This window comes from Triturus cristatus, chromosome 5_1, assembly GCF_964204655.1.
Source record: "Triturus cristatus chromosome 5_1, aTriCri1.1, whole genome shotgun sequence".
Lineage (NCBI taxonomy): Eukaryota > Metazoa > Chordata > Amphibia > Caudata > Salamandridae > Triturus > Triturus cristatus.
The window spans coordinates 975,192,822-975,264,910 of record NC_140587.1 but is presented as its reverse complement, the minus strand read 5'-3'; positions in this window follow the sequence as shown (position 1 = coordinate 975,264,910).

The window sequence follows — 72,089 nt, the reverse complement described above, 5'->3', positions numbered from 1 at the left end:
TTTGCCAGCAGTTGCGAGCGGCGCCCGTGGAGCGGGGACCGCAAGGTTTTTATGGCTGGTAAGGCTGGTAAGGCGGGAAAATACAGTTTGCAGGAGGAGCTGGCGGGAAGAGGCCCCAGGTGCAGCGGTGATCACCGCGCTCAGCACTCTGGTCCTCGCAGTCCCGCCAGCAAGGAAAACGCCCAGAGCAAAGTCCCTTGAAGGAGCAGGGTCCCAGTGTCCACAGGCAGGAGAATTAGGTGTGAACCAGAAAGGGGAAAGCTTTTAAGACTTCTAATATGAAAAACCTTCAAGTTCAGGAAATGAGAAGGAACATTCTGACCCCAGGCAGACGATGCGCCCCCCTCCATAATTTGTTCTAGTTGCACTAAACAGCTGGATAATGTCCAAGCATCTCTTGGCAGGCTCACCTCCTCGAAACAGCGCCTTTCCCAGCACGCCGCCGGCTCCTGCTCCACCAAGCCCAGCTCCGTTCAGGCGCTCTGCCCCATCCAGCTGTCCAAGTGTTTGAATGCCTACGAGGCCATGCAAGCCTCAGTCCGACTTCTGCCAGGCAGCCTCAGTCGCACGAGCCCCAGACACTGAACACGCCAAACATGCCGAAACCCGCCAGCCGACGAGACCTCCGTTTCGCGCTGCTGCTCAGGTATGCCGATCCGCAAACTCCCAAAATGCCTTTTATTTATCCGTTTTAAAAACAAGACATAAATAAAAGGCATTGTCATTTACAATGCCAATAGCTCAAACGCTAATTAATGCAAGACCTATTACATTGTTTACTTATGTGTTTTGGAGTGGATGTATGTGGTTTGTAGTGGAATTATGTGGTATGTTGTGCAGTGGCATTAGTGGATCGAAATTATGTGGTATTAAGTGTATAGCAAATATGTGGAGTGGGATTAAGTGTTATGGAGAGTAAATATGTGGTATGGTATTGTGGTGGAGTGTTAAGTAGTGGAGTTTAAATATGTGGTGCGATGCAGAATTGCTGGTGTGGATTGTATGTATGTGGTGTGTTATGTAATTGTGTTGTTGATTTGTATTATGTGGTTTCAAGTTGAATTACATGGTGTGTAATGGAAAAGTGTTGTGGTGATTGGTGTGGCATGGAACTGTGTGGCGCAGAGTGAATGATGATGATTGTAATTGTGTAGCATGCTGTGGAGGGTATTTACATGGGTTGTTGCTATGTGATATAGTTTGGTTTTATGTGGCATTGTGGTTGCTTAAGAGCACTGAAGGAAGGCAAAATGCACATCGTAGCATAAAAGCAGTATGCGACTCAATGTGAGCTTAAGCACCCCAATTTTGTTTTAGTTGAACACTTCTATTGTTGATGTAAGAAAAAAATAAACGAGAGACTGAAAAAGCAGAAGATAAGGCAGCGTAACAAAGAAATGTACATACTTACTGTATCTTTACAGTTTACCATTTTGAAATATTCACAAAGGTAATGGTATCACTTTTTAATGAATAAGTGCAATCAATCCTAAAGGTACAACAATATTTATAGATTATGCCCTAAAGATGTTTCTGTTATTACATCTGCTGCAATGGGCTGTACATCTGTATCAATGATGCAAGATATCGCTGCAACATACTCCCTAAAACATCAGACGCTCCCACAAACGCAATTTGAAACCAGGACATTCATCCCGAACCCAGCAATAGGTTTGTATTCATACATAGTCCTATTTAATTGGGTTGGGGAATACTGGCAGTGTGCTTGGATTCCATGTGCATTGGCCACAAGGTAAACATGTGTCTGTGTGTGCATTCGGGCCCCATGCATGCAAAGGAAGCTGTCTGGGCTGCTGTGGGAGTGCAGCTCTGACAGTGGCACACATGCGCATATGTACAGACAGGACCTGTGGCCTGTGCTATGTGCTCATGGTGCAAAGCCATAAACAAGCAGAAATGCGAGCCAAATCTACAACAACGCGCTAAATCAGATAAAAAAAACCCAGAAGTAAACTACCTTGCTGGGATAGCCCTGGAGCAGCGGAAAGTTCCCGGACCTGATGCGTCGGCGAGAAGAGGCAAGCGACCTGGCATTTTGGTCACTGACATGCACAGCAGCTGCGCACAAAATGCAAGTAAATAAACAGATAAAAAAACTACATAAAGTGACTAAAGAAAAAACTGTATCTGTGAGCTTAATGTGTGTGTGACAAACTCGCACATATATATAGCCGGCATCTTGAACAGGGTAGACAATGTTTAGCGCTAACACGCAACACTAGCAGGAATATTGTTTGGGTATTAATTTCATGGCAGTGAATTGCATCGCCTTAAGCCCCCCTTGATGACCTTTCCCTAAGCCCCCTCAACTGCCTGGTGTCTGGAAACAGGCCTGTCTTTGGAACAGGAGCTTGGGGGAGAGCAGAGCCCACACAGACGCTGGAATATCTGCCATGTTTACATCCACGGAAAGCTGCAGTGGCCATTTTCAAACCAGGTAAGAGAAATAGAAAGTTCTGTACAATATAATGCCTGTTTTATGACAAGATAATTCAATGGTATATTGGAACTTCAAGAATGAATGATTATGCAATAATATTTGTTAAAACAAACCATATTATTGTTGTGCCCGAAGACAGTCTGAGGGTTCTCTAAAGCGTCACAGGAATCGACGTGTAAATAATGCCAGCAGGGCAGCTCTGGCAAGGGGGCGGGTAAATGAACACAGGAAAAAGCCTCGGGTGGAAAGTAACAATTACATTTTTTTAAAACAACGGCCAGAAAGTAACATTAAAAAAGCAGACAGGGTGGCAGTGCCGATAGAAGTTGGCGACCGGCGGAAAGCAATAATAAAAAAACATCTAGGGGCGGAAAGTAACAATTAAAGTGCAGACAGGGTGGCTGTGCCTATAGAAGTCGGCAATGGGCAAAAAGTTATAATTAAAAAAAAAAAGAGTTCTTCCAAACGATAGACAAGGGATGTAAGTGTTAGGGACCTGTACTTGGCCGGTGCTCCTCAGCCTTAAACGGAAGTGAGGTATTTGCCAAGCAAACAAGTTAGGAAGCACCAAGAAAGCGACCCTAGAGCGAACCTATGGCAAACAGGAAGCATGAAAAAAGTTGCTTTTATCAAACACAGCAGGTCTTGTAGACAGTGCATGCGTGCTGCCGAAGCTCAGAAAAAAAAGACAGACACTATACCTTGCCACACAGAGTTATTTGTCCATCCACATGCAGCTGCAAAGAAGTGTTTGAGGCAATCCACAAGCCTAGATGTTTGTTTAAAATATTTAAGTCTGATGTTCTATGTATGAGTGCATTTATGCAAAGTCAGATTTACAGTTGTTAGGCAAACATAATGCAAATATATGTAAAGTTAGCTGGACAAATACATGTGAGTGGAAAGATATATACAAACACTTTACAATTGCCCTTTGCAATCAGGGCCACTAATTTTATATATGGCCCAGTGGGTGCCTCCCAAAAATCACGAGCGACTGCAAATAGGAAGAGATAAGGGCAGGGAGAGAAAAAGAAAGGAGATATAGGACAGAGGAAAGGGAGAGAGCGCAAGACCAATGAGAAAAAAAGAAGACAATGGCAGAGAGTGATGTAGAAAGAACAGAGATAGGCATGCAGTGATGCAAAGTCAGGGAGAGCAAAAGAGAGATAAAGAAAGTGAGAGACAGAAAAGAGGGAAAGTGACAATGAGAGAGATCAGTAGAGAAAGACCATGATAGACAAAGGAAGACAGGGGGGTTGGGGAGAGAGCCACATGTAAAGAGAAAGGCAGGGAGAGAAAACAAGGCAAGGATAGACAGAAAGAGACAGATATACACTCAGAAAATAAAAAGAAACAAAGAAAAAAAGGGAGAGGTAGGGACATGTTAAAATCTATCTATCTATCTATCTATCTATCTATCTATCTATCTATCTATCTATCTATCTATCTATCTATCTATCTATCTATCTATCTATCTATCTATCTATCTATCTATCTATCTATCTATCTATCTATCTATCTATCTATCTATCTATCTATCTAATCTCCCCATAGACATTGGACAAACACAAAACCTGCTTCCTTTTTAGAAAGAGGTTGAAGACCTGGCTCTTCCCGAGGGAGGAGTAACTTCGAGCCCTTCTGTATCTCCTGGACAGGTCATCTATATGCACACTGACAACAGGTTAACTCTGCGCCAGGCTACCCGTGGGGTGACAGCTGCGCTATAGAAGTTTACTTTACATTACATTACATGTTATTTGATGTTAATAAGAATTAACAAAGCACACGATCACCATTTAGCTATCTTGGTGTTAAGACAAGAATGGTAGAGAGAAAGAACTGGTAAGACGATGTCGGTGTATGAGAAGTGATGAGTGAGCAGGAAGGTTGTCAATTTTTTTCTAAAATGCAGGTGGGATGGGTAGACCTGAAATTAAACTTGAGGAATTCCAGATTGGGTGGCCATTACAGAAAAGGAAAGGCTTACTGGCTTTCCTTTATTATGGAAAGTATAAAGGTAATGTATTAAATGTATGACAAGCTCTTGCGGGGAACTACTGAGTCAAATGGCATAACGTGAATTTTGGTAGTGTCTCATATATAGAGCAAGAAATAATGCAAACCACTTTGATTACGTGTTTGGCTTTTATAGGTAGCTAATGCAAGTATTTCAGAATTTGAATGGTTCTCTTAAACTAAGGAGTGAAAGTAAAAAGGTAGCTTTCATTTAAATGGACTGAATGCATTGAATGAGTGAGGACGTATTGCCCAAATAAGGCTATTGCAGGAATCAATTCTGGAACTACTCAGTGCCATAATGATGGTCTGCTGGTCATCCTCTGAAAAGTATGAAAGAATTGGCTGAATGTTCCTCATATAACATGTACTTGAAAAACTGACAGCTTTAACTTGAGTTTCCATTTGGAGATAGGTATCACGTTTCACCCTTAGTTTTTCCATCAATTGAGAAGGTTTAGGGCAAAAGCCAAAATCACTGGGCTAAAGAGAGAAGTAGCACGGATAAGAGCTTCTTCCCGTTAACGGAAATTGCGTTTTCAAAGTGTTAATTTTTAATCAGTGTTGCTCCATCAATTCCTAGTCTTCTGAAGACAGGAATTTTGTTTTGATGCCAACATTCAAACTAAAGAACATTTATGTTTTGAGAAATAAAAAAGTTAACTAGCTCTTTGCAAAATGGCATGGAGAATTTGTTATTGAATACCTGTCCACAGAGGATATTTTGTTAATTATTTGAAAATCTCTTTCTGCTCATTAGTAGCCATTGAAATTCTGGAAGATTAACTTTGATTTAAGCATATCTAATAGATAATCTATTTTGAAAGAGCTTATTTATGTGCATGTTATTTTTTCTAGGAAGGTAATTGCATCTCTGGTGCATTCATCTCTTTTGGTAATAAGTTTAAGATTCTGTAAGAGGTGTTAAACCATGTTAATGGGTTAGACCTTATTCTAGGCAGCGTGTTTGAAACTGGCAATGTAAAATCTAATGCTGAACTTATAAATAAGCAGTAGTCTTTATATTTAGCTGAGACGTCAACATTATAGCAACCAATATTATGACTGCACTGTGGAGCAAATAGCATCTTATGATATTTTCCTCCGATCTCTGAAATAGTTGGAGGCAAGCTAAGACGAAGGTGATGAACAAGCAGTTGATATGGCAAGCTCAATTAAATAGTGATCAGACCAACCAATCGTTGAGCAGAAAATTGATGACAAAGTGCCCTTAAGGATATGACTAGCTTCAAGATTCTCTGAGTAAGATAGTTGAAATAATGAATGCAAATGTAGGAGACTGATAAGTTTCTGGGCACACAGAGAGAGTGCAAGTGCAGGTAAAGTTATTGGATTTAATTGCCTCAGCATCTAGAACATTATGGCACAATACAGAAATGATACAGTACTGCGTAGTACACACAGAGAGATTGTGTGTGCTGAATATATGTGTGCCTGGAGTGGCACAATACATGGAGGTAACAGTACTGGACAGTGTGTGTGCTGTATACACTGAGTGTGAGTGTGCCTGTAATGGTACATAACATGGTGGACACAGGGTTCCATTTTGGGAAGCCCATCACAGCCTGGTGAACGCATAGGGACTGAGGAGGTGGGGAATCCCCCCCAGTCAGGTTTGTGCATTTCTGCATTCCTGTGAGCTGGGTGGGACACACTGGAGAAGGGTGAGGGAGACTCCACCTTTGCACTTCAAATGGTGCTCTTTGATTTAATGAGAGATCACAAGGAAGGGGCCAAGACACTTTGCAGGAATGAGAGGGGGCTGACAAGGGAATCATAAAGAGTGGAGCTGGAATCCCGAGATTAACCTTTTGATACACATTTCACTGTGGATATCATCCAGGCTTGAACTCTAGTCACTCCCATGGCCTGCGTTGTTGGACTATCAGCTTTGAGTCTCTCCTCCTGTGACAGACAGGCTTTCAAGCGGAAGAAGAGAGAAGAAAAGTATGCACTTCAAAAGAAGCAGAACCCCAATTTAAAACTTCAAATGTCCAGACCCTAAATCACATTTGGTGTCTGGAAATGGGCTATAAGAAGGGGAGGTTGATACCCCAACAATTAATCATCGGCCAAGCAGCCAGACAGGCTTGGTGAGGAGGAGAAGTTCTGCAAGACATCTAATTGGGACCAGGATTAGGGTCAAGGCCTGGTAGTCTCCCTGATGGGTGAGGGGCATCACCCAGTGAAACCAAGACCACCTGCTCTAGAGCCTGGAGCACCAGTGCCTGTCTCATTTCCAAGATCAGTGTGCTGAGTGAGGAAGAAGAGAGCATTGGAGGGAGCCAGTTCCACTGGGGAGTTCTTTCTAGAGGACTCCCAGTGAGAGGTGTGAGGAGACGGCTGCTGAACCGAATCGGTCACTGCCCATTTACACAATCAGGTTGGTGACATCCATATGTCAGGAGAGAGCCACCGGGAAGATAGCAGTGAGTGAAGTGCTGTACGGGGAGAGTGAAGTACAAACAACCCGTTGTGGTGACCCCATATGCCAGGAGTAGCCACTACGGAAGTGAACACTGCCAAAAAGTGGTTGGAGAGGCCATCGTGGTTTGGACTGCCATGCAGGAAAGGACTGACATCCTGTGTACAAATACCACATCAACCCTGTATGCCAGGAGGGGTTTCAGGTATAAATTACATTTTGGAGTTCAGGCTGCCGCCGGTGAACTGAAGTTAAACCTTTGGGTCAGAATCAAACATTAAGGAATTGCCCATCAACCTGACCTTTGGATGGAGGCGGATACCATGAGTGTACTGACCTCCCTGGGATCAGGTCAGGAGAGCCAGCATCAACCCTCCCTCCCCGGTGGGGATCGCTGAAGTCACCTAGAAGGAGGAAGCACTGACCGTCTCCGATCACTGCTGGAGCAAGCTGCTCAAGCTCACAGAGAACCTGTGCCCGCCCAGTGCAGCTGCACCTCTCCGTGCAGCCTGACTTGTGAGCAGGACTGGAGTCTTGCAAGGGCCTTCGTTTGGGGCACCTGCTGAGACGCTGAACACTTCCTCACTGCTGGAATGGGTAAGACTTGAAACAGGCCTATAGGGCCCTCGAGGATTCGCTCCTATAGGTTCTGCGGCACTAAATACACTTTTGACCACTTTCTAAGAGTCGGCTTGGACTCTTGAGTAAGGTCCACTGGTAAGCATTCCTTTCATACTTCCAACAATGATTGGGGAATAACCGTGACTACAGTACAAGAAGCAGGTGGGACAGTGTTTTTACATTGAAACTCTTGATTCCTGACCTCAAAAGGAATTGTGTTATTGCCTATGAGCATTATATTACTTATTTGAATACATAGAGCTAGAAATAAAATACTTCTTTTTAATATGACAATAGGTAATAGACTACAAATTGATTTATTGACTTTGAGGTGGGCTCTTTGAGTTATGAATCATGTTCACCAAACTGTTTCTACCCCTCCCACCAAAGGAGCCTTGGGCTGGTCGGCCATTGCTACCACTGAGAGCCAAGGACAAAAGGGGTACTTGGCCCAGCTGCTCAGAATCCATAGTAAGTCGGGCCCCAGGACATGAGGAGTAAAAGGCCTCAACCACCACGGTTGGGTCTAGTAACCCCTGTGTGTCCAAGTTCCAAATTTTATGGATAGTTTGAAATATTATGTCATCAACAACAATCTAAAAACAATAACATTAAAAATAATTTGACACAGTGGTACTCAAGTGCACCTAGTTTTCATGTACATATTTAAAAACATCAATAAAAAAAATTCAAATGCTTTAAAAAAAAGTGCAAGTGAGACCCCATAAAATCTCATCTCGTTGTGCAGCTTAGTAGCTTTTGCCTCATTGTCCAAGCTGCATTTAGAAACTTTGATATGGATAGTAAGTCTATTGTTGAATTGTCACTTTTTCAGATTCAATATGCTACTCTTCATTTCACCAGACTCAAAGTGCGACCAATGGGCACTATGCACTTGCTTCTGGCTTTAGTGTATAAAGGGCAGAAAAATAGAAAATGTTCATCAGTTTCTATCACAGGTTTACAAAAAAAACAATACTGTGTCACCGGCTTCACAGTCACCCAAGAGGCAGTAAAAGAGGAGCATGGGAGGGTTCCATTTCTAAACTGTAAAAACACTGAACATGCACGTGCCAGGCATATGAGATCTCCACGAATTCCTTAGGTTTTTGGGTGGATTTGTGTAATAGAAAGGATCTAGTTAAAGGACCCATATGGTTTTGGTCTCCATGCAGATAGCAATTTTATCAAAAAACAGTTTTTTCTCCATTTGTGCATCCTCTGAATGAATAGATCAGGGGTCATCCCAACATTTTATCAGGGCCAAATCACTCCAAGCCTTTTTCACAAAGCCCAAACATTTTATTTTTGCACCCGGTTTTGTTCTCCAAATATGTATCCTGTAAAGCAGTAGTCTTCATGAAGCCAACTCAGCAATGTCATGGATACCTAGGTCCAAACGTAGTGGCACTAATGGCGTGCCCTTCCCAAGATCAGTAAGAGCTCCTACAAAAATATTTTCAGCCACACTCAGGACATCCATGTTTCAGTGACCCCAGAAATCAGCTCTATATAGTGCTGCCCGCCTTGCTTGAGCCTTATCGATTTCCACAGCTGGGAGGATTAGTGACACACGTTAGCTTCTTTTGCAAACTTGCACATGACTCAGACTCTATGTGTTACCACAATTGAGCTTTTTAAAATCTGCGCTTCCCACGACCCAGTTTCTGCCAACCAGGGGCCATATTACAGTAAATGCGCATTTTCATTGTTGGCGCCAAGCGCACCTTTAAAAAGGCACGTAGGGCACAAAAAATTTAAATGCACCCTATTACCATGAATACACTGACCCCAGGGCAGCCGTGAACTCGCGCTGCCCTGGGGGCAGTGCATTCCTGTGAAAAATGGAGCAGCTGCTTTACAGCTGCTCTGTGTTTTCACAGTGTAGGTAACAACCTGCCTAAACTTTGTAGGGGTGACTGCACTCACCTGCAAGGGGATGTCTGGGGGAGTCCATAGAAACCCCTCTTCCCCTACAGAGGGCTGCTCTCAAGGGGCACGCTGACAGTTCACCACCTTTTTAGGTGGCACACTGTCAGTGCGCCTCCTGAGAGCGTCTTTGTCTCTGCGCCCGTGTCTGTAATAAGGCGTGGGTGCAGAGGCAAAGGGATTCCATCATTTTCATGGGGCACACCCCCATGCAAATGAGGGAATGCCCCTGTAGATAGTGCTGGTGCTTTATGTGCGCCGGCGCAAGCAGTATTAAAGAATGGGCCAAAGAAGAGTCTGTGGCCCCTTCTGTAATAACATAGTGTCCCAGGAGCGGGCAAAGCAGGCGCAAACACACATTGCAGCCCGGGTCACCTTATGTAATACGGCCCCAGATAACTAAATATTCAAACTCCTGCACCCTTTCTTATGGGCCATTTCCCACACTGATGACCCCCCTTGCCTTACCTCCCCTTGAGTAGATCATAAATTTAGTTTTGGTGGTGTAAATTTCAAGACCATACAGTATACAGAACTGGTTGAAGCTGTTAATCAAGTTCTGTATGCCCCATAGGGCTTTAGACAGCAAGTGCATGTCATTGGCAAAGAGAAGCATTGGGAATTTGTGGACTGCCAGGGAGGGAGAAGGGGAATCGTTGACACAACTGAACAAATAGCTGACACAGTTGTTGATATATAAAAGAAAAAGTGTAGGTGATAAGATGCAACCTTGGTGCCCACCTTGATCAACTGGATAAGCCTCAGTCAGTTTCCTACTCATGCTGCATCAGACCTTTTGTGAAATTTCTCTCATGGAAGAAGCACAACTGTGCGCATTAACCCCTATTCTCCGAAGAACCTCCCACAATTTCAACATGGGCACCAAATCAAATGCTGCACAAGAGCAATGAATGCTACAAAGAGGTCAACCCCTCCCAGGTCCACCATTTCCATTTGGTCAGAAGAAAATGGAAGGCCTGATCAACCACACTGGTTCTGTGTCTGTAACCTTCCTGCAGATTCAAGGAGATATCACTTCCATCACAGCAATCTAGGCGTCGTTTCAGCACCTTTAGTACATTGTTTATACGACTGATTGGATGATAATTTGAAGGGGTGTTGGGATTCCCTTTCTTAAAGATTGGCACAATCTCAGCACCTTTCCATGATGTAGGAATATTCTCCCCACCACAATTGCACTGGAGTTGGCATTGATGTAAGGAATCTTAACAGAATTATCAGATTTAAAAAGGTCTGTAGGAATCTTATCAAACCCTAAAGCTTTCCCTTGTCTAAAAGATGCTACAGCACAAGCAGTGTCCTCTAGGGAGAAGACTACTGGAGGCAAGAGGGAACTGGACACTGAAATAGCATTCCCAGGGGAGACAACCCTCAGTGGTTTACAGGTGGTTGAGTAGAAATTTCTAAATTTTTTAACCCACTTAAAGGGTAGAATTGAAGACTTGGCTGGTTTCCCCAGTTTCTCCCTACCTATAGTAACTAAATGCCAGAATTCCTTCTGGTTGTTGGTAATTGAGTTGTTCAAAAGCACCAGCCAAATTTCGCTTTCCCACTTTGCTTTGGCTTGCTTTAGTGTAGGCTGATATAGAGCCCTTTTTTCCCTAATATTCAAGGTGACACCCTTTTTTATTGCTTCCAGCAACTTAGTCTTTTCAGTTCTACTTCACGTATTATACCACCCCTTTGGAGAAATCAATGTGAGTCGCCCCAAGACTCCCTTAGTAAAGAAGTCCCTCAGCTTTAGGAACAATGAGTTGTGCTCAATCAAGATTGTTGCGTTGTTCCTCCAATTAGCAAGTCCATGTGGGGGGACAAGGGTAGAATATAAGTCCAAAACTGTATTGGGTATATAGCACTCAATAGCTTTCACTTGGCCTTTCTCTTATTGTTTGTGACTTCTTGCTGGTTCTTGTATCTGTCTGCTTCAGGAGCAAATGACCCCTGTATGTCCCATGGCGCTCTCAAAGGGGCTCTGACAATTGGCAGCAAGCGATGGGATGTCTAATGTGTAAGAGTCTGGGACCAGTGGTGTCATTGGGCAGTTCCAATTTGTACCAGTAATGCAATAAGTCCAGGTTTTTTTCTACACACACAGGTGACATGCATAGACAATGGAGAACACAGGGTTGGAACTTAATCTCAGCAACATGTTCATAGATCAGATGAAGGATTTATGTTAGGACAGAGGGTGGGGAATTCCCAGGATTAGGGGCAGAGAGGTTCTTGCTAATTTTATTAGGGACCCGTTTGAGACACTGGGTGAAAAGGATGAGGCTGTAGTTGACTCTGCAGAGTGAATCATGGTATGAACCCAAGAAGAGAGTTCTGTGGATTCAGCCTCTAGCTTAGATGTATCCCAGATACATGCTAAGTGTGTCTTCCCTAATGCATTTTCTAAAGTTTAACCATGAAACTCACCAACTTTAGTTTCTAGAATATCTCAGGTATGTACACCACCTTGGAGTTCTAGTGTACCACTGTCCCCAATTCAAGAGTAAATCCCATGGGTGGGTTGAGTCTAGTAGATAACCTGATTTTCCAGTTGGTGTATCAGAAAGCTAAGGCTGAGGAAGATGAGAAATCCAGTGCATTTTTAGAGGGAAAAGCTAAGACAAACTCACTGGAAACAAGGGGGGAAGAGGGGGAGAGACAGGAGGAATGGGTATGGAAGGGTACATTGTGATAGAGGGAAAGAGAGTGATGAGAAACAAAGGGAAATTGAGGGAAAACAGAGAGAGTGGGAGGAGAAACAGAAGGAAAAGAAAAAAAGAGCTGGAATGGGAAAAGAAAGCCCTTGTGAGAGAGAAACTTAGGATGACTGCAAAGACAATTTCATCAAGGATATGTGACTACTTCCAGTTTTGGCCAGGTAGTTTTGGCCAGGTTGTGGTCAAGGTTCCAAAAGATCTTGTGCATATATATGTGGATGGTCAGGATAATTTGGAACGGTATGTGAGCTTTGAAGTAGCTTGTAAAGCACAGGCCTTAAATGAGGTGTCTAAGGCAGCTGCCTTATGGGGTGCATATCATTGGAAGGGACAGCCGTCACTGGGAGGATGCCTGTGGCAGACCAGATGTTCTATGATCGAATGTAGTAAGGTCTCATTAGGCGTTTTTTTGTGAAGCCAGGTCACTACCTGCAGTGATTGCAAGAGAGCAGATGGTGTACCGTTTGAGATTTGGATCCATGCTGTATCGCATGATTGGAATGAGTGAGTAAGAGGGAGAGAACCCAAGAATGTTTAGTTCCTTAACCAGTCGATGGTGACAGAGTGACTCAAAGAGGAGTGCTCTAACCCACTATGGCAATACCTGTCTAATTTGGCAGAGAGAGATCCAACAAATCTTGCAGAGTTAGCTGATAAGCAGTTAGCTAATAGGGTTCACAAAAGGCTAGAACGGCACAGTTCTAAGTCAAAAGCTGGGACATTTTAAAAGAGATTGTCAAAAGAAAGTACTTGACCCAGTGACATCTGTGATAGCAAGCATGCTACATGTGGGTAAAGGCACTCAAAAGAAATCGGCTGCACTTACCCTAGTAGCTGTGGACATTTGGGAGAGGTAACCAGATGCTCTGAAGAACATTCTAGGACGTACTTTAATCCTGAGTAGATACTCCCGGGAACTAAGGAAACAGGATTGTTAGCCAGCAGAGAGGGTATCGAGTATCTCCCTGCCAGTGTTGAGATTGAGCTCAATAGCAAGGCTGCTCTGATTAATGATGGAGTTAAGGAAAAGCAAGGAGCTGGATGTATCTTGGGCAATGGTTTGATTGCCCCATGCTTAGTACCAGGACCAAAAGTATTTATAACTTTGATAATGCCAGCTGTATTAACTAGAACACAGGCTGTACACCTGTCTCCAAATGGGAGTGGGATAATCTCTGATTAGCAGGGAGTTGGACAACGTAGTTGCAGGAAAAGGCAGACTCTGGGAAGACAATAGCCGTGGAGGTCATTGCTTCTGCTCCAGACGTAGGGGAGAGTGAGATTCATGAAGCAGCCCTGTTGCTGGAGTCTGGGTCACTTCCAGAGCTGCAAGGTTTGTTAGCTGCTGGGTGTCCTACCCAAGAAGATTTCTACAAGGCACAGGAGCAATGCCCTTTACTTGTCCGAGTTTGAAAGGAAGCACAGGAACAGGTCAGCAAAGGAGTGTTTGGGAAACACTATGTTGACTGGGAGGATGGTCTACTTTATAGTGAACTGGCAAGTCCTGAGCCAGGAGCAAGCAAGATGCTAGTGGTTCCATTAATGCACAGGAACATCATTTTGTCACAGGCCCATGAAGTGCACTTTTTGAATAAAAAAAAAAACAGGTTAGGTTGGACCCTCTGTTCTCTAGCAAGGGATGCACAGAGACACAGAGAGATTCTGTAGAACCTGTCCAGCTTGCTAGATGAGTGGTAAAGACAGGAGGGAAGACAAAGGCACTGTTAGTGCCTCTACCAGTTGTAGGTGTTCCTTTTGAGTAGGAGTGAATCAAAGTAGTTAGTCAATTTGACCCCCCCTTAACAGTCAAGCAACAAGAATATCTTGGTTGTGGTGGATCATGCTGGAAGCTGTACCTCTGAGGAGAATGACCGCAAAGCTGGTAGAGAGAGGTTTCCCATGGATCTGTTTTAGGTTTGGATATCTAAAGACAGTAATTTCTGACACGGGAACCAACTTCATCCGTTCATACATTATAGGAATGTGGGAGAAGCTGGTGTGACATACCACTTCTCCAATGGTTTGGTGGAATGGTTTAACAAAACACTAAAGAGCATGATGGGCACTCTGTCACAGAACCTCAGGAGGAAGTGAGATCTTCTCCTGCCATGTCTCTTATTTGCCGATCGAGCGATCAAACAGAAAAGAGTAGCGGTTCAGTCCCTTTGAACTTCTGTGTGGACAGCCAGTGTGAGGTCCACTCGCCATAGGGAAGGGTAGGAAAGAACCTCAGAGTCTCTACAGAATGATGTGATGGACTATGTGATTGGTCTCAGGAATTTGATGGCAAAATACATAAGTTGGGCAAGAGAAAACCTTTAGATTAGCCAGGCGCTAATGAAGGAATGGTACGACCGAAAAGCTAAGCTGACTGGGCATTACGAAGATCAGGATGTGTTAATGCTAAAGCCTATTTGTCCAAGGTCCTTGGAGGACAATTGGTGTGGGTCATACATAGTAGTTCAGAAGGTGTCTGTGGTAAACTACTTGGTAGACACATGTGCCGCGAGGGAACCCAAGAGGGTATTCCTTGTAAACAGACTGAAGCCTTTCCTCTGGAGAAATTACTCAGTGAATGTCATGGCTATGGCATAGGAAGTTTACAAAGAGAGTAAGCCTCTTCCTGAATTGCTGTCTAGTTATGTGACGGATGGCATTATGAAATGGGCTCACTTAGCCCATGAGTTAATGCCTGAGCAGTGGAGAGAGTGTAGAGAGGTATTGAAATGGTTTGACAGCCTATTTTTGCTGACTCCAGGGTTGATAACTGTTTGTGTGCATAACATAGACTCAGGTGACAATCTGCCCATGAAGGGCAGAATGTATAGATTGTCTGATCAGGTTCAGGGATGCATTAAGCTGGAAGTTGCCAATAAGTGGAAATGAGGGTAATTGAGACAGTCTAGTCCTGTGTTTTAAATACCAACGCAAGGGTCTACTGACTTACGCTTCTGTCGACCACCGAGCCCTCAATGACATAACCAAAACCAATGCCCATCCAAGCCCAAGAGCAGATGAGATTGTGAATCAGTTAGGTGCTGCAAAGTATCTTGTATCTGACAAGTGGATATTGGCAGATTACTTTGACACTAAACGTCAAGAAGAAAGCATCATTTTCTAAGCCAGAGTGGTATCAGTTTAATGTGATGCTCTTTGGGTTAAAGAGTCCTCCTGCCACTTTTGAACATTTGGGCATCTATTTTCTTGCAGGGCTGGAAGAGTTCTGTGTGACCTCCCTGGATAATATTGTGGTGTGCAGCATCTGATGTAAGACCCACCTGAGGCATCTCTGGAAGGTGATGGCTAGGAAACAAGTAGCAAAACTCACCATAAAGGCAACTAGGTGTCCGTTGGGGCACTCCTCTGTAGTCTACCTATGGCAAGAGGCGGGGAACAGGAAGATTCACCTATTGGATGCCAAGATTCAGTCTGTGATGGAGTGGGAAGTGCTAATTACCCCGATTTAAGTGGAGGCATTTTTAGGACTCACCAGGTACTACACAACTTCTGTGGCAAACTATGGAAGCATAGTGCCCCTATGTACTGCTGTGACCTCTAAGTAGCAGCCCAGGATAGTAATATTGACTCCAAAGTGTCAAAAAGCATTTTAGGAAATGAAGAATGCAGTATTCAGTACACCAGTACTGAGAACACCTGACTATAGTCAGCCTTTCATTGTACAGACAGATGCCTCTGACAAGGGAATTGGTTTGGCATTAGCTAATCTGGGGCCATATTACGGATGTGCCCCAGGGACGCAACAGGCATTTGCCTCCCCTTTGCGCACCCAGGGGCACTTTGGTATTACAGAAGGGGCTGCAGGTGTTTATGTAATGCCGAAAGTGCTAGTGCACATAAAGCGCCAAGCGCTACCATCAGAAGGTGCTCCCTCATTTGCATGGGGGCATGACCCTATGCAAATGAAGGAATCCCTTTGCATCTGTGCCCGTGCCATATTATAGATGCAATGCAGGCACAAAGGCAAAGAAGCTGTTAGGAGGCTCACTGACGTCAGATATTACATCACTGTATTTAGACACTTATTTGCCCATTTATTCTTCCATTAACCTTTAGATATACATATATAAAAAATACTTATTTTACAGAAAGACACATATTCACTAGATGATGTAATCAGTGATGTAATATCTGACGTCATCAGCAGTGGATTGCGGTCGTGTGAGTTATAGTTACCTGAACTAACTATAACGGGGGAATTTCATTGTTTTTTTACGAGTGAAATGTCCAGCTAACTATAACATGTGGGAAACCTATGGTTTTTTATGGGAATTTGCAAGGTTTTTTAAATGCTAATTCCTAACTATAACGTGTGTGAAACCTATGGATTTTTTAGTGAATTTGTACGGTTTTTTAAATGCTAATTTATATATGTATTATCTTTTTTATTCATATATTTATTTTATAATAAACTACCTATGTATATAGTTATAGATTGACTGTATCCTGTAATTTGGAATGGCTCAGCTTTTTTTTTTTGAATTTGGATAAAGTTGAGCAGCATAGTTAATATCTTCTATAAAATTATAAACAGTTTCCAAATGTTTTTTTTTTTAAGGGTTTTTCACCGTGCGCGCACCCCGCGATTTTTGCAAAAAAAACGTTTTTTTCCACCCTTCGGGGTCCTTCAGGGACCCCCTGACAAAGACCAGGGGGTCAGAAACTCTCTACCCTGCCCCCTTTTCACGTTCGTATATGTTTTTTTTTATTTTTAAGGGTTTTTCACTGTGCGCGCACCGTGCGCGCACCCCGCGATTTAAAAAAAAATAATAATTTTTTTTTTACTCTTCGGGGTCCTTCTGTGACCCCCTGACAAAGGCTAGGGGGTCAGGAACTCTCTACCCTGCCCCCTTTTCACGTTATCCACCTTTCCTTTTCAGTGGCGTCCGACATTTCCTGATTTTGACCGATTCGAATGTTGACAGACATCTAACAACCAATCAAAATTACGCTCGCGCACGTTAGGGTGCGCGCACGGTGCGCGCATATAGATATATATGTACTTTTAAATGCAATTTTCTCAGGAAATACTGAACAGATTGACTCCATATATGCAAAAGGCACTTCCCTGACCTGAGGACTACCTCTTTGCCAAATTTCAAGTAATTCTGTTCAGCCGTTCGGGCTGTACCTTCGAATAAAGGTCCTATGGGAAAACGCGTTTTGGGGCCCCCTTTTTTCTCGGCCCCCGCTTGACGAATCACCCCGAGACTTTCAGGGTAGGAGCTGAGCGGAGCGCCCCATTAGTTTTGAAAATATTGCGAGGATTTGTCAACCGGCGCCAAAGTTATTCAAAATAGAATTTTCAGATTTCCTATGGAAACACGGTCCTAACTATAACTATCTACGGGCGACCGCTCCTATGCTACCGCGAAACACATGCTAGCATGCCAGGAAGGAAATTGGATGAATATGTCATTCTTTGCAATTGATTCTATTGAAATCAATGAAAGGTTGGGTGACCGGCAGAAAAAATTGAGACAACTTGAATCGAAATACATAATACGACTACGAACTAAGTACCCGAGAGGGATGAACTTGGATGAGGAACTTTATGTACACCTCTAGCAGAACTGAGCAATATAAGGACTCTTGGCATACGTACCCATCTTTGCAATTTTCTCTCCCCACCTTTTCTAAGCAGCTACTAATAGCTTCTGCAGATTTTCTGATCATTCATCAACCTTGGAATACTCTCTTAAACACTGAGACTGGTCACTAATGCCAGTTTACCAATTTGAATTGTTATACATTACCATTCAAATGTTTTGTAATCAGGCTACTTATAGAATTGGTACATATATATTTTGAAAAAACTTTTTTGATAAATATTGTTTGTTATCAATCAGTATTGCGAAATAATTCTCCCCATCATTGAAACTGGTCACTAATACCAGCTTACTGATTCATACTGTTATTGACAACCGTCCAAATGCTTGTTTAGTTAGAAACCCATCTAATACGTTTCTTACTGTTACTAGGTGATTACCTAAAAATTAATTTTATTTTTTGACATATTTTGGAAAAAAAACTTCAGTTCCCAGAATTCTATGGGGCTTACAACTTTGTACAGGAAATGCTTTAAAATGTAACAGGAAATACAATCACCTACCGTGAACAAGGCCGACAGGGCTGAAACACGTCGGTGTAACAGAAGGGAACTCTGTTAACAATAAATATTTTCAAGGTTAAACAAAAAAAAAAAAAAAAAAAAAAAGGGTGTAACAGAAGGGAACTCTGTTAACAATAAATATTTTCAAGGTTCATGAGTGCGAGTGTCATTTGCTTAAAAAAAAAAAAAAAAAAATATATATATATATATATATATATATATATATATATATATATACACACAAATATTACCTACTGGCGGTCGCCAGTAGGTAGTTATAGTTAGGACCACGTTTCCATAGGAAATCCGCAACATTCTATTTGGAATAACTTTGGCGCCGGTCGACGAATCCTCGCGAATTTTTCAAAATAGGTGGGGCGCTACGCTCCGCTCCTACCCTGAAAGTCTCGGGGGGATTCGTCACGCGGGGGCTGAGATAAAAGGGGGGTCCCAAAACGCGTTTTTCCCATGCATTTTTCCATAGGACCTTTAGACACAGCTACAGCCCGAACGGCTGAACAGAATTACTTGAAATTTGGCAGAGAGGTAGTCCTCAGGTCAAGGAAGTGCCTTTTGTAGGTTTGGTGTAAATCTGTTCAGTAGATTCTGAGAAAATAGCCTTTAAATCAATATATATATCTGAGCCAGCGTACGGTGCGCTTACGGTGCGCTTATCGTACGCGTACGGTGGCGTGCGCGAGCGCGATTCTGATTGGCCCTTAGATCTTAGTAAACATTCGAATCGGTCGAAACCAGGAAGCGGCGGCCGCCATTTTCTCTCTCGCACTCTGACAGGGGGTTGAAAAACAAAGTGCAAATCATGTAAAGGGGCTGTTTACACAGCTCCCAAGCACCTAGCCATGTCGAGGGAGTCCCCAACGATCCCCCAAGTGAAAAAAGGCAATTTTAATTTTTTCAAAAATTTCGCCGATTACGCTTACCGTACGCGTACGGTAAGAAATAATTAAAAAATATACATATCCACATTCTCCCCACCCCGTGTGCAAAAGGTGCCCGAAGGGCACCTTTTGTGCATGGCTCATCAGAGATAAACAAAACCTATATTTTACCTGTCACAACGATGCTCATCATATGACCTCCATGTGCGCACGGTGCGCGAAGCGCATCGTGCGTTCATGGTCCATCTAGCGTAACGTGGGCACGCGGTGCGTGAAGCGCACCGCGTGCTCACTGTGCGCGCACGGTGCGCGAAGCGCACCGTGCGCGCACGGAACGAACTGCGTTAAGTGGCGCGCACGCCACAAATGGCGTAAAGTAACTTAGCATTTAAAAAAACGTACAAATTCACTGAAAAAACCATAGGTTTCACACACGTTATAGTTAGGAATTAGCATTTAAAAAACCTTGCAAATTCACTGAAAAAACCATAGGTTTCACACATGTTATAGTTAGCTGGACATTTTACTGATAAAAAACCAATGAAATTCCTCCGTTATAGTTACTGTAGGTAACTATAACTCACGCGACCGTAATCCTCTGCTGATGACATATGTGTCTTTATGAAAAAAAAATATTTGTAATATATGTATAGCTAAAATTTAATGGAAGACGACATGGGCAAATAAGTATCTAAATACAGTATTAGCATCAGCAGAGGATTACGGTCGCGTGAGTTATAGTTACCTACAGTAACTATAACGGAGGAATTTCATTGGTTTTTTATCAGTAAAATGTCCAGCTAACTATAACATGTGTGAAACCTATGGTTTTTTCAGTGAATATATATATATATATATACATATATATATATATTCACTGAAAAAAACATAGGTTTCACACACGTTATAGTTAGCTGGACATTTCACTCGAAAAAAACCATTGAAATTCCCCCGTTATAGTTAGTTCAGCTAACTATAATTCGCGCGCCCGCAATCCACTGCTGATGACATCACATATTACATCACTCATGACATGGTCAGTGACATCACTCATGACATCACTGATGACATCTCAAATGACATCACTGTTTTTTTCAGTGAATTTGCAAGGTTTTTTAAATGCTAATTCCCAACTATAACGTGTGTCAAACCTATAGTTTTTTCAGTGAATTTGCAAGGTTTACTAAATGCTAATTCCTAACTATAACGTGTGTGAAACCTATGGTTTTTTCAGTGAATTTCAAAGGTGTTTTAAATGCTAATTTATGGATGTATTATTATATTTTTTAAATATTTATTTTACAATAAGCTACCTATGTATATAGTTATAGATTGACTGTATCCTGTAATATGGAATGGCTCATCTCTTTTTTTTTTTGAACTTGGATAAAGTTGAACAGCATAGTTAATATCTTCTATAAACTTATAAACAGTTGAATTTTTTTTTTTTTAGGGTTTTTGACCGAGCGCGCACGGTGTGGGCATGCGTACGTGCTCCGTGTGCGCATGCGTACGTCGTGCGTGCTCCGTGCGCGCGTGCTTCGTACGCGCATGCGCACGTGCTCCGTGCGCGCATGCACGCGTGCTCCGTACGTGCATGCGCACGTGCTCTGTGCGCGCGTGCTCCGTGCGTGCGTGCTCCGTGCGCGCACGGTGCGCGCACGGCAAGTCATGTGATTACAAAACAACACTTTTCATTGGTTAATAGTAGTTTCAGTTCCAGAATCTTCCAACACCACTCCCACTCCCCTCATTATTTCTTCTGATTTCCTGGGAGAAGGAGCTGAGCAGCTTTTCTAGTACTCTAGTACTTGAAAATAGCAGAGCAGCAGTCATCTTCTCGGAGTGAGGAGGAGATCTTGTTGCCAGCTAGGCAGAGGAAACAGAAGGACTCCTTTATATGGATTTTTTTTACTTTTCCAGTGGGCCAGAAGAAGGTGAATGCTCCTAAAGTCACCTGCAATGTTTGTGGAGTGGTCTTATCAAGAGGAGATCCTAAAAAAAAATACTCTTTTAGTATTTTCTCTATGATAAGGCATGTTAAAGGTGTACATCCTGTGGCTTATGCTCGAGAGTCTGCTCGAGCTGCTAGAGACAACCCTCCAGCAGCTCAGCCGAGCACATCCGCAGCAGCTCAGCCGAGCACATCATTGGCAGCTCAGCCGAGCACTTCATCTGCTGCCGCAGCTTCACCTTCTTCTGGACCTCTGGATGTGCACCCTCTCTTCAAGAACGTTCACATACGGTGCAATCTGTGCAATGCTCTTATCTCTTATGTTGACACCAGCATTAACCTGATAGAGAGTAAGATACAGCAGCACACATGCTCCACCCCATGATTTTTTTCATTTTTTTGTCCCTCTGTTCCTCAATTAACACAACGGCTCTTTTTAGAGCCACCTAACATCCAAACACTTACACTTGATTTTTAATTCTATTTTTTTAATGATTTTTTTCTGCCGTGCGCGCACCGTGCCCGCACCTCGCGCGCACGGTGCCCGCACCTCGCGATTTTTTGAAAATAAAATAAAATGTTTTTTTCACCATTCGGGGTCCTTCAGGGACCCCCTGACAAAGGCTAGGGGGTCAGGAACTCTGTACCCTGCCCCCTTTTCACGTTCTCCACCTTTCTTTTTCACTGTCACACACCAAACACACAAAATGGTAGCCGACACTTCCTGATTTCGACCAATTCGAATGTTGACTGACATGTAACCACCAATCAGAATTACGCTCGTGCACGTTAGGGTGCGCGCACGGAGCGCACACGGTGCGCGCATATAGATATATATGTACTTTTAACTGCAATTTTCTCAGGAACTACTGAACAGATTGACACCATATATGCAAAAGGCACATGCCTGACCTGAGGACTACCTCTTTACCAAATTTCAAGTAATTCTGTTCAGCCGTTCGGGCTGTACCTTCGACTAAAGGTCCTCTGGGAAATTGTATGGGGAAAACGCGTTTTGGGACCCCCCTTTTTTCTCAGCCCCCACTTGACGAATCACCCCGAGACTTTCAGGGTAGGAGCTGAGCGGAGCGCCCCATTAGTTTTGAAAATTGCGCGAGGATTCGTCAACCGGCGCCAAAGTTATTCAAAATAGAATTTTCAGATTTCCTATGGAAACTCGGTCCTAACTATAACTACTGGCGACCGCCAGTAGATAATTATTATATATACATATATATATATATATACACATATATATATTGCCTACTGGCGACTGCCATTAGGTAGTTGTAGTTAGGACCATGTTTCCTTAGGAAAAGCTTTTTTTGACTTGCCTATATTTTTGGCGCAGCTTGACGAGTCTTCACAGTTTTTAAAAAAAAAGTGCTCCAATGAATATTGTTGCACATGAAAGTTTGGGGCTGATTCGTGAAGCAGGGGCTGAGAAACATGGGGTTCAAGAAAGGGTGCATTTGTAATGTTAATTCCCAAAGGACCTGTCAACACGCCTACAGCTCGAACCACTGAATGGAATTACACCAAATGGGGCAGAAAGCTAGATTTGGTTACACAGATTACAATTTCAGTTATATGTTCAGTAGTTGTTAAGAAATTAAGAAAAAAATGTTTGTGATATCTGTGGCTGCAACAATTTTACCAAAAAAGACAAGCTCGTGCAAGGAAATGCAAAGCTCTGATTGACTGCCAACACTTCAACAAGAAAACCAGAAAGTGTTGGCAGCCCTCTTGGGACTCGGTGTCAATCGAGTCCCAAACAAATGCAAAAAAGAGAAAAGGGGGGCATGGTAGGAATAACCTGACTCCATAAAGTTGGCACATGGGTCCCTAAGGGACCCCAACAGAGCAACAAATCAATAAAAATCATTCACCCATACAGCCTCTCAACTGTAGCCTGTAACCTTTGAGAAATAGTGCGTGAGTGAGTGCTTGAGTTTCACAGTGGGTGTGTGAGTGAGTACATGAGTGTCTTAATGGATATGTGAGTAGGTGTGTGAGTATCTGAGTGGTTCTGTGAGTAGGTGTGTCAGTATCTGAGTGGGAATCTAAGTGAGTGTCTGAGTGGGTGCATGGGTGTTTGAGTGAGTGCCTGAGTGAGTCTGTGAGTCGGTGTGAGAGTATCTAAGTGTGTTTGTGAGTTCCTCAGTGAGTGTGTAAGTAAGTCTGTTAGTAAGTGCCTGAGTGTCTGAGTGAGTCTGTGTGTGGTGTGTAAGTCTCTGAGTGGGTGTGTGAGTCTCTGAGTAGGTTTAAGAGTCAGTGCATGAGTGTCTGAGTAGGTCTGTGTGTGGGTGTGAGTGAATCTGAATAGTTCTGTAAGTGGGTGCATGGGTATTTAAATGGGTCTGTGAGTGGGTGTGTAATTCCCTGAGTGGGTGTGTGAGTGGGTGTCTGAGTCTCTGTGGGTCTGTAATTTGGTGCATGGCTCTCTGCATAGGTCTGTGAGTGGGTGTGAGAGAGATTGAGTGGTTCAGTAAATGGGTGCATGAGTGTCTGAGGGGGTCTATGAGTAGGTGTACATGTCTGAGTGGGTGTGTGAGTGAGTGTGTGAGTGTCTGATAGGGTCTGTGAATGGCTGTGAGAGTATCTGAGTGTTTCTGTGAGTGGGCTCATGAGAGCCTGAATAGGTTTGTGAGTGGGTGTGAGAGTGTGGTACTGCATCTGTCAATGGGTTCATGAGTGTCTGAGTGGGTCTATGACTGCATGTGAGAGTATCTGAGTAGGTTTGTGAGTAGGAGTGTGAGTGGACCTATGAGTGGGTGTCCGAGTGGCTCTGTGAGTGGGTATATCAGTGTCTGAGTGGGTCTGTCAGTGGGTATGTGAGTACCTTAGTATGTGAGTAGGTGTCTAAGTGTCTGTGCCAATGATTGGGCCACAACAGAACCACATCTGCCCCTTTATCCAAAAAGTCCAGTTTTGCACAAAATATCTACCCAAGTGGAGTACTTTCTACTAGTTAATTAGTAAATGTGACCTCCTTGTGTAAATGTCCAGTATGTATTCTACACTACAACTGCATGCTGGAGCATGAGGCAATGTCACCAGTGACCTTGTGTGCGTTTTGGCAATGGGATTGTTCCTTGTGCATCATTAGCCAGAAATTTGTGATAACATGAATTATCCTATAGAGTAGACGACAAGAGTACAAAGAGGTAAATCTCTACCAAACAAGGGTCCTTCCTCAACTATATGAAGTAAGTGCTTCTTTGTTTGATGTAGATACCCTCATATTCATCAGCATCAAAAATGCTCTCACCAGGAAAGGACAAGAAAGAGCCAATTTTTCACAATAACTGCACATTGCACTCCAATAGATCAACCATCCATTCAGCTCATCGAAGCATTTCAGATCATCTTTCAATGTGGAACACACTTGCTTTGCCTTTGTCAAGCCATGAAGATCCAGATCATTTGTACTTTACAGACGTGAAGCTTCATTTGGGGCATCTGCCATGTTTGTATATGTAAGTGTTCCTGGTTGAGGTTTAATTTTTGTAAAAATTAAGCAGGTCTTCATGCTAGCTCCACCGGCGATAGTTCTCCTGTCCAGCTTGCCCGCAGTCCACTACCTTCTGCTGCGTGTCTACCTGCTGCCCCCTGTCTATGCCTCCTCTGCTCATTTCTTGCTCTGTTTTGCCTTTTCTCCTTGTTATTCTGCCCTCTGCATTGCTTTTTCTGCTAATTTTTCAGCCCTCTGTTTTGCTTTACATGCTCGTTTTTCTGCCCTCTGTTTTACCTCTGCTGCTAATTTTTCTGCTCTCCATTTTGCCTTTTCTGCTTGTTTTTCTGTCCTCTGTTTTGCCTTTTCTGCTTACTTTTCTGCCCTCCATTTACCTTCACTGCTCGTTTTTGTGCCCTCTGTTTTGCCCTCTTCTGTTGTTATTCCTTTTCTGCTCATTTTTCTGCCCTCTGTTTTGCCTTTTTGCTTGTTTTTCTGGCCTCTCTTTTCCCTATTGTTTAATGGGAGAGAGGAGCTGCACGGCTGACTCCACAGTCTAATTTCAGCCTCAATTACCCCATGCCCCGGGGCCTGGACAAAATTTAATGGGGAGTGGGCTGCACGGCCCCCCATCCCAGGCCTATTTGGCCCCAGGGACCGCATCCCCCAGGGCCCTGCCACATCTACCTGGGTGCCCTGGTCCACCCAGGGCACCCTGTGTGCTTCGATGGGGACCACAGAGGAAGCCTTAAAGCCTGTGCAATCCCAGCTTGCTCCCCACCTCCTGTGGGAGCAGACACTCCTGTGGGCAAAGAAACAAATAAGAACTCCTCTTCCAGCAAGTGGGAGCAATTTAGCAGCTCCCACTTGCTGAGAGCGGAGTTAGTGTTTGCTAGCGCTTGGCAGGAGCTGTCATATCTCCCACCAAGCAAAACCAAAATGACATCTGACAAGGGTGGGACCCTTCTCCCCAGTTTTATATCCCTCCCTAGTTTTATATATACATATCATAAGCCCCAGGAATGTGGTGGTCCCTGTGTTCTTGGGGGTTTTGCAGGGCCCCTGATTAGTATTTATTTAGCCCCGGAGAGGAGGTGGTCCTCGGGGCTTATGTTAGCCCGGGGGGTTGAGTGGCCCCCCTCCATTGTTTCAAGTAGAGCCCCAGGGAGGTGGCAGTCCCTGGGGCTCTCAGAGCCCAATGGAGGGGGATCCCTGCGGCCCACCTCCTTAATTTCAGTAAAGCCCCAGGGATATGTTGGTCCCCGGAGTTCATAAGAGCCTCAGGAGGAGGGCTCCATGCACCCTTCCTCCTGTATTTTCTTATTTAGGTGTATGCCCCTGGGACCTAGTATACTCAGGGGCTTTTTTTAACCAAGCGCAGACCCATACAAGCACTCACTCACCCACTCATTGATCCATAGAGCCACTCACATATCCACTCACCCATATAATCACTCACACACACACGCACTTACCCATGCAGCCACTCACACATTGTCAGTCACCCATACAGCTACTCACACAGCAACTCACTAAACCATGCAGTCACTCACACAGCCACTCACTCACCATACAGTTACTGACATACCCACTCACTTAGGGCCATATGTACAAAGACATTTTCCCATAGACACAGAATGGGTAAAACCCTTTGATACATCTGGCCCTTACTCATTTTTTTATTTTACGTCAATCATCAGGAATATTATCATGGTCCATAAATGACCATAAAAACAAAAAGCAATCCAGTACATTCAGTTCATTTGACAACTGTTATTTAACTGCCACACCATACATTAGCAAAACCATATACCATGATGCATAATTCCTAGTTCGGAATCAATCTAATAACCCATAGTGTTACATTGCCTTATTCTCCTGCCACCTCCTTTCTTAAAGAATCCCAGAATGCCTTCACTTTCCTGAGTGCTTCTACCCTTTGAGCATACAATATTTTAGTTTCCGAACCCGATCTATTTTCGCCCTCCAGTTTTCATATCACAGCAGAGGTGAGGACTTCCACCTTAGTAGAATTGATGACTTAGCCACCAGTGACCCAATAAAAAAGAACTGTTGTTGATGTGTTCTTAACAAACAATTAGAGAGCGGGATCCCAAATAGTGCCCCCTGCAAATCAGGTTCAATTTGGACCTGAAGATTTTGCACATCAAAAGGCCATAAACTTGCTTCAAAACTCAAATAATCTGTGGCCCCAAAAGAGTGCATGAGCCCACTAAAGTGCCCACATCTTAAGTATTTAGCTGATGAGGATGGAAACATCTAGTGAAGACGGTATGGGGTATAGTATAGAGCCCATTTTGAGTAAAATGACATGCGCTTATAATTGGCTCCACGCAGCACCTTGTGGGCCATCAGATTGAATTTTCCCCAATTAGCATAATCCATTGCGTTCTCTGTATATTTGGAGATAGAGGAAAAAGCCAGACGAGCCGTTGCATCATGAAGATACAAACACAAAATCTGAGACCAACTGCCTATCCCTATCAATTTAATAATGAAATGTGCTTCACTAATGTGATCCTTGGTAGCACTGGAGGTCTGAAAATATTGGCCGCTACCTGCTCCCAAGTTCTCAGCTGTTCTACTAACAAAACTTTGCCAAAAGTGTGATAGCTCACCTTCTCCCATTTCGTGGTAATACTATTCTGCAAAGATAGACCTAGTGACCTACATTCTTTTTGCGGTATCGAGGGATGCTTTAAAGGGATGTGATATTCTTCTTGCAGATGCATGAACCTTCTAGTTATTGCATGTGAAACCGTATACCGAACCCACTTGGTTAGCTTTGGGATTTATACAAAAGCTGGTAGATGGACTCCATAACATTTTCCATTAGTAATAACAGCTGGAGATGGAATTACCTCATCTGCATGGTTCAACCAGTCCAAAAAAGCTGCTTGGTAATATTTCTGCATACACAGTAGTGAAAGCCCCCATCTTCCACAGATAATTGGAGTGTTGATAGCTTGGTGCGAGGTCTTTTTCCTTGCCATAAAAAGTGCCATACCGATTGATCCACTGCCATAAAAAATGATTGCCTGAGTAAAATTGTTATATTAGAAAAAACAAAAATCAGTAAGTGAAGAATCAGCTTCTTAACGATTGCCACCCGACCAATGATGGATAATGGAACATTATGCCAACTAGTAAACATGTGCGCATAATTTAATTCAAATAAATCAAGAAGATCATGTGTGAAAAGAATGCCTAAAATTCTTATAGATCGTAAAGTCAAAAAATGTCCCTGCATATCCATGGGAAGAATTAAGGGAGAACAGAGAGATAAGATAACCTCTGATTTTGCCTGGTTAATTTGATATCCTCCACTATCTGAAAACAATTGTATTTTCTGAAAAGCTCATTGACATTATCCGCCATGCTTGCTAGATATGAAATAATGTCATCAGCAAATAATTTTAACTTAAGAGCACCAGGTAGTGGTGGCTGACTTTCTGGGTCTTGTCTAAGGGCCGATGCTAAGGGGGCAAAATACAAAGTGAATAATACTGGTGACATTGCACACTCCTGCCGCGTGCCTCTACATATGGAGATCGTACCTACCAACTGAGCATTTACCGTGATTTTGGCCTCTGCTTTGGCATAAAATTATGCAGCAACACAATCAATTCGAAAGAAAAACCAAATTGCAGAAGAATGGTTAAATAACTTCCCTTTGCACCCGGTCAAACGCCTTCTCAGCATCTTACATAATTATAGCTGTTTCAACCTTGTTGGAGAAGTAATCTATAGCTTTCACAAGTATGTTTGTATTTATTGACAGGGTTCTCCCTGGTAAAAAGCCATTTTGATCCTCAGAGACCACTAATGATGTGGAAGGGCAAGTTTAGCTGTCATAATTTTAGGGAGAAATATGTAGTTGAAACTCAAAAGACTTATAGGTCGATATGACCCTGGCTGATGTGGGGGCTTATCTTTCTTAAGAAAACTGACAATTACTGTCTCCGTAAATTCCTTTGGAATGTCGCTGCCATTTAAAAATCCATTCTATAATTCCGCCAAAAAATTTGCAATGTGCACTGCAAATATTATGCAGAACCCAGATGGTAGGCCATCGATGCCACATGCTTTGGCATTGGGAAGGAGTTTTATATCTTCAATAATTTCCACTGCAGAAAAAGATCTTCAGTTCTCTCTCACAAGTCATTTTTCAAGGTAGGCAGTTCCTTTGAATGTAAAAAGGCCTTAATTTCTCTAGATGAAGGGTTACTACTAGAGGAGTAGAAACACACATAATGCTCCAAAATACCCTACCTATCTGGGAATTATCCATTGCTGAGCAATTTTGCTTTACATCAAAAATGTCTTTAATCACTCCCCGATTCCCTTTTTTTTAATGACCATGCTAAAAGGCATCCTCCATGCTCACTCTCCTCATAAAAGTTTTGAAAACATGTTTTCTGATTTATAACATCTCTAGTGACAAAATGTTCACCAAGATGCTGGCCTGTCTCTGCCAGGTTTCTGGTAGACTCTTCTGAATGTAGATTTAGATCTACTCTCTTGGCCTGCCTTAATTCTTGTTGTGGGTGAGGACCTCCTCATGTGTAGCTCTATTTATCTGGGCAGTGTAAGAAATAACCTCCCCCATTCAAAAGATTTGCATGCCTCCCAGATAAAATGATTTGCAGGTGTGCCAATATTACGCTGGAAAAACTCAGTCAATGCAGCACGTATAAATTGTAACCCAACCTTCTTGCGTAAGTAAGGATTTATCTAAAGACTATCTTGGCTTTTCCTTCAGAGGACCAAATAGTTTGAGATCAACATAGGGTACTGAGTGGTCAGAGAATGAATTGGAGAGTATACCTGAACCTGCTTTCTTCAAGCTATGCAATATTAAAAAATAATTGATACGTAATGCTGAGTTAAAACGCTTAGTGCAGCAAGTGAGCTCACCCTCCCTAGGATTCTCAGTTCTCCAAGGATTAATCAAGGCAAAGTTTTGCACCAGATTGGTCAAATCCGGCACTGATTGGGGCTCATTCTGCGGTTTGTTTAATGGCGAGCAGTCGCACCCCACTTGCTGAATAAGGTTAAAATCCCTCCAATAAGTACTAAGCCCATCAGAGGAGTTACAATCTTATAAATCTCTTCCAATGGAGTTTCATCATCTTCAATAGACCCAAACAAATGTAACTATATTCAAAGTTGATTGAAGCTCTATAAACTCATCAAAAATCCACCTAACGCTTGGATCATGTAACACCTGAATCAGTTCCCCATCGATCTTATTGGTAAAAAATATAGCAACTCACCTAACCGCTGCAGTTGCTGGCGCAAAAAATGCCTATGAATTAAGTTTGGGCATTTTTGGTATTTTTGCGGATGCTTTTCAAATGTGTCTCTTGTATTAAAATTACCTAAGTGCTTTACGCCTTTAGACACGAAAGGATAGATCTGAATTTACACTGATTATTGATACCATTGCCAATACATGAAATAACTCTACAATCTCCCATTATGGAATCTAAATATAGTCATGAAGCATCACCCTTTAACTGCTTTCTCATGTATGTTTCGTGTAGCTGTAGATGTGAGTATCAATCTGCCACCACCCTGTAAGCTCTGGGACTTAATCACAAATATGCACAACATCTTCCTATGGTCCGATCATCTTTTTTTGTCTGATAGTTCTCCACTCCCCTCGTGACCTCTCTCCTCCCTTAAACTTCCCTTGTCCCTGGAGCCCACCCCACCTGGGGCGCTTGGGGAAGCTCTCCAACCCTCCTCCCTTCTTAACCCTTTCCTCCAATCTCCCCTCCTCCACCCCTTCTCTCTGGTGAGGAGGAGCTGTGACATGGCGCCCCCGATGCCCCCTTGGAGTAGCACCCTGGAAAACCATCTTCCAGAGATGGCGGACGCTGATAGTTAATACTTCATTATAACCCTGCAAAGAAATGTATTCAATACTGCTTGGACATTTTAGACAGCTCATTTATCATTTGGATTTTCCTGCCGCCATTGCTGCTACAAAAGTTTGTTGGCTTGCTCCACTGTGCTCAAAATATGGAATTTGCCGTCCAAGAGCACTTTCATTTAGACTGTTGCACTAATGTGGCTTGAGTGCCTTGTTTCCTTAGAAGGTCGATCATAGTTTTAAACTCTCATTACAGATGAGCTGCTGTCACAGACATGTCTGAAAAGATAATAAACCAACCCTTTTGTTCAATCTGAAAACCTTTGGATTTTATAGTCTCTGATGAAATCTTTTTTTTCATTTGGAATTCCCCGAAGTGCACCAAACTTGTGTGAGGATATCACGAGTTTGTTGGTTTAAAAAAAGGGACTCGATGGGCTCTCATTATCGAAATGTCTTCTACTTTGACTTGGTTCACCGGGAGAACATTTTTCGGGACTAAAATGGCTATACATTTAATGGGATCCAGGCCAATCTCTTTCCCTTTCTGTGACCCCAACAAGCCAAAGATTCTAACTTTGAGATCTATTTTACATTTCCTCCAGTTTAATCTGCAGCTCTAAAATCTCCTGTTTTGCTTAGATTGTGCCAAACTCAGTTTGTTTGAAAATCTTACAAGTCCAAGATTCATTACTCTGCATGCATCAGCCTTGAGTTCATCTGGAGGAGACTGGTGTTTAAATTACTGAGCTGCTTTTGAACTTCTGAGTGTTCTTTATCGTAAAACCAAAGGAAATGATGGACGGAGTGTTGAACATTGCAAGCACTCACCCCCAGTCAACTGATCTGGGTTTAATCCATCACCGTTCTTTAGCCTACTCTGCCACCCCAGTTCAGACATGGCCATATGCAAATCAGTCTGACCCTGTACCTCATGTGAACAGTCCAGCCCGAACTGCCAAGCCATGTTTTCCCTGGACCGGAAACAAGCTTCCTAGGACCGGTTTCTGGCATTTCAGCCGTCTTCAGCCAGGCTTGCTTGAATCCTGTGGCAAAGTGAGCAAGGGAATCACGTCTGAGCATACCCTGCCAACCCATGGCGAACAAAGCAAAACCAAAGGAAATGATGGACGGAGTGTTGAACATTGCAAGCACTCACCCCCAGTCAACTGATCTGGGTTTAATCCATCACCGTTCTTTAGCCCACTCTGCCACCCCAGTTCAGACATGGCCATATGCAAATCAGTCTGACCCTGTACCTCATGGGAACAGTCCAGCCCGTACTGCCAAGCCATGTCTTCCCTGGACCGGAAACAAGCTTCCTAGGACCGGTTTCTGGCATTTCAGCCGTCTTCAGCCAGGCTTGCTTGAATCCTGTGGCAAAGTGAGCAAGGGACTCACGTCTGAGCATACCCTGCCAACTTATGGCGAACAAAGCAAAACCAAAGGAAATGATGGACGGAGTGTTGAACATTGCAAGCACTCACCCCCAGTCAACTGATCTGGGTTTAATCCATCACCGTTCTTTATCGTGGGCACTCCTCATTTCCCGTAGTTCGTCCAAAATCTGTTGGAATAGACACCCCATCTAGGAGGTCACCTCAGGGCCAGCGTTGCCACCTGCAGCCACTGATGCAATAAGATCTTTCATCTGAGAGGCTACAATCCTTATAGATGGCAGTGACAACCATGTGGCTGGCCCCAATACCTTCTGAACCTCCCTTTCCCTAAGTCGTGTGAATGCATATTGTGCCAAATTTGCCATTGCTTACAGCTTCTGTTGAATTGCATCTTGTTTGATTCTATCCCCTAAAGCTTGCATTGCTGTTGTGATTTTACTCTCTCCTGACCCCTTACAGCCAAGGAGGGGGTATGAAGACCTTTTGTCATTCTACGTGTATTCCTTCACCAAGACCTTGTTTCAGAGCGCTTCAATCTGCACACCTAGTGTGCTTCCCTTTCCCAATTAAGTCCATTCTTCTGATAAGGCCTGGCTGGGGATGAGTGAGAGCTGCTTAGTTCTACATGAAGAACCAGCATCAGGGCTTTGTAGAAGTGAGTGTACAGTAGGTAGCCCTCTAGCGCCAATGGTATTGACCTTTTGGCTTTTATCCTTGGAGCGTGCATGACTTTTGGCTCCCTCCTTATTTGTATCCACTAGTGGTTTACTAATGCTGCCTCCCAATGCTGTTTTTGGACACACTTTGATCATTTTTCTGCTCTATGTTTTGCAGGAGTGCAACTTTTTCCTGCTTCTTCGTGCACCATGTGACACCTAATTGGCCTGGAAATGCCTGGAAGAGATGTGGTGCTTCTTTTCCCTTTGAGGGAAAGCGAGGTTGTCCTTAATATCTACTGCATGGGGGATATCCAATAAAGACCTGAGTGTGGGGGCACCAGGTGGCTCCAAGCAGCACCTTCACCTGGGAGAGCTGCCTCCATGACTCCTGCAGTGCTTATCACATGAACGTGGCATCTAAAGTGGCCCTTCTGACATTGTTGCCTCCTTGTCTATGTTAATTCTTTTGATTGTGCTTGTCTGACGCAATTTCAAAAACTGCAGGTCACCCCCTCCTCGACTCACCTCTGCTGCCCTGTCCATTGCTGGCTGCTGAAACTTCGGGCATTGTGGTCTCTCTGGTGTCTTCACAGACATTCCATCTCCTCTGTGAAGTATACTGCTGCCACCCTGCTGCTAAAATGTCCCCACTCCTTGAGGAGCTTTAGGTGTAGAGCATGACGAGAGCTTCTGAAACCACCCTCCAAGATCCTACTCACTTACTCATACATACACTAACACATGTACTCACTCACCTATACAGTCACTAAGACAAGCACACACTCACCCATACAGCCACTTTCACATTTACTCACTCACTCACTCATACAGTCACATTCACACACCCACTCACTCACCCATGCAAAACGTATGCACCCACTCACTCAGTCATAAAGACACTCATGATGTGAGTGGCTGTGTAGGTGAGTGAGTCCATGTGCCAGTGGTATATGGGTGCATGAGTGGGTATTTTAGAGCCTGTATAAGTGAGTGAGTACATGTGTTAGTATATGTAAGAGTATGTGAGTGGGAGAGGTGAACGGGAGCGGAGGTGCTGTTTTCCACTGCGGGGTCAGGCGCTGAAGGTTGCAACTGACCGCGGACATCTCTGGGGGCATTCAGGCACAGGCGCACGGGACTCCCAGGACCAGGAGTCCGTGCACCAGCGCACCTGTGCTGAGCTCCGCCCCATCCTCACCGGCCTGCAAAACTCCTCGCCGGACCCGCTAGCGCGGGTCCCGCTTCGCTGGAGAAGTGAACGGGAGCGGAGGTGCTGTTTTCCACTGCGGGGTCAGGCGCTGAAGGCTGCAACTGACCGCGGACATCTCTGGGGGCATTCAGGCACAGACGCACGGGACCCCCAGGACCAGGAGTCCGTGCACCGGCGCACCTGTGCTGAGCTCCGCCCCATCCTCACCGGCCTGCAAAACTCCTCACCGGACCCGCTGGCGCGGGTCCCGCTTTGCTGGAGAAGTGAACGGGAGCGGAGGTGCTGTTTTCCACTGCGGGGTCAGGCGCTGAAGGCTGCAACTGACCGCGGACATCTCTGGGGGCATTCAGGCACAGACGCACGGGACTCCCAGGACCAGGAGTCCGTGCACCGGCGCACCTGTGCTGAGCTCCGCCCCATCCTCACCGGCCTGCAAAACTCCTCACCGGACCCGCTAGCACGGGTCCCGCTTCGCTGGAGAAGTGAACGGGAGCGGAGGTGCTGTTTTCCACTGCGGGGTCAGGCGCTGAAGGCTGCAACTGACCGCGGACATCTCTGGGGGCATTCAGGCACAGACGCACGGGACTCCCAGGACCAGGAGTCCGTGCACCGGTGCACCTGTGCTGTGCTCCGCCCCATCCTCACTGGCCTGCAAAACTCCTCCCGGACCCGCTGGCGCGGGTCCCGCTTCGCTGGAGAAGTGAACGGGAGCGGAGGTGCTGTTTTCCACTGCGGGGTCAGGCGCTGAAGGCTGCAACTGACCGCGGACATCTCTGGGGGCATTCAGGCACAGACGCACAGGACTTTCAGGACCAGGAGTGCGTGCACCAGCGCACCTGTGCTGAGCTCTGCCCCATCCTCACCGGCCTATAAGAACAGCTTCTGTTCTACGCAGCGCGGGACGGAGCCGGACGAAGGGCGGACAAAGGGCGGACAGTCTGTGACAGTCCGGGACAGGACGTGACTGGGCTGGGGCAGAGACCCTGATCCTCATATGCTGTTGGACTCTGTGCCCCATATACAGTGAGGTCATATTATCTTAACTTTGTGTATATATATTGTGTTATTTAAAACCCTGTGCCAATAGCTGGCGGTTTGTCAATTGTGTGTACTTCGGAAAAGCTTTAATAGATTCTTTAATTGATCATTGTTTATTGTTAACTATGTCAACGCAAAAGGCCCCCCCAATGCCTCATACCTTGGATAATTACTTATTGAAGTTTGTGAGTAAAATTAATAGTGAGAGGCGACAGTCGTTAGGGATAAGTAGTTCCCCCCCACCACCTATTATGCAACCTCCACCTGTTTCATTGGTATTGGACGACGGTAGTAGTGTCTATAATAATCTTGATGTTTCTGTTAGAGAAATGCCTGAGCAGAATACCTCCACCCTAGTTGATCTAGATGACTCTATAGATCCCATAGTGCAACACCCACCGACCCCTGTGCCTAGAGTGGTCAGAGCATGCAGGAAAGCTCAGACCAAACGCGGGGGTTTACGTCCTGTAAGAAAAAGAGCAGTTAGCCCCCCTAAGAACCTACATAAGGACGAGGATATTACGGCGAATAATGATGCTGTTAAATTGGATGCTGAACAAATTAAAAACTTAGTAAGCACTATTGATTCAAAGATTAAGGGTATTATTAAACCTCTTATGGCAAAAATTGATCAGCTAACCGCAGAGGTTAATAGATTAGGTGGTCTACTTAAAAAGTCTGTGGAGGAAGTGGGTAGCGTACCAGCTCCATTAATAAGTGATTGTGATACTCAGGTTGCTCCCTCTGGGGGAGGTATAGGTATAGGTATTAGTGGGAATGTTGTACAGAATCCCCCGTCTGCCCAGCTCCAAGCCTGTAATGATAGCCAGGCTGTAGCAATACTCGATAGGAAGGAGGGCTGGACCGAGGTAAGGCGAAGGCGCGCCACTAATCTACCTCCTAATTGCGCACCATATGTGGTAGTTTTAACTAATGTCCCCCCTGCCGAGAATGGGAATTATCAAGAAACACACGAGTCTTTAAAAAATAAAACGATTTCCTGGCTGCATAGACATTGTGGATTCCCAACTGTATTCTCTGACAAAGTTTTGACCACTAGAAGGGTTAACTGGATAGGGAGTTCTAAGAAAAGTTCTAGGGGAGACTGTGTTATTATAAACTTTAAACACCCTCAACATGCTGCCACTGTATTATTGAGAGCTGCCTCACTACCGATTACTGATAATAATGTGTGTGTCCGCTCGCTTGCTTTCTTCTACAGTCACCTTAATATTGCCCCTCATGAGAGTAGAAGAAGAAGATTTTGCCCAGTTACACATAGGCCATACCCTGACATCTTAATGCAAAATCGATTCCAACCCTTAAATTCTCTGGATGCAAATGATTGACTTAATCAGGCAGGACAGTTTCTACCCCAGGAGACCATTAGCCCCGATGTGGTTGCCTGTAAAGATAATATTGTGGCCCAAGAGATCACCATCATAACAGAAACTAAATTGGTGACGGATACAAGGGCACTGTCCGAATGTGGGGACACATGTAATTTAAATCAGAATGAGAATGGGGGAAGAAATAACGGCCTGATGCATGATAGCGATTGTGTCAGGGGTAAAGGCACTACAATCGTTTGTTGGAACGTGGCAGGGTTGAAATCGAAGGAGAGGGACCCGGGATGGTTAACGTTTATTAATGCCCATGATATCCTATGTTTCCAGGAAACATGGTGTAAAGATGAAGTTAATTATGAGGGATTCGTCTCCTATAACTTACTGGCATTGGGAGGAGATATAGGTAGAGCTAAAGGGGGTCTCCTCATACTTGTAACGATTTGTTGCCCTATTGTGGTTAAAAAGTATATACCTGTAGGTGATCTTGTGCAGATCCTTTGGCTTGTCGAGGACAAAGACCATAATATACTATTGATTAACTACTACAACAATATTTTTGATGGTACCCGGGTCAAAGTAGTAACAGACTTAGCCGGTGCTATTGAAAACTTATGTATGTTGTATTTGACTTTATCTGGGTTGGGGATTTTTTAATACCACATTGTGTGAATTGTCTACACAAAAGGTCTGTGGGGTTTCTAATAATGCTGGCGGGTATGTCTTGGATTTCGGGCATAGCAGTTATGGGGAAGCATTGCACAAGCTCATGGGCTGTTATGACCTGGAAATAGTGGAGTGTTGTAAAGATGTTAATGGTTTATCCATTCCCACTTTTAAAAATTGGCATACCAGCTCTGTCATTGACCATGTGATCATATCCTCTAACATTATTTCTTACTGTGACCCGCCCAGAATTGAAGTAACAACATTAAGTGATCATAACTGCATAATTGTGGACACCACTCTTTGGGTAGGTAGCTCGATGGATGTAGGAATTACAATTAATAATGTAGAACCACACAGGATTAATGGTGTAAGGCTAAGATGGACAGGTGAAAGGGCTGATGAATTAATTAGCTCCATAATTAAGGAGAGCCTGCTGGACATTGTTTCTATTTTAGAAAATAGTTCTGATTCTGAGAAGGTTTTATTAAATTTAATAAAGCTATTGATTCCAAGTTCACTGGGCGTAATAGTGGGCAACGTAGGAACGGACCTGGTTGATTCAATCACCATTGCACTTCCACATTAACTGACTCAAGCGGGCATTAGCAGTGAAGCCCAGTGACAAAAATCTGATAATTAAACTGAGAATGGAATATAAATGTGTGCTCAAACAGAGGAAGCGTGAACTGCAGCAACAGGCCTGGGACTCCCTTAACCAGGCAGCAGAGCTATCGAATTGCTCCTTATTCTGGGCCACGGTAAACTCGTCCTTTTTAAGGGATGAAAAAATACCCGAGCTGACTTCTAATGTATCCAGTGAGGGTTGGATTGCCCATTTCTCTAGCATTTTTTACTCTAACAGTGTCACTGATGCCAGCCCCAATAAGTGGGCTGTTTTGCCCCTGGACATTTCTGTGAGTGAGGTTGAACATGGCATACGTGCTAGTAAAGGAGGGAAAGCCCAGGGCCCGGATGGGGCACCTATAGATGTTTACAAGGCTGCACCAGATGAATGGGGTCCTCTTCTGGTTACCGTTTTTAATACAGCTGTGTGTGTCGAGGCCCCTGTAACCTGGGGCGAATCGATTATTGTGCCAATTCATAAAAAGGGAAGCAGGTCTGACGCTAAGAATTACCGCCCGATCTCTCTCCTTGACTCATCAGTCAAGGTCATGAGCAGAGTTATGCTCGTAAGATTAGAGGAATGGGTTGAGCAGGATGGCATACTGGTCGATAGCCAGTATGGATTTAGGAAGGGCCGGGGTACGCTCGACCAGTGCATCAATCTTGATTTACTGATCGGGAAATATACTGAAGCGAAACCAGGCTCCATGCATCTCTGCTTTGCAGACCTGAGCAGTGCTTTCGATACGGTAGATCATTCTATTCTGTGGCCAACCTTGCTAAGGCTAGGAGCACCAGAAGGCATAATCTTCTTTCTCGCTAGGCTATATGAGAAATTGAAAACCAGTGTACGCTTTGAACTAGAGGAGAATGTACCCCAAAATTAACGAGGAATTAGGCAGGGCTGCGTTTTGGCTCCCCTCCTATTTATTTTATTTATTAATGAAATTGATGCTATTTTAAAAAAAGTTAATGCTGATGCCCCCCAGATCAATGGTGTCCCGGTGCCTGTGTTATTATACGCCGCCGACGCTGTTTTACTCTCTAGAACCTCTGTTGGATTACAGCGACTAATGGATAGTTTTTCCTCCTTTATTAAAGATAGAAAATGAGTAATTAATAAGGGGAAAACGCACACTATGACTTGTGGGGCTAAAGCTAAAATGTCAAATGCCTTTTTTATTGATAGTGAAAAGGTGCAACAGGTGGACAAATTTTGTTACCTAGGTATTACCTTCTCTAATGACAGGAAGTGGAATAATGAATTTAATAATATCCGGAACAAAATGGAAAAGAACGCCCATGGTATATACAGATTTGCTGCAAAGGTTGGGGACCGCCGTACCTGGGATATGCTCAAGATTTACCAAGCTAGATGTGTGACTATAACACTGTACGGGGCAGGAGTATGGGGCTATAGTTGTGTTCACAACTTACAGTTAGAGGAAAATATGTTTTTAAAATAGCTCCTGCTTTTGCCCGTTTCAGTTTCAAATGAATTAAGTCACTGAGAACTAGCCATCAATTATCTAACTGATCTGTTATCGCTTAGGCCACTTATGATTTGGCGGTCTTTTTGGCTCGGCGACAAGAAGTTATTCAATAGATCTATTGTTGAGGATTGTTTACGTTTGGACAAATATCGAGATATTCCCTGGGTTAAATATGTTGTCTGCTTTTCAGACTTTTTTAACCTGAATATTCTAAATGATCCCAGCGCAGCAACAATGATCTCCAAATCGGAAATGAAAAGTATATTTCTGACATACGTGGAAAGGAAGCGAGAAATCGCAACCGGATCATTGTCCACTGTCATTTTTTATAATAGATATAATTTAGCGGAGGGTTTTCCATCTTACCTAACTATGGTGACTAGGCATTCACACAAATTCGTGCTAACCAGACTAAGATTTGGGATGGCACATTGTTTAGTAGCCCATCCAAACATCAACAAAAATCCGATTGGGCCATGTAGGTGTGATGATGTATCCACACAGAGTACTGTGCACTTTCTGGTGTTTTGCAAACTGTACACGAGCCTTCGTATAGCATTTCTGAAACCTCTGTTTGTCAAATACGGAGTATTTACAGTTAATCATGCTATGGCTTTAATTTTTAACTTGCAATCGGCAGATATCTGTTTTTATACTGCTACTTTTTCAAATCAGTGCATCAACTCCAGGAAAAGTATGAGTTTTTAATGAATTTTGATTATCAATTTCATATGTTTATGTAAATGATACGAATTATTGACTGTAATTATTAGTTGTAAATTTTAGTTGTAATATCTTTTTAAAATGTATTGTTGTTTTTGTTTGTCCGTGCTTTTATGGTCATTTATATGTGCCGAATAAAGCTTATAAGAAGAAGAGTAACTGTATGGGTGAGTGAGTGGCTGTGTGAGTGACTATATTTGTGTGTGAGTAGATGTAATTAGCTATATGGATGACTGACACAGTATGTGAATGGCTGTATGGGTGAGTTTGTAGGTGCACGATTGGCTGGATGAGTAAGTTAGTGGTTGTGTTAGTGGTTGAATGAGTGACTGGATGTGTGAGTGGCTCTATAGATCAGTAAGTCAGTGTATGAGTGCTTCTATGGGTCTGTGAATGGGTATGTGAGTCGTTGTGTGGGAGTTGGAGTATGAGACATTCTATTGGGTTGTAAGTGGGTGTGGGATTGGGGCTGTGGACAATGTCATTAATGGTGGCATTTGAGATGTCATCAGTGATAATATCAGTGTTGTCACTGACCATTCCATAAGTGATATAATATGTGAGGTCATAAGCAGTGCATTGCAGGGTTGTAAGTTTTAGTTAGCTCAGGTAACTATAACAGCTGAATTTCTATGGTTTTGTGCATGTACAATCTAAGCCTAACTATCACATCCCTGTAACCTTTGTTTTTTTTCAGTGAATTTTGTAAGGTTTTTTTAATGCTATTTCCTAACTGTAAAGTCCCTGTAATCTTTGTTTTTTCAGTGAATTTCTGTGGTTTTTTAATATTACTTCGTAACGGTAACATCCCTGTAACCTTTGTTTTTTTTGTGAATTTCCAAGATGTTTAGTTTTTATATTTACTAACTGTAACCTGGTTCCTTTATGAGTGGGTATGTAAGTTGCTCTATAGGTCAGTGAAAGGCTGTATGAGTGCAAGTGGGTGCGTGAATGGTTTTGTGGGTGGGTGTGTGAGTGGCTTATGGGTGGGTGAGTGGGTGTGAGTGGCTCCATGTGTCGGTGAGTGGGTATGAGTAGCTGTATGGGTCTGTGAGTGGGTATGTGAGTAGCTCTCTGAGTCTGTGAGTAGGTGTGAGTATCTGTATAGGTGTATGAGTGGGTGTGTGAATAGTTTTGAGGGTAAATTATTGGGTATGTGAATGATTTTGTGGCTCAGTGAGTGGGTGTGTGAGTAGCTGCAAGGGTCTGTAAGTGGGTGTGTGAGTACCTGTGTGGGTGTATGAGTGGGTTTGTGAGTGGCTGTATGGGTCTGTGAGTGGGTGAGTGAGTGGATTTATGGGCCTGTAAGTGAGTGTGTGAGTGGCTGTCTGGTTCTGTAATTGGGCAAATGAGTGGCTTTATGGGCCAGTGAGTAGGTGTGTGGTGGTTTTCTTGGTATCTGAGTGGATGTGTGAGTGGTTGTAAGGGTGTTTAAGTGGGTGTGTGAGTGTGTAATGTGTGGGTGTATGAGTGGGTATGTAAGTGGCATTGTGCATCTCTGAGTGGTGTGAGAGTGGGTGTGTCAGGTATTTTGGTGCATGAATGGGTGTGTAAATGGCTGTGTGGGTTGAGAGAGGGTTGTACATGGCTGTATGGGTGTATACATGGTATGTGAGGGGTGTATGAATACCCATGTGGATCTGTGAGTGGGTATATGAGCATCTTTATTGTTCTGTTATGGGTTGTGTGAGTGTCTATATGGATCTGTGAGTGGGTTTGTGAGTGTCTGAGTGGACCTGTGACTGGGTGTGTGAGTTTCTGAGTATGTCTGTGAGTGGGTATATGACTGTCTGAGTGGGTCTGTTAGTGGGTGTGTGTCAGAATCTGTGTGGGTCTATGAGTCTGTGTATAAATGTCTGTATGGGTCTTTAGGTTTGTGTGAGAGTGTCTGAGTGGGTCAGTGAGTGGGTGTAAGAGTGTTTGGGTTTTGAGTGAGTGTGTGATTGTCTGAGGGGTTCTGTGAGTGGGTGTGTACAAGTGTATGTCTGTATTTTGTATTATAAATGTGCTTGTATGACTATTTAAGTGTCTATAGTCTAAGACAATTCAATATGAAAGATCCAGATTTAAGAAAGGAAAGATGTGATTATTCATTTGGGAGACACAGGCTCCAATTATTTCCTGGTACTCTAATTGAGAGAGCATTCCTCTAACAGGTACTTTAGAATCCCATTTTATTGGGTGTTGTGGTTTCACTTATGGGCTGGACTGTATGGGTATTACATAATGACGAGCGTCCTTATCCCAGCCAACATAATATATAAATCTAGAGCTACTGTAAGAGCCCATTCTGCAGCATAGGCTTGTTTGACCTCATCAGGGACAAGCACAGAAAATGGTGGAATTATTACATCTTATCCTTCGTCGGGATGTTCATACAAACTCCGGGGGACTATCGCCCTTTGCTAAGAGAATGTCATATGATGATGTTATGTTTTCTCAGAATATTTTCCTAATGGTGTGCTGTATATCACCCTCAATTTTTATAGCCAAATTATGGAATCTGTCTGGAGGGGCTACTCCTGGAGATTGCAGCACACTATAGTGACCTCTGCCGCGCTGTCAAGGAGAGTTACCAACCACCTCCTGTTCAGGAGAAGAGTTCTCATGGCTTGTAGGATATTTTGCGGTTAAAGTTGCAACCTTCTTTTTCTGAAACTGGGGGTTAAATTGAGGAGGTTTCTCCTCCTTCTTTATCTTCATGTCAGGTGAGTGTTGTGAGTCTTTCTTCGGTTTCACATACTTTTCCTCTCTGTGCTCGGAATGCCTTTCTCTTTCATATTGTTTTTCAGGTGAATCCTGAAAGGAATGAGAGGGATGAGTATCAGAAAGCTGATACCTATCAGGTGCTTTCAACTGTGTGCGATTACGCAAATTATAGCATCTGTCAGAGGGCTCTTGTGGTGGAGAACCTTCCAGAGGTCTAGCTATTTCTTTTGGTTTGGGTTTGTCCCATCGTTTTTTAGCAAACTCCGGGTTCTGCTTGGCAGTGTCCTTTTTGGAACCAGGTTTGCCATATTGTGGTTTTCTGGGTCTGGTTTCCAAATTATTGTGACCTATAGAATTATACACTTCAGCAATAATTATAGGTAGCCTGTGTGAGCCGCTGGTGTATAGCCAGAGAATCTGCTTTGCCTTTAATGTTTGAGAGAATCATTAAGGAGACCACAGGAAAGTTTCCCATTCATTTCATCTCCAAATCCAGGGCAGCAGCTGTGTTCATTCTGTATTTGTTCTAATACCTCCTGCAAGACTTACATAGATGTAGTACTATGTGTGATGGCATAGACTGCAGCATAGACTGCGCCCCAAGTGTTACAGTCACCCATTTAGGGAACCATCCCATAGGGTAAGCACATCGTCAATATTCTGTGCTTATCTTGTGGCATTGTAAGGGGAAACATGGCTTCAATTTGATCAATTTGTTGGGCTATCCTAAAAGGAACTTCCTCACAGTTTGAGAAAATTTTACCCATAATTGAATGAATAAATTACAGTACTTGTTATATTGTTGATACTGCAGGCAAGTGTGGTTGCCCTACCAGTGCTGCTCTTTCTGGGTTAGCCATCATGGTGCATGAAACATACTAAGTTAAGTGTCTATACAGTTTAACTAGATCTGTGTATAATTGCTGTAGCTCATTAGAGGTGAGATCCTGTTAGTTAAAAAATGGTGCCTCTGAACCAATTTTGATGTTCCCAATGTGAAATTGGAATTTCGAAGTGCTCATATGGTCTGTATGCTTGTGGTGGTTTAACATCAGTGTATTCAGGAAATGGTCCTGTATTAGCATCCACATCTGGCAAATTGACCCAAAAATGAAAGACTTCTAAATGATAGGCATCATGGGCTTCAACCATGAAGATTAAGTCACATCCTACATTGAAAAGGCCATATAAATGTAAATGTGCATGGACTGCATATCTGCAGTCATCATCAATTGGTACAGGCTGTGGTTGTGCCATTAATAAAACAGTAATAGAAACAAAGCACAAATACTAATATGGGTAGTACTTTTAAACGTTCAAGCTTGAACAACCAAAAGAAAATGAAGTGCTTCCTAAATTACTCCCCAACATAACAGACATCTCTGGCGGAGGTGTAAGGGTGCTATGGGCATGCACAAGTACTACCCAGGAGACCTGTTGAATAAGTACCTGACCAATCATTGGTAGCACCATGTCGCGGGGATTCCGCTGGTAAGCAGAACTGTGCCTTGGGATAACAGGATGTCATAATGCATGGACTGTCTCTATACAAAATCAGGATCTGTCATCTCAATTTCCTGGATAGCTCAAAGTGTCTCACCTGAACTCCTAAACTTACCAGAGTATCAGGAGATTTTGGCAAACCTAGAACATGACCATCTATTCCCCAAGAGAACCGTAGAAACAGATTATCAACTTGGATCTCTCACTCATACATGTCTATTGTAAACAGAAAGAACACAGGGAAAGTTTACAATATATTTATTGAAACTATCGTGGTCTAATATGAAACGAATGTGCTTAAATCAGCAGGCAAATACAACTAAGCAACGTAATCAGCATTACTAGCAGGCTGTATACTAGAATCAACCCTACCATGCCAAATTATCTATCTGTTATGCCTATCCTTACTGTGTAAGCAGGGGGGCAATATTATTGATCTCTGGGATTGGCAACCTGGTGTGGTCATTAGGTCGTCCGCATCATGAGTGCAAACTCAGTTTACGCAAGTCTGAATGTCAGGCTCTGCATGCGTTCTCTCCAAGACAGGTTTCTCTGCCGCATTTCTCCTCTCTGCCCACAAAGAGACAAGACATAGTTTATGTGATAAAACTATTGTGTTGGAAAGGTGCAGCTTGGCTACTGTGTTATATCTAAAAAGGTTGGGAGCTGGTGCTGATCAGGCAAAGGAAAACAGTACATTTATGTTGTTATGTATTCCAGGCAACCTTGTACTAAATGTGTAGACCGACTCCTGGGAACAATCACTGAAAAACAAAGCAACATATACAGCATATTCCTAAACTAATGGCACAAAAACAAAATGTGTTATGCCTGGCTGTGCAAAGCAAATACAATCTAAAACATCTAATAATTTAAACTGAGGAGAAACCAAAGTGAGCCCAGAAGGGACATCAATACAATGCCCTCATAACCCTGGGGACTGCAGAGTCCATTACGAGTTTTTCTCCGCTGTATTGGAAGCAGCATTGTGTAATAGGACATCACATACATTAGACTGGTAAAACTTGTTGATTTCAACAAAGATAAAGAGATGGTGAACAACTGACAGCATTAAGACAATGTGACATGTGTTTATATTGATGAAGAGCAATCAAGGCAAACTGTTTTGATGTCCACAGGCAACGTCTGTAGCACTGGCATGTAGGGCACAATGGAAGCACATGCATACCTATGGAGAGGAGAAAAAATCAGAAATTAAGTGGGGATTACCTCAGATGCCATGGTTGGACAGCACACCAGAAAAGAAATATTTCTTAATGCCACAATCACCTTACAGTACTCTTTTATCAACATTTATTAGCATTGAGACAACACACACACATACAAATGCAACACACACACCCTTTTCCACATACCCTCACCCACATACACTGTGAAAAATCATACTCTTTAGGATTGCATTTATAAAGCATTGCCATCATCAACAGCTGCATTGCGACTCAGTCTGCAAAGACACCTGAAGTTCACATTTCAGTATACCTCTGTTTATGGGAAATATACATCTCATACATGGGAGATGACTGTGTGAAGATCTTGCAATTGAAAAAAATGAACATAACATTACACAGCTCACTAGGTGTGCATGAGGCATTAGATACAATCACCTTCCTCATTGAACTTGTTTACACAACGGGGCAGTTATATTCCTTCAATTGCTTAGAAGAGCATGATTTTTATTACCATGCCAAAGCACTGCTGTTATTTGTAGCCCAAGGCCATCATTGCAGGGTTCCTGGGTGCAAGGACTATAATCTACACCACTGACATTAACACTACTTTAAATCTAACTAACTTTAGGTGTGATGGATTATTGTGGATTCCATATTGAATCCTGTGAAGCCAGTTCCTCATTCTTCTAAACAGTTTCAGCAACCAAAATCTCTGGTGGAAAATGTGAGATTTGCAAAAACTCCACAGACCTCAAAATCCCCCAATGGAGCTAATAACAGTGTCACCAGCCCCAAAGGAAAATACAGGCCTCTCATAATAAGGGTCTAAGATGTAAATCATAAAAACACATATACACTCAGCACATTAACCATGATAGATAAGATTGTCCAAGGGAAATGCCAAGTAGATACTAAAAATGTCTCAATTATGTTGAAAGTTGCTGTTAGTTTCATTACATTTGACCATGTAATATATGATATGGCACATACTCCAAGGCACAAAAGGCCTTGGTTGCCATAAGGGAAAACTGAGGAGTGGGGTAGGTGTGGAGCAATTGTAGAGGTTTATGTAAATCCTATAATTGCTGTATTACTGGATGCAGAATGTGTTATAATAATGGTTTGTGTGTAGTGCACAGTCTGTCATACGCCTGGCCCCATATCACAGTTATTATTGTGATTTGCTATCCATGGGAGACCAAAGTCTGAGCTACCCTTAGATGACATGTTTGGGTGGTATATTTTTTTTTTCTCTAAGTTGGGTAGCAATACCTAATTCAACAACCTTTCGGTGTGAGAGATGTGACTAGAGGGCTTCCCCATTTAATTATACCTATGCTAGATTGAGAACATGCCAGTTGTCTGGCTGAGATAGTCCAAATGTAAATACTGTTGTTGGCCATGTGATGGTCAACTACATGGAATATACTGTCGAAACCAGAGAAGCGGTAGTAGTGTTTGATAGATCGCACTTCAGTAACGAGTATATAATCAGACTGGGCAATGTGAGAAAAATTATCATTTTTCTTAATAAACACCAGCAGAAGCAAATTCAAAAAATGGTGCCACTAGGGGCTACAAATGTACCCTACTACCTTGGGTACACAGACACATAGATCACGTAAGGCCGTGACTATGTGATAAAATGAACAAGACAAGTACCCCGGCACTCAAACGTAATGATTCTTTTACTTTAAATCAAACCATGTTATGCAAATAAACCCTATTTCAATATAACATCGATTATAAACAGAGATGGATTTGTACAAAAATGTTATGTGTTTAATTTTTGTCAAAACATAGAATATGGACAAAACATTCTAACAACATAGTTTTGATATACAGAAAACCATGCAGACCCCTTAGTTTATCATGAGCTTGACAATTGAAGTATCAATTATAAAGGGTGTCTATGGCTCTGTGGTCTTGATCCCAAAAGCGCAACAGCCGACACATGTTTCGTCACATCAGTGACTTTCTCAAGGCTTATAGCAGGAAAGAGATGTATACAGCAATATGAATATCTCTGTATTTCGATATTTGATGCTGAGAACGGCCGCAAATAGCAATAGCAAAGAAAGAATGGAACTGTGTTGAAAAATAGCTCCTGATATAGAAAAGATCAATTCCGTACACGTTCAGCACAAAGTGATTCATAGACATTTTTGAACTTCAAAAATATATATCTAACTTTGGATTACATGATAACGATTAAGGTTGGAAATGCATCTGGGTGGTTCATTTGCCATAGGAATGTTCTATAGCTCTGATGTTTGGTGTAATATTTTTTGAATGTTTGCTCATAATATAGTATCAGTTTCTCATACATCAAAAATGTTGGCATAATTAAGATGCCACTCTTCCTGTCATCGTATCTAAGTCATGTAAGAAATTGGTAATGACCAGTCCATGTTCATGGATGAAATAAGTGTGGTAATCCGGAAGAGAGAAGACGGCAAGTGCGAGTAGTTTTACTAAATGTATTTAATCAAGAGACAAGCTGTTAGTAGCCGTGCCATAAGTTACCAACCGTTGGCCTCAACGCTCTGCATGTAGAACACTCAACACCTATTGTCAAGGTTTCACACGCATCGCAAGACCGCATAGGCAGGTCACTACATGGCTCTTCCCTTTTGCAGATTTCATGCTTAATATCAACAGAGGAATAGACGTACAAAAGGTTAACACCACCAAATCCAACTTACCTACAGAACATAATATGTCCAAAAACCACATGCATGAAACAAGTACATAAGGAAAATGCACCTAGAAAAAAGATAACAACATGACATTAAACAAATCAAAAATAACAATAACCATTTGAGGTGAAGAAACAAACCAATAAACCTACTACAGTGCATGTAAGTGGAACAGAAACATACAAACAAAATCACAAAATGTTTACAGGACTAGACACAATCTCTGAACTTTACAGGTACTCTAATTACTCTGGTGCTCCTTTTTAAACCCCCATCCTGTCCTAGATTGTCTGAGGCAAGGGTTTGGTCATGTGAACCTGCCTCCTCCGTTTCCCTTATTGACTTTGTTTTGAGGAACTGTAGGATTTCTCCTCCCTTCATGCAACCTATTGTTTGCAAACTCCAATCTCACTACCATTTTAGTATTCTACCATTATCCACCTTCCACTTCCACAGCTGCCACCATTTACCTTAGTTACCCTGACAGGGACACCAAATCTATATCTACCTTTAGATACATGAGTAGGTTTATGCACATGTACCATATCACCAACTTTAACATTTGATGACTTAACTCTGTTTCTTTCATCAAAATAATGTTTTTGTTGCATTCTGGAAACACATTCTCTGACATCAACATCTGACTTTCTAGTCATCCAAACTTCACCCATTTATTCATCTATCCAGGACAAAAGCAGGTGGTAGCTCTTTTTTCCATGCAACAATTCAAACGGTGAGACACCTGTCGCAACATGGGAGGGCGGTATGATAAAACCAAAGCATACTCTTCACAGTGTTGGCCACCACACACCTATTGGTAATAGCCCATGGGACACACTCCAACAACACCTTGTTCATCCTCTCGACTACAACATTGTTTAAGAACTCTTAAGATGCTTTATGCCACTTGCATCCAAGAACATTCTCAACTCTTCTGAAACAAACTGAAGACACCATGGTCCGAAACCAATGTTGCCAGAAATTCTTCCTTCGAAAAAACTTCTTTCATAAAATCTACAACAACCTTAGATGTCACTTCTCCAACAAACGTCACTTAAGGACACATACTGTAGTAGTCCATCATGACTAAAGCATATCTAGATATGCTGAATAAAGCATAGAATGGTCCTACAATGTCAATTCTTTTTTTATGCAAAGGATCCTTTGGCAAATCAATGGGACATAAAGAGGGAGTTCTCAGTTTCATAGACTTGTCACAACTTAAACAGATCCCACAATCTTGGACAACTTGTTCTATCAGACGATCCCTGGCTGGCCACCGGAAAGACAACCTCATACGCATCTTAGTCATGGTAGCTACTAAAGTCCATCGAGAGCACCCACTATGATAGTTTGTCTCAAAGCAATAGGGAGAACAAACTTGACAGCCCATGATAGTAGACCATCCTCCACAGATAGTTCCTCTGCTACCTTAATACAACTCCTTAGGTCAAAATCAAGATTTCTCTCCTTGGGCCATCCTGTCTCAATATATTTCATAACCAAACCTGAAGTGAAATCTTCCTTCAGTGCTTTCCTCCAATCCTTCTCAGAAAAAGCTCCCACTAAAGGCAAGTCAATGGATGCCAAAATACAGTTTTCCTTGTCATCCTCACCGATCAATTCCATATCTTCCGCAACCCAAACTGAAGAACGTGATAAAAAGTCAGCACAGCCATTTCTCAACCAGGAATGTATTCTAATGCAAAGTCAAACTGCATCAACTTGGTCGAGAGATGTGCAATCCGTGGAGTAATACCTTTAGAATTCTTTTCACTTAGAATACAAATCAAAGGTTTGTGATCAGTCTGGATGACAAAACGTTTATCCTACACATAGTTCATAAATATCATGACTGCCCACCAACAAGCTGACGATTCTTTTTCTATCATGGAATATTGTTTTTCTGTGTCTGTCATCACTCGCTATGCAAAACCAATAGTCAGCATATCGGAATTTTTCAACTGGCTGAGCACAGCACCCAACCCTACATTGCTTGCATCAACTGTAGGGATGCACTGGAGCTCTGAGACATACATCTTTAAAACCCTGGGTGATGTCAATTGCTTCTTCACCCACTCAAACTCTTCTTGACATTCCTTGCTCCACTCATACACAACTCCTCTCCTCAACATATGGAACAAAGACCTGAATTTGGTGCATAATTTTGAATACACCTTGAAAAGAACACACAAACCAAGAAACGATTTTAAGCTGGGCTTGTCCACTGGTGGTTTTACTTGAATAATAGTCTTCACAAGACCAGGTTTCAGTTCAATACCTTGACTGGTAATTAGATGTCCCAAATACTCCTCTTTGTCCATGAGAAAAACACACTTATCTCTTCTGAGCACAACACCTCACCCTCAATACCTATTGTCAAGGTTCTGATAGAGCGCTTTCAGCACTCTATATTGTATGGGTGCACTATACTCATGGTTAAAACGCACTCACATGTATTTTTATTGTTTGCAGTGTTTTATGATCATTAACATGTATTCAGTAGAATCATTTAAACATTCATTATAGTGAAATGTTATAGTATGATTATGTATGTATTATGATGCCTGCATATATATAGCGCCGGACAGCCTTATAGCCACATAATGTAACTGTATTTGGTTTAAGTTGCCCGAGTTCTTAGGCCCAAGACTATAGTTGTTTGTGCACCTCCTTGGCTTCTAAAAAAATAAATAATTAAATGCATGTGGTTTTCGAGAAATAGAAATGTTCTCATCCTACTGCAGGTGTCAGAATGCCAACTCATTATTTTCAGATTGGAAAAGATACAAGGGATGCTTTGAAGAGAGTTGAAAGCGAGAAGGGAGGACGCCTTTCGTGTCTGGCTTGCCTGGGAGCCAAGGTCAACTCAGTGAACAAAGAAAAATGAATTAACAGATCATGAAACTCACCACATAGAAAAAGGTGTAATGGAAAGTTTTAGCACGATGACTCAGAAACAATCGAACTCTATTATTGTATGATGCGTAGGGACAGAGAGCCCAGACTTCTGCTAGCTTTCGGAGAGAAGGGAGCATCTTAGAACTAGCTCGTAGCCTGAAGCACTTTGACCCATTTGACATGAGTACTTCTTAGGAAGTCAACACGTGCTGACACCTTTGGAAAATTGATGGAAGGGTATTAGATAGCATCTCCTTTTAGTACAGCGTAGGGACAGATTATTGTTTTAATGAAAAGAGATTTAGACTCTGCATCCATTTTGAGTTGTATTCTGATTCTGGAATTTACTATTATCTTCCTTTTATGCCAAATCACATATATTCGTAGAATTGGCTCTGTATTGATTTATCTATATCTATATATGTTAAAAATTGAGATGTGTATACATTTTATTATTCTTGGCCTGATAATAAATTGACAACCCCAAAGACGGAGTCTGTGGACCTTTTAGGTATGATATATTGATGTATTGTTATGAAGTGTTTTTCCCCTCCACCACTTTTAGTAGGTAAATAAAAGACCATCGGCGCTAAATTCTAGGAAGAAGACAAGGGCACAATTTAGCGTAATCAAATGGTAGTAGAAGATGGTTACCCTCTAAAAGGTGAGGGGAAAAGAAAATAAGGTGTAGAGTAGGAAGAATAGGGGTTTGGATATAGCGGACAGAACATCGACGAAGAGTGGCAGAAACTGGTGAACGTTGACGGTGCAGCGGAAATGAGGTCGGCGCGAGTATGAAAGATTCTGTGTGATGTGTTAGATTGCGGTGTGTTTTATTTGTGTGATGTTTTGCGGAGTTGGGACATATGTTGAGTGATTTTGGTTATTGGTACTGGTCCGAACACGTGCGGATCAGGTAATATGGTGAACGGGCTCAAGAGAAGCCCAAGATCCCAGAATAGAGTTGTAATGTAATTTTCTGAGTAAACTGTGGGAGTCGTGAAGCGCTATCGACTATTCATTTGTTTCAGGGAACTTTGTGTGAGTGTGGGAAGTATCGCTGTGAGAAACCCCAGGTATCGGGGGTAGCTCGCAGTGATTGAGTGATCAACGCAGGTCAGGGGTCACAGCGGATGCGTGTTCTTGTGTGAGATTTCTATCGATCTTTTAGCGGACAGACAATTATTTGTTTTTGTAACTGTAAGTTATTGTGACTGTGGTAGGACCAGTTACTTGGTTAATAACTTTGGGTTATACAGTTACTTGTAGTGCGAATGAATGAGCGAGTGTACGAAGCGAAATTGTAAAGGCGGGTGTGCCGCTGCAAGGAGTGAACAGTGACGTCAGTGCACACCACGCTGGAATTGGTCGGTTGGTGTAACGCCGTGCTAGGATTGGTTGTTCTGCATCCGTAGTCGAATATTAGATTGTGGGTTGCAAATCAATCGATTTTTATGATGCATTGTTTCCGGGTGTTAAGAGATTTGTGCAGAGGCGATAGATGGGTGGTGACTCGGGTTGAAGAGGAAGCTCCGCCGGAGGACACCCCGGCACATTATATGGCGATGATTGTGGGCTTGCATACGATCGTTTGGCTTCAGAATTGGCATAAAATCACAGAGAATGAAGGGGAATTGGCTTTCCCTCGTTATGGGTCATTTCGTATGGAGGTCCTGTTTCAGCTGAGGGGGGGTGATGGCTTCCCTGAAACCTCCACCTTGACCCACACAATTTGTGAATGGATATCCTGTCACCTTTTTATTAGATACTGGAGCTACTCGATCCACAGTAAGAACAGACGTTGTCCCCAACTTATCTCTTTCTGGACAATCGATCAAGTAGTGGGAGTCACCAATCAGAAAATGACTAATCCATTAACAAATGCATTACCTGTTACAATAGGGCCGTTCCAAGATAAACATCAGTTTGTGGTTTGCAATACAAGTCCGGTCTGTCTTTTGGGCCGTGATCTTTTGTGTAAATTAAATTGTACCATCTCATGCACTCCGAGAGGTGTGGAGCTGCAGACCTATGATGATGATACCGATTTCAAAATGGCTAATATGAGAATGTGTGCGGAAATGTATGTGGTTCTCACAATAGCAGAATTGCCACATGATTTGAGAGACTCAGTTGATCTGAAGGTGTGGGATTTCATAGGTGAGGAGATAGGGTTAATCCGAGTGTCATCGTTATCTTTCTTACAGAAGGAAAGAGGTCTGCTCGCCAATATAGAATATCTTTTGTTTCATGCCCTGTGGCTTTGGTTCTATCTTTTATAAATGTACCTTATAAAGACATGTCACTGTCAATATTTTGTAACTGGGGATGAATTAAATACTTGGTATGGTCCTATATGTATACTTTTAAAAATATTTTTTTATTGATGAAAACAGCATGATTTGTGACATTTGGAATCGAAAACGTAATCACGGGATGATATTTTTGCAATTGTGATTGAAGCAATGTTATGTTTGTCAAACGATGTTTCTTCCCAGGATATTCTGTGTACCACGGATTGCAAAATAAAAGAAAATGGCCCAGCCCAAATCATAGGCTCATTTTAGCCTTGTGACGTGGTAAACTGCCATAGTTAGGATTTTTCTAAAGCTGACCGATCGTTTTGGATGAGAAGTATCCATAGATGGTTTTGCAGTAAATGACTGTCTAAAGAACCACTCAGAGCACTAAAGTGATCAAGTGGTGAGTTTGTAGCAAAGCAAGGAAACTGCAAAGGAGCTGAGGGTGGTAGAGCACAATACTGACAGCATTGCTTATTTGTGGAATGAATGACAGCTTGGAACCAACAATGACAACAAGGTGTCAGACCAAGTTATAAAGCATAAGTGCCTATTAATGAGAGGGATCAAAATGGGCTCACCGGAGCCGAGAAGCTGGGTCCCTGTTTTAGTTTTATTGAGACAGAGCCAGGTGAGACATGAGTGGAATTCAAAGAAAAGCAATTGGATTCCCTTATTCTGAGATAACCTAACGTGAATCTAATTGTGAAAAGCTTGCATAAATATATAGAGGTCTGTGGCATATACTGCACATAACTAGCTACAAAGCAACCGGGCATTGTAGGTAAGAAGGTGATTAATTGCAGAGGAGAACCATGGCAGTCATTGGAGGGAAGGGAGAGATGGTCAAGAATGATAGATGGGAAGCAGGAGGTGAAAGGGAGGAAGAAGGTGGGTCAGTGGAAGGAGGCTGTGGGGGTAGAAGGAGGCTCGCCACCATGTGGTTGTGGGAGGTGTGCCATAGAGTTGCCCTTCTGGTGGCTGGCTACATGTGGCAGTCGATGTTGCGGTTGTCCGGCATGTGACATTGCACCCTGTACAATGTTCTGATTTAATATTAATAGTATTTCCTGTGTAATTGCCTTTTGGCAAATTTTAATTCAATGTCTAAATTAAACATCCTGATATTTCGAGTTTTTGATGAAAGCAAGCAAAATTATTTCCCCCATGAATTAACATAAATCATTTGCATTATCTATATTAAAAATAGGGGGAACTGAAGGAATGTATCATAATATTCTGACCATAATCACACTCTTATGAGAGCCGAACAAAGGTAACATAGCAAGCAGGCAAAATATTTGCAATCACATACTATTCTCCTCTTGTAAACAATTCTTTGGCATAACTGACGAATTGCAGCATTTGGTTGTCCTGTTATGCACTTTTATTATTTTTTCTGAATTGTGTTCTTGTACCGAGCTAATCAGCCACACATTTTCTGTGCACCAGGCAGAAGATGTCACAGTTGTGTGGATTTTAAGGTTGGTTTTGGATATTGATCCTTCGAAGCTCCATTAGCTTGATGCTGACATCACAGATTGATGTCTCTTTAAACTGGGTATCAGTCTGAATCACTAGGGAAATCCAATTATTGACTCAGGATGTGTGCACTGTGCAGCCACAGAAGAGCACATTTCTCTATCGTTTTCTCTTTTTTTACCTGACTCCTCGTAGAACACATATTTTCTCTCGTCTTTCTCCCACTGCCTACTGTTTGCCCCTATTTTCTGTCTTCATTCCAGCAATTATTGCCAACTTCGTTTTTTCTTGACCGTCTTATTTTACTAAATTCAATAGAAATATAGGACTACCAGTTGTGCACGGATGCGGTTGCCTTCAGGCCGTCAAATATGCAATATTACCTAGTCAAACAGAAAAACATAGAGGGGGAGGCATGTAAATTGTCGTTTGCACTGCAGTTGCTACATAATCCAGTTTTCATGTATTAGTTCGCTTTATTCTGTTCCAGACTCGAAAATGGGCATCATTTTATGCAAACTTAATTTCGGATTTAATTCATTTTTTAATTTTTAGACTTGCAAACTGTGACGCTCCCAATCTCCTGTGTTAAACTCCCTCATGTGCAGAACTCTGGCCAGCCTCTACTTTCAAGCACCAGCAGCGATCTGTAGAAACTCATTGCCCTGTGGTCATTGAAGTTTGGGAGTAATTTCCCAGTGTGATGCAGAGTGGGGTAAGTTAAACATGTAAGAGAACACGACAGCTATGCAGACTGATGATACATGTGCTTTTAACTATTTTTCCACAGTGCTTTGCTACCATGTTTTTGCTCTTAGGCGCTGTCTAAGGTTGTATGTAAGATTGTTGTTAGCAAGAATATTATCTGTCAGAAATATCATGTCATAAATATCGTTTACACAAATATTGTCCCATTAGGTGTACCTTGTCTATTATTAACTCAATGGCTCGATATTTTTTGTAAAAGCTATTTAGTACACAATGTTTCTGACACATTATATTTTAGTTTTGATACTCGGGTACATTACCCTGTAAAAACTTTATAATTGTTTTTTGATAGACGGAATACAGGACAGATTTGGAAGTCACAGGCTTGGCTTATTATTCATTTCATTTATTTATAAAGTGGCAATTGCAGCAGTATTTAACAACTTCACTGAGGTACAGCAGGGAAAGCATCTTGATTACCATGATGTGTGGAACTATAGGGCATATTTACAAGCCCCTATTGCCACCACATCGTCACTTTTCACGACATTGTGGTGGCGATAGGGCCTTATTTAGAAGGCAGCATAAAGGCTTAACGCTGCCTTGTAAATAAGGACCCCTTTCACGATATACTTAGCATGAAAGGGGTGGGCAATGGGTGCTGTGGTGGGTGTTCCACCGCAACCCGCATTGAATTTGACGCTGCCCCATATTTACAAGGGTGGAGCACATATGGGGCAGCGCCAAAATTAAGACCAGGGAAAACCTGGTCTTACCCTGGCGCAACAAGGAGAAATGTTAAATTTCTCCTCGTTTTTGCTGTTTCAATGTGTGCTGCGTTGTGCAGCACACATAGAAACAGCAAACTGCCATTGATTGTTTATGTGCAGTAAGGGACACCTTCCTGCACATAAACATTCATTTAAAAAAATGAAGTTTTGCAACGTCTATGTGTGGTGCATTAAGCAGCACACATGTGTTGCAGTCCTGTGTTTCAGAAGTGGCGGAGCGCAGTGTTAAGCCAAGGAGGCTAACGATGTGCTCCGCTGTTTCTTCATAAATTTGCCCCTACATGTCAGTTACATTGTTCCTGTTTAGCAAATTGCGGAAGGTCTGTTATTGCTAAGGGACAATGCTTTGACTACATATCTTAATAAACGTTTGTCACTTCCAAATTACAGAGTGACTGCTAAGTAGCAAAGAGATATAGAAAAAACAATGACCATAGCAGAGGTTGAAATAATGGGTGTAAACTAATACCAAGTTATGTTTGCTTGGCAGGACAAGTCCACAGTTCGAACCCTCACCATGGATCTTTCCAAATTCTTATCGTTTATTATTTTTTTCATGGTAATTGTATTTTTTCTATAAATCTATTTAATAATATTAGTAAGTAGTAAGGTTTATTTCCAGCTGATTGATCGCAACAAAGACCCAACACACAGGTTGAATTGCATCGTTGTGTCTTTAGAGTGGCGTGCTGACTTTGTCAACTTGGCAGGAGTAAATGTTTGGATATTTGCATTGGTGGCATAACTGCTGTCAAGCATCCGGTTGAAATAGGTGGCATGCCCATTTACTCAGATCTTTGTGTTTTAAGTGCAGCTGTGATTCCCCCATTTCCAGAGCGACTGCATGTGATGTGCTGTTAAATGCACTGGGAAGAAAAGCCCACCACACTTATGAAGTTAATCCAAACATGAATCAAGTGTGTGCTAGTATGAGGACCCTACTGCGAGGAGAAGCGCCAGCCTTGGACCACAGAAAAGCTGAGTTGGATGGTCTGTGTTGGACTGCTAAACTGCACTTAATTTGAAAGCAAATGCAATTTTTGACAAAGAAGGAGCACCTGCTGGTAATCTAGGTGGAGCTACAGTGGGAGGACCAATTACATCATTGTCACTAAAACATAAATCAAATACATATGGGCGAAGCTCCTGAGGAAAGAGTTGAACAAATGGTTGAAAGTAACCTCTTTAGAAAAGTACTTATAGTTATCAGGTATACCAAGAGGATTAAGAGCCAGATGTACGACCCTAAATTGCATATGCAAACGGGTTTGCGACCCGTTTGCGCATGCAAAATGGCCTAGGGCCATATACAATTGCTAAATAACGAGTCACAATTTATTTGCGACTCACTATTTAGGAATTGCGACTCGCTATTAGGAAGGGGCGTTCCCTTCCTAATAGCGTCCGCAAAGCAATGTATGAATGTTTTGTGACCGCAATTGCGGTCGCAAAACACTCACAAATTACCACCCTCTTCAAGAGGGTGGTAATGCAGCCAGAATTTGTAATGGGTCCCCAGGGGACCCCTTCCACTTTGTGACTGTCTCTAAAAAATACATTGGTGCCGATTACGATCCGGTAAAAAAAAAGCCCGTACGACTCGTATCCGGTCTTTTTACCGTACGAATCGTACAAGTGCCGTACAAACTGCCAATTACGATTCGCATGGCAAAAAGTCCATACGAATCGCATTGGGAAGTATTCCCCACACGTCCTCGGGACGGAAAAAGTGTCCGACACGTCCACGGACGATTTACCGTACAAATGTGAAATGTGAAGTCCGACCGCGGAATCACGATCCATCCCGTGCGTCCGATGTTACAACCGCATGGAAAAAACACCGTCCGCACCGAACTCCCATAGCAACCATGGAGACATGTGCCCGCATACGCGCCCAACACCCCCCCCAGCCCCCGTACGTTCGAGTCATACCCCCGTGTATGTACACCCCCCGTGTATGTACACCCCCCTGTATGTACACCCCTGTACGTGTCGCACCCCCGTGTATGTACACCCGTGTACGTGTCGTACCCCCCGTGTATGTACACCCTTGTACATGTCGTACCCCCTGTGTATGTACACCCGTGTACGTGTTGTACCCCCCCTGTATGTACACCCCTGTACGTGTCGTACCCCCGTGTATATACACCCGTGTACGTGTCGTACCCCCGTGTATGTACACCCGTGTACGTGTCGTACCCCCCCTGTATGTACACCCGTGTACGTGTCGTACCCCACGTGTATGTACACCCATGTACGTGGCGTACCCCCCGTGTATGTACACCCGTGTACGTGTCGTACCCCCCGTGTATGTACACCCCTGTGCGTGTCGTACCCCCATGTATGTACACCCGTGTACGTGTCGTACCCCCGTGTATGTACACCCGTGTACGTGTCGTACCCTCCCCTGTATGTACACCCGTGTACTTGTCGTACCCCCATGTATGTACACCCGTGTACGTGTCGTACCCCCGTGTATGTACACACGTGTACGTGTCGTACCCCCCGTGTATGTACACCCCTGTACGTGTCGTACCCCCGTGTATGTACACCCGTGTACGTGTAGTACCCCCGTGTATGTACATCCGTGTACGTGTCGTACCCCCCCTGTATGTACACCCGTGTACGTGTCGTACCCCTGTGTATGTACACCCGTGTATGTGTAGTACCCCTGTGTATGTACACCCATGTACGTGTCGTACCCCCCCGTGTATGTACACCCGTGTACGTGTCGTACCCCCCGTGTATGTACACCCGTGTACGTGTCGTACCCCCTGTGTATGTACACTCGTGTACGTGTAGTACCCCCGTGTATGTACCCCCGTGTATGTACACCCGTGTACGTGTCATACCCCCCCCTGTATGTACACCCCTGTACATGTCGTACCCCCCGTGTATGTACACCCGTGTACGTGTCATACCCCCCGTGTATGTACACCCGTGTACGTGTCGTACCCCCCATGTATGTACACCCGTGTACGTGTAGTGCCCCCATGTATGTACACCTGTGTACGTGTCGTACCCCCCCTGTATGTACACCCGTGTACGTGTCGTACCCCCCTGTATGTACACCCGTGTACGTGTCGTACCCCCCCGTGCATGTACACCCGTGTACGTGTCGTACCCCCCGTGTATGTACACCAGTGTACGTGTCCTACCCCCCTCTACGTTCGTGTCGTACCCCCGTGTATCTACACCCGTGTACGTTAGAGTCGTACCCCCACCCGCGTATGCATGGAGCGTACCCCCACCACAACATTCTAAGTACGGAGCGCACCCCAGGCCCCAACATCACAACCGCATGTACGAGTCGTACCAAGCCACACACAAGGACAGCACTGTACAATAAAATTGCCCATGTACACACCGTACACACGCTAAAAACGCACGTACACAACCAGGACAAACCAAAACGACACAAGAATACACCATTCGAATGGCACAAAGCCACAAAACATGTCCAACAACCACTAAAACAACACATTCACTGACCTGCAACTACCAAAAACAAACAGAGGCCCAAAACACCACCACTCCTTATAACACACCCACCCAAAGTTCAAACACAGCCACACCCACCAATGGACCAATAAAAAGGGCCCACACACACAAACCATGAGCCTTTGCAACAGACTCACTGCTGCCAGACCCCACAGACAACCTACAGCTGCATACTAGAAGCTTTACCACACCTTACACTTGCACACCTTCACACACACACCTTGACAAACACCCCCTCATCACATTCACACACACACCTGCACAAACACACCCACACACCCACAACCATCCACACACCCCCCCCCCACCATCCACACCCACACCCCTCACCATGCCCACTAACAAGAATCCAAAGTTCACTAGCCGAGAGTTGGAGGTCCTTGTCGATGAAATCCTCAGAGTCGAGCCACACCTGTTTGGAACATTGGTCAGACAGACCAGCATTTCAGCAAAAACAACCATGTGGCAGACCATCGTCGATGCTGTGAATGCTGTTGCGGACACCAAAAGGAACAAGCAGGAATGCCAAGCCAGGTGGTACGATCTGCGGAGGAGGGTCCGAGCCAAGATGACGGATGAACACAACCAGGCCAACGTCACTGGAGGAGGGCCGTCCCGCAGACCCGTACACTACCATCCCTGGGAGGAGAGGGTTTTGGCCATACTGCCGGTGGAGGCAGTCGAAGGATTAGGAGGACTCCGAGACCTGGGTGAGTACACAAACAACGCACCTCACATGGGGGGAACGTCATCCACAACCAAACTCACAAACAGGCACGCAACCACCCCAAGCTATCGCATGACTCAACCACACTCCATGAACACGCACATGCCACTGGCACCACCATGCCCCATGCACCCAGGTGGACAATGTCAAGTCACAGGCCACAGAAGACACCAACACATGACACGGTAACCCGGATGGCGGGAGGGTGGGCCCCAAAAATCACATAGTGCAACTCAGAAGCAGACAACAATGCCCTCTGCCCATATGGCCTAGGTCACAGCCAGACAAACAGTGTGTCCCCACACAGGAAAGACTTGCCAGCAAATGGCGGACGCCTTGCATTAACACATGGGGGTGAAGGCACTGTTTTGCACATGACAGCAGCTAATGAACAGCCAACACTGTGAAAGAGTGGCAGCACACACCACCACAGCAGCAGCGCAGACACACACACTACACCCAATGGGTGCCTGGAGATCAGAAACAAACTCACAGCAACAATCCAAGGGCCATTCAAAGAACTGCTAACAGTGTGTGCCCAGGAAGCTGGGCTGAGGTGACAGAGGGTGACACACAGAGGGAGGGAGAGGGGGACAGAGAGGGAGGGAGACACAGGGAGACGGACAGAGGGAGGAGGCCGACACACAGAGGGAGGGAGAGGGGGACAGAGAGGGAGGGAGACACAGGGAGACGGACAGAGGGAGGAGGCTGACACACAGAGGGAGGGAGAGGGGGACAGAGAGGGAGGGAGACACAGGGAGAGCAAATCAGCCTTGTGGTGTGTGGGAATGTCTGCTCGTCAGCAGGTGGACTGCGTGCATGTAGACAAGGGTGGCCAGTGCCAGCACCCCCCCTCTCCTCCATGGCAAAACACAGGGCCATGTCACAACCTGTGCACGAGCACAACGACAGCTACATGCATCATATAAGTGTGTGGAACAACTTCATGTGCCCACGTACAGTGCTACACGGAAGGCGCCAATGCACGGCTTGCCACACCTGCCCACTCCACTGCTGACTGCAGTCACACTTGACGCAGCAAGTAAGACTGTGCCACACATAGGTAAAGTCGCCAAAGCTGTGCCCAAGGGACATACCCATGCACAAGTGCACTGTGAGTGGAATGCAAGACAGATCCAAATTCCCAGAGGAAATGTTCCAACTTTGAAACGAATGAAACATGGATGTTGCATGGAACAAAATTAACATTGTCTCTCTCACACACAGGTCAACGTCGTGGTTCACCCCCCAACACTGGGGGGGAAGACTCACAGTACCCGGCTCTGCGGGAGGCCGATCCCACCGGCAGCGACGACTCTCACCACTCTGTGGACGACCCCGACCAACCTGGCCCCTCTGGTGTCCAACGACCTGCAGCACCTGCGTCAGGTACAACGGGGCCAACCACCACCCCCACTCCTGCCACATCCCAGGAGACACCCAGGATCCCTGCCCCACCACCACAAAGCAGCCAGTCTGTCCAGGAGGGACAAGGTACTCCGGGCACCCAGGAGGAGACAGGCGACACCGCAAATTCCATCCCTCAGGGGTCCCGGAGACCCGATGTGCCCACAACGGCAGGCCAGGCGCAAGTGGGCAGGGGTGGTGGGAGTGGAGGACGGCAGAGGCGCCAGCCTGACCAGTTGGCTGGGGAACCGGTATATTCCCATGTCCGAAACATCCTGGACACATACCGGCAGGACACCACGGGCATGGCCCAGGTTGTGTCCACCCTCAACGATATGAAGGGGACCCTCGATGAGATCAAGACCCAGCAGGCCCAGCAACATGCGGAGCAACATGCCTGTCTACTGCAACACCAACGGAGGATGGAGGACAGACAGGCTGAGCTCGTGACGGTGTTCACGGGAATTCACAGTACTCTCCGTCGGCTGGCCGACAACATGGGCAACCCTCCCTGTGCCAGAAGGCGTAGAACATCACCACCCACAGGGAGGGATCAGGAGGAGGAGGAGGAAACATCCGATGGAGCATCCCAAACATCGTCACGGCCTGCTTCTGAGGGTCCCCGCAGGAGGGCGGGTCGTCCACGGAAAAGACCGGGAGGGTCGGCGCTACAGCACCATCTCCCAGGACACCTGGCCTGGCACCTGGCCCACTGGAGCAACAGCAGCACAGCATCAAAAGACATTCTCTGCCACATGGCCTTGCTGGTCACTGTCTGACCAATGTTGACAAAGACTGTGGCATGGACTCTGAGGATTTCTAATGGCAAGGACACCAACTCCCCTAGTGAACTTTGGATTCCACACACCCGGAAAGCCCCTCATGTCAAACCCCCCCCCACTAAAATAAAAAGTCACACCATGAAGAGAAGATGCCTGCTGGTTGCCTTATTACCTTACATGTGTCTTGTAAAGTCTAAACATGCCTGAGTTCTCTTTTGACTTCAATCATCCACACCCTGGGGCCTGAGTCTGGCACAGGACACACGGCTCACAGTGTATTAGGCAAGACAGACATGGAGCACCATACACATCCGTGATGGGCCCAACCAGCTGAGGGGGTGGCCGCACAACCGTGCCGACAGACATATTGAGTACAGCAACAGTCATGCGCAGAGGTCAGGGATCATGTCGAGTGTCCTGGGGGGCACCCAGGTATGTGTAGACAGGTGGCAGAACCATGTCCTGCAAGCTTGAGTCAGGTGGATGCAGAGAATGGTGGCCTGGCCAACGTTGGATGCATGGGGATGGCACATGTCACAATACCCACACAGACATGGACATCATGCACAATACACAGTCTAATCCCACACAAACAGCTTGCATCTTGCTACTCTACACATAGACACATAGCCACTATCACGGAAAACCATGCCAGACATGCCGGATGCACCATGGCAACACACCAGCATTGACTGAGAAGAGGCACCTTGGAGGCATAGGGACACCTTTATTAGTCATGTATTCGGGATTGCAGAGGCAACTCGAAGTACACATGAACAGTTCATGTGGAGTAACATGTGGGTCCAACACTGGCACCCCCCTTCTGCAGCACAAATGCGTGATAGCCATGGAACTGGCACACAAGTGTCGGCTAACAGCTAAATACCCCCAGCTGCTCACGGAGAGCCTGCCATACACCATTGATCCACTGATGTGGAAGTCCCACAGCATGTCAAGCCAATGCAAACCGTATGTGTCCGTGGGCAGTGTTACACACATTGATGCCATCATCACATTCCACAATCCCATCACTGATGACTGTCAACAAGTCTGACCATCTATTCAGGTGTACCCAGCTGCATGTAATGTGTACCATGGTGATGCAACATGTCTGCAGAGGAACCAAACATCGACAGGGGCAGTGTGCATACATCGTGAACAACTGCCACACCCAATACACCCCTGATGCATCCCTTACCCTAAGGAGACTTCCAAACGTGTCCGTGCCTGTAACGCTGAGTCAGCACATGATGACGTGTCCATGAGGAATAGCAGTGCCACAACAATGCAACCAGCAGACGGCATGCGCAAGTACCTGGGGAAGAGAGACACACAAGAAGTCAGCCACAAAAAGCACAGCCACTTGCATGTGCATGTACTCGACACATGTATGGATGACAACATGCTAGGTCACAATTATGACTGGGGAAATACAACCATCACTGGCACCATCACTCCAGTGACACACCCACACACACCTCTGACTCATGTGCCATACATGCAGGTGGAGACACACATCGCAACACATGCCACACGGGGACCAATGCGTGCACACTCAGACACTGGTACTCACCACTAAGCAAAGAAGTCGCGTATGAGCCGAGTCCGGATGTCCTCTTGCGGCTCCACATCCTCCACATCACTAGCCCCATTGCCAAGCCCTTCGTCCTCCACGGGTGGATGGTCCTGGTCATCTTGATCCAGGATGAGTGGCACAGCTTTCTCAACTGCCATGTTGTGCAACATGCAGCAGACCATGAAGATTTTGCAGACCTTCGCCGGGGCATATGGGAGGGCGCCACCGGTCTTGTGGAGGCATCTGAATCGGCTCTTCAGGAGGCCAAACGTCCTCTCTATCACTCGCCTTGTCCGGCCATGGGCGGTGTTGTAGCGGAGCTGGGCCGGCGTGATGGGGTTGCGGAGAGGTGTGATCAGCCATGGCATGTTGGGATAGCCAGCGTCCCCTACATGGAAAGCACATGGACATAAGCAGGACAGGAGAAGCGGTCGTGCTGGAAGTCTACGCAAAATACAGGACAGACAGACTGTACCCACCAACAACACATGCTCGTTCGTTGCGCAGCTGCGTCATCATTTCAGGCACCCTGCTACACCTCATGATGTAGGCATCGTGTGCTGATCCTGGAAAACGAGCACAGACATGTGAAATCACCATGTTGGACAGACACACCACAAGGGCATTGATGGAGTGGTAGTGCTTGCGATTCCGGTACGCTACCTCCTGTGCCTGTGGTGGTACCAAAGCCACATGTGTCCCATCTATGGACCCAATGACATGGGGCATCACTCCCAGGGCATAGAATCCACGCTTGACCCCAGTCAACATTTCAGGGGTAGGAAAATGGATGAAGTCATCCAGGTGAATCAACATGGCCTCCAAGAAATCATGCAGCACACGGCAGAACATGCTCTGGGACATGCCACCAACATGAGCTATGGTATTTTGAAAGGTACCCGTGGCTAGAAAATGTAGGGCTGCCATTACCTTCAGCTTGGGTGTCAGTGCCGTAGGATACCTGTGCAGCGGTTGCAGGTGTGGTGCCAGTCTCGCCGTCAACTCCAGAATCAACCGTTGGGGGAAGCGGTAGCACCAGATACAGTCATTCTCCCGCATGGCAGCCAAGTCCGGAATTCGTTGGGGAAGAGGCGGCGCTGTGCAGTAATTTGGAAGTGACAAGGAAGAGTGAGTGCACCACAACAACAATCTATTTGTACTGAGCACATGTTAATCTGTCTATACACATATGCTACATACGGAGCCAGGTATGTGCCACATGCCCTGGACACGTATGGCTGCCAGGTGACACTCCTACCAAGACCCAGCTACACACGGAGATTGTGAACCTCCACATGCCATGGCATGGGATTAGCTGTGTCCCAGTGCAAGTGAACAGTCAGACGCAAGACAGGAGTGACATACATCCACACATCAGCAGAAGTAGGATGTCGATTTCAGAGACTGGTAGCGGAACACTAGAGCCACAGCTCACATGACATTACACTAGGACAGCCCACACACCTTGCCATGAAGGTGTACATTTCATGACTCACCACACATTCATAGAGAGGATGCAGACATGTCCTTGTTACGCTACTCCGTGTCCCATGCATACATGCGCACCTCACATCCGATACCACATGTGGCATGGTGTGCGGAACAGTGTGCAATGTCAATCTACACACAGACACATGTTGGTTGCTGCAACAGCTGCAGCTTTTGAGGGAGCTCAAACATCAACCTAATGGGAACCCCCCACACATACATGACATAGTCACATCGTGCACCGTGGGTAGTGACATGTCAGGTGTGGTAACCCCTGTACCGGGCCTCAGGGGACACTTCCGTGTGTTGGTGTCCGTGCCATGCCAGTGACGCTCATCACAAGTGTGCAGTACGACATGCACACATGTCAAAGGAGTCAAGGGCATGCCTGGCACACATTGGACCGTCACACATTACATGTGTACACATCTCATCATACATCTGGTGCCTTCTCGACTCAGGAGTAATGTGCCACATCACAGCCTTTCACACCTGTGCCCCACACATGTAGTACTGCCCAGACAATGCCTTGATGTCCATCCATGGACAAGTATGTCAGCCCTATTCCTTCCTGTGTGCTGCCTGTCACCACTGTGATGTGTGAAAACCACCGTACTGCTGCTAAGAGGGCCTGTGTACGTTCCCATTTCACTATGGGAGTGCTGCCGTATGTGTACCCATAGTGATGGTGAGCGTACAGGCATGTGTACGGTCAGTAAGTACGCATACGCAAGAACACCCATAGTGGTATGGCCCGTACACGCATGCGTACGTTCACTATCACTATGGGTGTCCTCGCGTATGCGTACTCGCAGTGGTACGGCCCGTACACACGCCTGTACGTTCACTATCACCATGGGTGTCCTCGCGTATGCGTACTCGTAGTGGTACGGCCCGTACACACGCCTGTACGTTCACTATCACCATGGGTGTCCTCGCGTATGCGTACTCGTAGTGGTACGGCCCGTACACACGCCTGTACGTTCACTATCACCATGGGTGTCCTCGCGTATGCGTACTCGTAGTGGTACGGCCCGTACACACGCCTGTACGTTCACTATCACCATGGGTGTCCTCGCGTATGCGTACTCGTAGTGATAGTGAGCATACAGGCGTGTGTACGGGCCGTACCACTACGAGTACGCATACGCGAGGACACCCATGGTGATAGTGAGCGTACAGGCGTGTGTACGGTCCGTCTCACTATGGGTGTTCTCGCGTATGCGTACTCATAGTGGTACGGCCCGTACACACGCCTGTACGGGCCGTTGCTATGCATTTGGGGTGCCCTAGGGCCCCGAAACGCACCGTACCTGTGTGTGAAGCTCAAAATTACATAGGGGACACATGAGGGACAAGTGTTAAGGCCTACATGCATGCTGGTTGTCATGGAGACCAAGTTTAAAGTTAGAATTTGTTCTGGAAGGTGCACAGCAGAAGTCAGTTGGAATGAATCTACTTTGTTGCAATGTGTTTGTGGGGTTGACATCATGCTGAAGAAAAAAACACAATAAGAACCCACTGACTGTGCTAGGTTTGAAGGGATTGGAGGAAACATAGGATGCAAATGTGAGTGACCAATCACTCTGTACTCCTGTTCATGAAACAGGCCAGCAAGGCAGATATAAGGCAGCCAGGTCCCATGAGGGATCACTTGCCTGCACATCTCTGGATTCCACGACCCAGCTGCTGCTACTGATTCCCTGGAACCATGTCAAGGTCTGTGGAGAGGTCACAGCCCTTCACCCTGGAGAAGAACATGGCTCTGCTGGATGTGATCCTCCCACAGTACCCATTGCTGTATGGGCGTTCAGGGTATCAGGTGAGTGCAGAGTCCACTGGCACAGACTGTGTCCCTTTTTTGTGACTGTGACTTCTGGCATTGTGTCCAGGTGTCTCACACATGCTATGTACAGTAGGGGGGGGGTCCCAGGGGGGGGAATGCCTGATGTCTCCCAGCCAGAGCATGCAGTGGTGCATGTCTGCCATCCTCACTTGCATCGTGTTTACTGTGACAATCACTGCATGGTGCATGCCACATTCTGCCTCTCTTATCCTCCTGGGAATGTTGCCTCTACAGTCCTCATGTGATTATGTGGTCAGCCCAGTGTGACAGGTGACTGTACCCACAGATGTGTGTTAGTTCTGTGTACCTGTGCTGAGAGTGTCCACATGATGTGTTCGTACCCTGGACATGGGTGTGTGTGTAAGTTCCCTGTCATGTGGGTGGGTGCATATGTGGAGTGTAGCAGCCCAGCTGCATGAGGGATGGATATACCCTGGCCATGTGATGTGAGCAGGGAGCAGTGCTGTGTGTCTGACGTGCAGAGCCAGCCCCACACCTGTGAGCCCCCCCCAGTCTAGTGGCACATGTGCAGAGTGAGGTTTGTCGCTGCATTTGGCAATGGCAGGTGAATGTCCTGTGCCTGTGTGTGTCTGTGTACTCTGCTGCGGTAGCGTCAGTGGTCTGTGGCATCTGACTGCTTAGAGGTGCTGCACATTATCCTGGTGTAGCTTGTGATGCACAGTGTGAGCCTGGATCATTGATTGTGTAGTTGCCCTCATTCCACCTGTATCCTTTCAATGGCACGTACTGCTTTCGCCCTTCCCCAGAGGATCATGTCCCTATGACAAAGGTGCAATGCGTTGGATGCATACTATGCCTTGTTGTAAACAGCAAATGTGTTCTAATATGTGTCTCTGTGACATGTGCCAGGTGTATTGATGTAGTGTCACTTGTTCATCCTTACAGGTAGGCGCCTCTGCCAAGGAGCAGATATGGCTGACCGCCGTCAGCGCCGTGAGGAGTGCGGATGGTCGGAAGCGGCGCCTGTCCCAGGTGAGGAAACGCTGGCAGGATATCCGGTGCTGGACGCGGAGGATCGCACGGGTCCTGCTGGGGGACTCACCTGAGAGCTATCAGAACCGCGGGCGCCGCCGACTGAGCCACATCCTCAAGTGTGTGCTGCCGGTGGTCTTTCCAGACTTGGAGAGGCGCTTACAGGAGATGCAGCAGCAGGAAGGGGGTAGGTACATGTGTGCTTGTTGTGTTTCACCAGCATTTGTAAGTGCACAGTTGCATGGATACACTGCCAGGGTTTAAAGGTGCTGTGCAGATCCAGTTACCCACTGTATAGCTGTGCTCTCCTGCCTCCCTTCCCCTCCTTGCAATGTGTTCCCTGGTCTGTGTGTAGTCATTCCTTCACAAGGTTATCTAGGCTGGCACTTTCTCCACGTGAACTGTGCCTGTAGCATCATGTGTGGGGGTGGTGTGTAACCGGTTTTGGGACCTTGCCTGTGCCCTGTCCAGTTCAGTACATGTGGGTTCCATGTCAGTTGGCACCGATGCTGAGTCCAGACATGGGAGTTAGTCTCACAAGTGTCATTCCTTACAGTGCGCATGTCCTATGTTGTGGCCTGTGACATGATGTGCATGAGTGTGCGATACGCATAGTGCAGGGATGGTGGCGTGTGTTGCAGTCATTCCCATTCAGGACCATGGAGCTGTGTTGCCACTACTGTCCCCTGGGGCATATTTTCCGAGGTGTCATGTGTGTCATCACAAAACGTGGACACTCTCAGTGTCTACAGCATAGGTTGTGCTCTGTGCCATTGTCCCCTGGCACCATGTATATTGACGTGAAATGTAGTACAAGTGTCCACTGTACAGCCTGACCTGATTTTCCTTGTTCATAGTCACAGTGGCCAGTGCCTGTGTGACTTGTTACAATCATCTGATGCTGGCCATTTCTATATGATTATTTGGACAGGCGCACCTCGGGTATTTGGCGTCCAATCTCGCATCTATGCATCCCCTGTGTATTTCACCCAGACTAAGAGGTGTACGTGCCACCTGTGTCTCAACAGATTGTCTCATGTAGGGGGTGGTTGGTGCGAGCAAGCCTACATGTCAAAACCTGAAATCTCCTTGCTAGTTCTGGCCAGTGTGTGATGTTTGGCTGGACATACACTCAAGGTGCAGTGAGCCAGTCATGTTGGGCATGTTTTCAGTATTACCTATGCAGCATGTGCCTCAAGCTCATGGATTTGGTCCCTCCTCATCCCTCTTGTCGGCAACGCTGTGTGGTGCAGATGCAGTGCTGGATTGTCCCCAGGGCCTGGCTCCTCTGTCAAACTCCATTTCATGTCATTTGCTATTGTGTCATGCTCTCCATGGATTTTCATTGGCATCGTGGGTCAACCAACTGTGTGTTGCATGCCCTACATCTGTACCTTGTTTTGTAGATGTTACTGATCTTACTTTTCAGGCTATGCACTGTAACCTACGTAGATTGGACTCATGTGACATATGTATACAGGTGTGTGATTAATTGCTGTCTCTTCACCTTGCCCACAGCATCGTCGGGGGACACGGAGGGAGACATGAGCATAGACGGAGCGGAGGGACCGAGCACCAGTGCCAGCATTGACATCGTGGCTGGCACATTGAGTGGTACAGAGGGGGAGGAGAGTGAGGCCGAGGACCTGTCCACTGGCACCACCGAATATGAAGCCAACGGGTCCGAGGATGATCTCTCCGAGTGGGCGGAGGCTGCACCACCAGCTGACAGCGGCACAACATCGCACCCCGCCCCTCCATTGCCATCAGCCGCCTCCCACTTGCTCGTGTCCCTTCCCAACGTCCACGGTCACCACATGTCTCCTTCCTGCCAGGCACCGCACCCCCTGCCCCTGTCTCCACTGCTGCTGCCAATGCCGAGTCTGTGGACATCCAGCGGCAGTTGCAGGTTGGTCAGGCTGCGATCCTTAATGTCCTCCATGGCCACAGCCAAGTGCTGCACAACATGGAGGCATACTTGGAGGGCATTTTTTCATCGCAGGCTGACCAACGGCAGTTGCTGAGGTCCATAGACTCGACACTGACTGCAGCAGTGGGTCTCCTGCAGCGCTACGTCCCACCCCCTACCCCTGCCCCATCCACACTTCCCACTCCCATGCCTGTCCCACGTACACCCAGACGTACGCATGCACACACCACAGCAGACACAGGCACCACACCAGCAGGGAAGGTCATACGCACACCTCCTGGCACGCACACACAGGGTGAAGTAGGCACACCCACTGGGTCGGGGGGCAAACGTAAGACACGCAGCCAGAGTGGGAGTCCGCATTCCACCCAATCCACTCCCTCCAAATCCCCTCCCCTCAGCTCTCCTGGCCACATATCACACAAAGACTCCTTCATGGCCGCTCTGTCCCTGAGCCCCACAGTGACACCACCCCGCAAGCGGTCAAGGGAGTCCCCGGTCAGGGTGGTTGATTCCCCCCTCCTGTCTACACCCTCCCCCAGTGGCGCTGCGACCCATCCCTCTGACCCCCCCCCCCCTCCTTGGGGCCTGTGGTTCCTTCGGGTGCAGGGGATTCCCTGGAGGACCTTACTAAGGTGTGCAGCGAGATCCTGGCCTCCGCCTTTGGCCCTGCCCCACCCCCTGTGGTGGAGTCCTCCATCCCTGCACCCACGACGCCTACCCTTCGCCCTCCTGTCCCTGCGGTGCCTGGTTCTTCCCCCCCCATGATGCCCTCACCCCTGTGGAAGACGACGGAATCTAACTGTGCAGGCAAGCTAGGGGACAGGCATCCCACTGTGTCCCCCATCCAGCTGTGACTTCTGGACTGCCCTATGGGCTTTGTACATATTGAACTTCCTACAAACAAGACTTTTTTGGTTCATGCTGAATAAAGCAATTTATTTTTTTCCTCTTGGAACACTACTGCTTTGCTGGTATTGCTGTTGGTGGGGCTGCTACATGGTTTTGGGTGGTGTTCATGTGTTGGGTGTGTGGGAAATGTAGTAGTGTGCTGGTCATAGGGGGGACCCTGGGATCTGTGTGCCATCACACAGTGTTAGCTAGGTTTCTCTGTTCATGTAAGCAGTTGCTGCATGGTGAAATTGTCCAAAGATGTATTCCTTGCTCTGTGTACCCTGACATCTTCTCTGCAGGGTGTTCCCAATATTTAGCGCTGAGCTGTGTGTACATTAGCTGGGTGTGTGACGGACTCCTTCAACTTTGCACATGCATGCTGAGCAATGTCTCCACCTGCATCATTCGTGGCATCCTTGGTAGTCATTGTACTTGTGTATGTGGACTATTGACATGACTTCATGTGGACATGTTTTCTTTTCTGCGCTAAGCATGCGTATACTCCCAGCCTCGCACACATGTGGTACATGTACTGCAGGGTCTTTGTGCACCTGACTGAAATTTGTGGGCATGGTATCTGTGGCTACTCCACCCTTTGCGTTACATGGGCACTGCTGTGAGTGTTAGGCACACAACCCTCCTGTGTCTGGGCACTGCTGGGGGGACTCTACACCCACCCCTCCTGTCTCTGGGCACTGCTGGGAGTGATAGGCACCCACCCCTCCTGTGTCTGGGCACTGCTGGGAGTGATAGGCACCCACCCCTCCTATGTCTGGGCACTGCTGGGAGGACTCTGCACACACCCCTCCTCTGTCTGGGCACTGCTGGGAGTGATAGGCACACACCCCTCCTATGTCTGGGCACTGCTGGGAGGACTCTGCACACACCCCTCCTGTGTCTGGGCACTGCTGGGAGGACTCTGCACACACCCCTCCTCTGTTTGGGCACTGCTGGGA